This window comes from Hevea brasiliensis, chromosome 14 (assembly GCF_030052815.1).
Source record: "Hevea brasiliensis isolate MT/VB/25A 57/8 chromosome 14, ASM3005281v1, whole genome shotgun sequence".
Lineage (NCBI taxonomy): Eukaryota > Viridiplantae > Streptophyta > Magnoliopsida > Malpighiales > Euphorbiaceae > Hevea > Hevea brasiliensis.
Genome location: NC_079506.1, coordinates 35049429 through 35121517, shown reverse-complemented (window position 1 = coordinate 35121517; position 72089 = coordinate 35049429). Strand labels below are relative to the sequence as shown.

General features: G+C 35.1%; 1 non-coding gene across 1 annotated transcript; it reads right to left on the bottom strand.

Annotated features, from left to right (window-relative positions):
* Nucleotides 1–35433: 35433 nt before the first annotated feature.
* On the bottom strand, nucleotides 35434–35540 carry LOC131173666 (small nucleolar RNA R71). Its single transcript, XR_009143979.1, has one exon. It is a non-coding gene; the product is annotated as a small nucleolar RNA R71 (small nucleolar RNA).
* Nucleotides 35541–72089: the final 36549 nt, after the last annotated feature.

The window sequence follows — 72089 nt, the reverse complement described above, 5'->3', positions numbered from 1 at the left end:
TTAGCTCAAGCCCAAGTACAAAACCCAACCCCACAAGGGCAATGTGAAATAGAGAAGAGGGAGAAACCTATGAGTCAGAGCTCGAATAGTCATCTGGAAAATAAAAGCAAGACATAAAAGAACAATTTCCTTTTAGGAAATGGGGCCAAACAGTGGCCACAAACTGTCCAAAGTGATATGCAAAGTTAAAATCTCGAAATTGAACCTAAAGAAAGGTTCTTGAAAAACATTATTGGCTTATCCCTACTAAGTCACTATATACTAAATTACTTGAAACAGGTATGTGGGACCCACTTTCCCACTGTACATTGACATGGAAATTTTGTTATCACTACATGCTAAATCACATGAAATAGTGATGTGGGACCCACATTTTCCATAATACATGGACATGAAAATTTTGTTAGACAATTGATAATGCTTAATTGCTCAAAGTAAACCTAGGCTTATGTATATTGTATAGATCGATTGGTATACCAATTAGGAATTACGGATAGCAGTACTGCCTACATGGAAAGTCATGGATTGACAACATATGGTGGATATGATTTTAAAAGATAATGAATATCGGTATTAGGGGGCTTGTAGGGATGGCGATACGTAACGCCTGCAAAGTGCTCTAATAGGTACCACCCATGGGCTTGCAGGGACGGCGATACGTCCTGCAGGTGCTTTGATAGGTACCCTTAATTGCCACCAAAGACAGAGAAGAGGCTTGCGGGGACGGCGATGCGTAACGCCTGCAAGTGCTTTGATAGGTTACTTGGGCATAAATATAAGTAATGAGTTTTAAATTTAAATAATTACATAAAGAGACCACTTATATGACTTTAAAAGACAGATAAGGAAATAAGTGTATAGATAAGATGTTAGAAAACCTAGTCCATGAGGTTATAACGTAGTGACTATGTAATGTTCTCAATGTTTGTATTGTAAGCTGTAGATTACAGTACTGACACAGGATTATTGTGTAGAGTAACATGCTTCTTCATGGTACAATAAAATAAGAATATTTGTAAGTAATCTATAAATTGATACAGTTACGCCCGAATAGAGTGCTATTACGAGAAATAAATGTGAAAATTTTAGTAAAAAATTTAAAACTTTAGAACTAGCTCCGAAAGACTACACTTGTAAGGTAGCCGAGTCAGAACTCGATTACAATAATGTGAACTACCCGTACTACAAGAATTGCTATAAGTTTAGAGATATCGATTTACGACTTATCATCCTCGCATGCATGGACAAATAAACAAGTAATTCAGGTAAATTCTGAAACTCATTGAGTTTCTGTAAATAATGAAATGAAATGATAATAATAACCGGTAAAATGTAATAAGCCCTCGAGAATATACTGAGAACTTGTGTCCTTGAATCCGAGGGGAGATGGGATAGATACCTCCCACTAACAAAATTTGTATACAATAACAAGTGTCAAGCTAGCATACAAATGGCACCCTATGGAACATTGTAAGGGAACGGATAACTATGGATTTTGTGATGAGACTTCCGAGGACACAGAATAGTCATGATGCAGTATGGGTCATAGTTGATAGACTAACCAAGTCTGCTCACTTTTTGCCAGTCCGGATGGACTATAGTTGGAGAGATTGGCTAGATTGTACATAAATGAGATTGTAAAACTGCATGGAGTGCCAGTATTGATTGTATCAGACAGAGACCCTAGGTTCACTTCTAGATTCTAGGGTAGTCTTCAGAGAGCCCTAGGAACTAGATTGAACTTTAACACGACATTCCACCCACAGACAGATAGCCATTTTGAGAGGGTAATTCAGATATTAGAGGATATGCTACGGGCTTGTACGATTGAGTTTGAAGGTAGTTGGGATATACACTTGCCTTTGATTGAGTTTGCTTATAACAACTACCAATCAAGCATTGGGATGCCTCCATATGAAGCTTTATATGGCAGAAAGTGCAGAATTCCCCTATGTTGGGATGAAGTAGGTGAAAGGAAGATGATTGGGCTAGAAATTGTTCAGCAGACAGAGAAAAAGATCAGATTGATCAGAGATCGACTCAATGCTGCATCAGACCGTCAGAAGTCCTATGATAATCTAAAGAGGAGATATCGAATATGCAGTGGGTGATAAGGTATTCCTCAAAGTTTCTCCTTAGAAGAGGACATGAGGAGACAGCACCCATAGCTATTCAGAGACTGATGCTAGGTAAAATTTTGAGACTAAATTAATTTTAACGGGGGGAGAATTGTAACACCCCTATGTTCAGTAGTGCGTTCTACTGTTCCGGTGAATAGTGTCTATCCGGATAGCTAGAATGCCTAGAACTACAATTAAATGTTAGTGAGGAGACATAAAATAATGAAATAAAAGAAAAGAAAATATAAGAAAAACAAAGGAAAAATAATAGCAATGAAATGTAACCAAGTTAAACGAGCCGAGAACCATAGTGATAGGTGACCGCATCGGGAAGTTGCGACGTGGACCGTTGACTAGCCCTGGACTGTAGGGAACCCTGGAAAATATTTTTAAGACTTAAATAAACATTTATTGAAGTATAAGTGTCATTAGAAATATCAAATAAAAATTAATTAATTAGTACAAAGAAAAACGAGAAATCGAGAAAATGATAAAACTCGGTGTTACTGAAAAATCAGGAATGCAACCCGAACAGGGGCATTGTGGTCATTTGACACCCTGAGTTGTCTTTTGACCTAAATGTCCATTAAAAATAAATGATATTACACTTGGAAAATGTCATGAAAAATTAAAATAGTGGTACATAATCTAAATAGCAAAAGATAAGAGAAAAATGTGGAAAATTGGAAAGTTTAACATTAAAATACCCTTTTATTCAATTAGTGCTCCACTAACACCACTTAAGTGGACCACTAATCAACCCTTGGATAGAAAAATTCTGTCATCTTCAACCTTGGGAAGAACCAGCTGAAACCTTGGTGAGAGAAACCTCCATGGCCAAATTGCATGCAAGCTCTCATTTCACCAATTTCAAGCCATAAATTCATGTAAGTCCCTTCCTTAAAAGTGATCCTCACACCATGGGTAGTAGATAGGGAGTAAGAAAGTTAAGTTTTGGTGAGGTTTTGAAGAACTTCAAAAGTGGTAAGTGAGTGTTTTCAATTCTTGTTTCATTAAAAGTGTAACCAAGGTTGTGGGTAGTTGATTTATGGAAGAATTTTTTAAGTTTGATGTTTTAGTCGAAATGTACATTTTGGCAGCCATGGAACTTCACTATGAACAGTTTGTTCTTGCTTGTAAATAGTGGTTTGAATGATGATTTAAATGTTTGATTGTATTGCAGTTGAATTCCATGAGTAAGGTTTGATTTGTAAGCTTGAAAATTGCAAATGGAGGTTGATGGGTATGTGTAAACTTGTGGCAGCCTCATGAAGAAGATTGAAGTGTTTGAGTTCATGAAATATTATTGAATTATGTTATCATTGATGGCAGCATGTGTATATAAATAATTGTTTGAATTTGGACATGGAAATGAGGTATGTTCATGTGGTTGAATTGTTGTAAACGGGACTTTAATTGTTGTAAATGGGACTTTGGAAAATTCTGTATTATAGTGTGTTTGTTGAGAGTAGTTACAAGCTACCAAAATGACCAAAAATGTGAAGTAAAGTGTGTTAGTGTTATGTTACAAACTAGAATTGGCATGGAAGAGTTAATTCAGTAAGTGTTATTGGTAAGGATGAACAATGTGTAATAGGGCAGTGTATGTTTTGGCTTAGAACCTTAAGTGTGTGACTCCAATTGGTATGAGACCATTTGGAGATGAAACTAGGCACAAAATGTGCCAACTTTCATGAAAGAAGCTTACCAAAATTCTGCCTAGAAGGTGATTTGAAAAATGACCAAATCCGGATTAGTGACTTGAAAGCCTGAAAATTGACTATTTGGGCAGCAATTAGTTTTTTTGCCATAACTTACTCAAAACTGGTCCAATTGACCTGAAATTTTTACCATGAATAGTTTAGACATAGATCTACAATTCTAATGAGGACACCAAAGCCCAGAAATGTCCAGAACCAAGCCAAATAGCTTGCACAAGTTCAGGTACCAAAACTGGCCGAACCAAAAGTGACCTAAAAATGACCTAAGCCTACCATTTTAGTGCATTCTATCCATCATTGGTAAATTGACCATATCTTGGTCTACACAACTCAGAATGACCTAAAATTTTGCCCCGCTTGCAATAAGACATAGACCTACAAGTTTGTAGTTTAGACCGAAACCCAAAAACTGAGGGAACTAGGTCATCCGGCTAGGTCAAAATAGTGTACCGAAATCCGGTAAATTGCAATAAAATAGAATACACTTGAAAATGAAATTGGTAATATATACCAACACTAAAGGGCTCTAAAATGTGACGTATTGGTAACATTAGAATTGGCTCACTTAGAGTGCATCAAGGGTGAACATTATAAGTTGACTAATGAAATGAATTGAAGGGAATAGTACCAAGAAAATTTAGATATTGGATTTTATGGTTGGAAACAAATTCATTGAGTACTGAAACACTTTAAATTGTGTGTTTCAGTTGATAAGGATATTGAGAAGCATAATGAACATTGAGTCAAGGCCTAGGAGCAACTCGAATCAGGTTTGTGCACAACTAGTTTTTAACTGATTTTTTTCTGAATATTTCATATGATTAAATGACATATTTTTCTTATGTATTATGTTTAACAAGCATTGGATTTAATTCAATGATTATTGAAATGGTTATAGTATGTATGAATTTAGCTTTATGAAATGGTATTTCAACAAGTGTTAAGCATTGCTACGAATTGAATAAATTATGTTTTGCAATATTGTGATAGAACTTATTTTGAATTGTGATGGGCAATTTGCAAGGAAAAATGCAAATTTATGATTTGAATTGTGATGAGCATAAAAATTATTAGATATTGGAATTGACTTTAAATCGAATTGTATTGTGATTTATGCTCAATAAAAGGATTGTGATATTATTTTATATCTCACTATAGATGCTTGACTAGGTTATTACCCATCTCTCTCATTTGTTGAGAAGACAATGGAGTTAATTGTATTTTAATTACCATGGTACGTGCACAGGCTTAGATTCTCCTCTTATTAGAGGTTAGATCTAAGTTTTTTTATGTTATGGCCCTTTCGAAAGATTCATTATTGTGATATGTACTGTGCACGATGATTCGACCTCCCCGACCATAGGGAGTTAGAATCCGATTCGGCCTCCCCGACCATAAGGAGTTAGAATCACCCCGAAGATGGCCCTTGTAGATTAGTCTTGCATAGTTAGTGAGATAAAGAATGGTTTTTGAGATAAAGAATGGTTTTTGAGATAAAGAATAGTTTTTGAGATACATAATGGTTTTTTAGATACATAATGTTTTTAAATAGTAAAGAATTGTGATTTCAATTATGATTTATGTATAATTGATTTTGTTGGAATTACCTTAAATGGGTAGTTATGATTTGTTAAATTAAATTTCATGATCAAAGTCATTTTATACAAATGATTTACATTATTGGCAATGAATATTTTGAGTTTTGGAATTTGATGAGTATTCAGATTTCCAAATTATTTGCTGTAAATTTTGTGAATGTATATTGTACTATGTTTTAAATTATAGTTGTGCACTACTGAGTTCACCACTCAGCGATAGCTTTGTATGCTGTCGCAAGTGAAAATAGCACAGAGCAATTGAGTAAGCTTCTTTGAAGAGACATTTAGATCAGCTCCAGGTTTACCCATGTACACAGGTTTTAATGTATGCATGTAATAATATGTATGTAAATTATTTGAGCAGTTGTATAAAAACTCTTGTAAAATATTTTGGTATGTAATTAAATGTAAATTTGAGATTTCATTTACCTGAATAGTTTTGTAATATTAATTTTGACTCTTGTAATCAATAAAATGTTTCTTTTATGATGAGATTGATTTGAAAATGAATTGATTTGATTATTGAGATTTGAATTATGAGTTGAAATGAAGTTATTAGAGTTGTATTTGAGAAAACATATTGGGAGTGTGTTTCTTTGCAGGTTTTGAAGAACTGTTTTCTCAAAATACAGCCGGCACTCTGCCAAAATTTTGAAAAAATTTTATAACACCAGATTTTAATCGATGATTTAAATTTCACGAAAATTGATTTAAAATCCCTTGTAGTATATTTAATGGGTTATTGGTAGGCGAAGTATGGTAATTCATCAGGTGTACTACGGGATCATGTTACAACTTACGGAGGAGTAGGGTGTTACACTAAAAACCTAGAGATTTAGGATATTAAGCTAGACCAATCTAGCACACTAAAACTGAAAATTTGACATTTACATACAATGATGCTTGAAGTAATTTGGCAATGAATGCCAAGTTGTAAAAATGGTAAATTGCACTATGTTGGCAGCATATTGAATTACAATTTGTGACATATTGATGCTAGAATCAACTTATCCATATTACCTAGAAAAGGTCAACATTTACATTAACTTGTGAATTACATGATAACTAGTAAACTCAAAAAAATGAAGAATTAAACAATTGATTTGTAATGTGCCATAGTTTGCCTAGTTGACTAGTTTGGATAGGTTGGCATGCCAATAGGATTCTGACAGCTGTTCTGTAAATGGCTTTATGCCATACTATGTTTTTACAGCTTATTATGCCGCACTGTGATTTTAATAGCCCACGTTTATGCGTATTGTGTTATTATACTTGGCTTATCGCCGAATTGACTATATGGCTTTTTAGCCACACTATTTGCACACTGGGAGATACTTTGTGACCGATGGTGTGACGGCCCAAGGTACTAGGTACCCAGTGCCAGTATATCCGTTTATCCAGTCTGGTCAGTGTATAGGCTACACGGGCAGTTAATTTAAGCAATATTAAATTCAAATAGTTAAATTCAGTTTATTGACCTACAGCACTACCAAAATTAGCAAAAATGAAAAGTTAGCAAATAAAAGTAGAAATAGTAACTGCAAAGCATATCGATGTCATAAATTCATCTATTTTCTTTTAGTGTATATTTTTTTATATTTGGTACCACTAAGCAGAATTGCTTAGCACATTGCTTTTGCTATGCGTAGGTGTCAGAGACACAGCTGGGGAGCCCAGCAGACCTACGATCGGGTGAGACATCAGATTTACACAGGAGTCCAGAGTCATCTGCACTGCACTGCATACATGGTAGGACTTAGGATCTTGTGTAATGACTATCAGTTGTATTTTGACATTTTGTTATGTAATTTTGTATATTCTAAAACTTTAAGGTTTGTAATAATTTGTACATATTAAACTCTTATGGAGAGTATTTGGATGAATGTAAATTATGATGGATTATATTTTGAAACTATGAAATAGTTGAGATTTTGAGATTATCATATTGAACTGTTTTTTACAGGTTTAGATGGACAGTTTGTCCGAAATACAAACGGCACCTTGCCGGATTTTTATTACCATTTTTAAAACACTAACTTTATTAAAGTATGAAAATAGAACCAGTATGATATGAATTTTACACAAAAGACTCTTAAAATCAAATTGAGTTCAGGAAATGAGATAATCACAGAATAGGTGCTCAGGCATACCGTGTAGCACGCATTGCTCGACTATACTGTAGACGAGTGAGGGGTGTTACACATGATATCTAAAAAGGTCAACATTTGCATTGACTTATGAATTACATAATAGCTAGTAAACTCTGAAGAATTAAACAATTAATTTGTAATGTGCTTTAATTTGCCTAGTTGACTAGTTTGGATAAGTTGGCATGGCAATAAGATTCTGACAGCTGTTCTGTAAATGGCTTCATGCCGTACTGTGTTTTCTGGCTTATTATGCCATATTATAATTTTAATAGTCTATGGCTATACGGATTTTGTTATTATAATCAGCTTAATGCCCAATTGATTATATGGCTTTTTAGCCACACTGTTTGCACACCGGGAGATATTGTGACCGATGGTGTGACGGCCCAATGTACTAGGTACCCAGTGCTAGTATATCCATTTATCCAGTCTGGTCAATGTATAGGCTACACGGGCAATTAATTTAAGTATTATTAAATTCAGACAGTTAAACTAAGTGTATTGACATGCAGTACAACTAAATTAAGTTTAAAAGAAATATGCTCAATAAAAATATGAAAAGCTTTAGAAGAACAATCTTATTAAAGATTACTGAAGAATTAGTCTGCAAAGACTATAGGCATCGAAAATCATAAACAATTAATTTATTTTATTTTAGTTTATTTCTCTTTATAATTGGCACCACTAAGCAAAATTGCTTAGCGCGTTGTTTTTGTAATGCGTAGGTATTGGAGACACAGCTGGGGAGCTCAACAGACCTACGGCCAGGTGAGACATCAGATCTGCACAGGAGTCCAGAGTCATTTGCACTGAATTGCATACATGGTAGGACTTAGGATATCTTATATTTTATACTTCTGTTGTATTTTGAAATTCGATCCTGTATTTTGTAATATTATGAAAGCTCTAAAGTTTGTAATATTTTGTACATATTAAATAACATGGAGATTTTCTGGATATATTTGAATTATTATGGATTGTATTATGGAACTGTTTAATGACTGTGAAAGTCTATTGACTTTACTGAGAAATTGAAATAGTTAATGAAATTGTGATTTTGAGAATACTATATTGAGACTGTTTTTAATAGGTGCAGAAGGACTATTTGTCCAATTTACAGACGGCACTTTGCTAGATTTTTGTTAAAAAATTTTGCAACACAACTTTATCAAAACATAAAATAATAAACAATCATGATATAAATTTCGCACAACGGTTTCCTAAATCAAATTGAGTATTCAGAAAATAAGATAATCACAGACTAGGTGCTCCGACATGCCATGTGGCACGCCTTACTCAGCTACACTATAGACAGGTGAGGGCTATTACATTTAGTGGTATCAGAGCACGGTTTAGGCGTTTCTGGACCTAGATAGTTTGCATATCATGCATTGCATTATAAGTGTTAAGATGACTCTAATGCAGATCTTTTGATTTGTTATTTTGATCAGAATATGGAATCCACATCGTAGAGAGCGGTCGATAAGGAGGTGGAGAGTCATGCTCCATCTATGACTAAACCAGGAGACAGGAGGGAACCTGCTCCACCAGTACCAGATGTAACAGCCACATTTCAGCAAATGGCTGAGTTCTTTAGACAGATGGTAGGAGTTATGCCACCACCACCACCTCCACATCAAAAATCTCATATGGAGAGACTCATAAAGTTTGGAGTAGTGGATTTTTTGGGCAAAAGCGAAGATGATTCTGTCACAGCTGAAAACTGGTTGGACAGAACTGGAAGAGTCTTAAAACAACTTTATTGTACTCCAGAGCAGAATTTTGGAGCTGCTGTATCACTACTGTAAGATGATGCATACCAATGGTGGGATAGAGTAACTAGTGAGGTGCCACCAGAACAAATAACTTGGGATTTCTTTCTCACTGAGTTCAGAAAGAAGTATGTTGGCAGTGTATACCTGGAAGAGAAGAGAAGGGAGTTTATTACCCTACGCCAGAGATAGCTGACAGTGGCTGAATATGAAAGAGAATTTGTCAAACTGAGCCGCTATGGGCGGGAAATAGTCCCTAATGAGGCCGAGAGACGCAAGAGATTTGAGGAAGGACTCAATGATAACATTAAAGTAATGATTACAGCCTTGGGGATTACAGAGTTTGCCAAGTTAGTGGAAGCCGCACTGAAGGTTGAAAAAGTTAGAATAAATGAGCAGAATAGAAGGGATAGATAGCAGAAAAGAGGCCAGGGTCAGACCAGTACATCTTCTGCCCCTAGTAAGAAATTCAGAGGTTCGCTTACTCAGGGTTTCAGTAGAGCACCAAGTCAGGGTCAGCCACAGAGGCCCAAATCTCAGTTTGCACCGAGGAGAGGCCAGCCCACACCTTCAGTGGCTAGCTCTCCAGGGACAGGGTTCAGGGGACCAGCCCCAACAGTATCTGTTGCTTGCCCACTTTGCCAAAAATGGCATAAGGGGGAATGTTGGAGGATGATAGGTGCTTGTTTACAGTGTGGGTCTACAGACCACCTAATCTGAGATTGTCCACGCAGAACTGCTACATCTACTCTGGTATCAACTGATAGGCCTGCCCCTCCAGCTCTAAGGGGTAGAAAGCCGGGTAAGATTGAGGCAGCCGGTACTTCATAAAAACCTGTATTAGAGTCTGTGGAGAGAGCAGAAGGTAGAAAACCAGCTAGAGCCTATGCTATAAGGGCACAGGAGGAACAGGATGCTTCTGATGTCATCAAGGGTACGTTCCTCTTCTATAATACTTTTGTGCATGCATTAGTGGATCCTGGATCTACTCATTCATATATTTGTATCAAGCTGCCCGTAGAAAAGGGAATACCAGTAGAGGAAAGTGACCAAGACATCCTAGTCACAAATCCGTTAGGCCACAGTGTGGTAATAAACAAGGTATATAAGGGCTGCCCATTGAATATTCAAGGGAAAGAGTTCTTGGCAGACTTAATCAAACTGCCTTTCCATGAGTTTGATATGATTTTGGGAATGGACTGGTTATCCCATCATCAGGCAATGGTAGATTGTAAATTGAAGAGAATCTCTCTGAAAACTGATGAGAATGAAGAAATAACAGTTGTGGGTGAAAGGACAGATTTCTTATCCAATGTCATCTCAGCTACAGTTGTAAGGAGATGGATGGGAAAAGGGTGTGAAGCCTATCTGGTACACGTGGTTGACACTAGGCAAGGTAAACTTGACTTGTCTGACATACCCATAGTAAGGAATTTCTCTGAAGTATTTCCTGAGGAATTGCCTAGTTTACCACCAGAAAGGGAAGTTGAATTTTCTATTGAGATTATGGTGGGTACAGCTCCAATTTCAATTGCTCCATATAGGATGACACCTGCTGAATTGAAAGAGTTAAAAATCCAGCTGCAAGAATTACTAGACAAGGGGTTCATACACCCAGTGTGTCACCGTGGGGAGCTTCTGTACTGTTTGTAAAGAAAAAAGATGGGACAATAAGGTCATGTGTTGACTACCGATAGTTAAACAAAGTAACAGTGAAGAACAAGTATCTGTTGCCTAGAATTGATGATTTGTTTGATCAGTTGAAGGGAGCCGGTGTGTTTTCTAAGATTGATCTCAAATCAGGGTATCATCAGCTAAGGGTTAGGTATGCAGATGTGCCTAAGACTGCATTCAGAACCCGGTATGGGCATTATGAATTCTTGGTGATGCCATTTGGGTTAACAAACGCTCCAGCAGCATTCATAGACCTTATGAACCGTATCTTCCATCCATACTTAGATCGGTTCATAGTGGTCTTCATTGATGACATCCTGGTGTTTTCCAAGGATAAAGCAGAACATGATGAGCATTTGAGAATTATTCTGCAGGTTCTAGAAGAGAAGAAACTGTATGCTAAATTGTCCAAGTGTGAGTTCTGTTTGAATGAGATTGTATTCCTTGGACATGTAGTATCAGCTGAAGGGATTAGAGTGGATCCTAAGAAGATTGAAGCAGTGATGGAATGGAAGCCTTCCAGAAATACAACTGAGATCAGAAGTTTCTTAGGGTTAGCTGGATATTATAGAAGATTTATAAAGGGATTTTCCCTGATAGCTGCTTCAATGACCAAATTACTACACAAGAATATGAAATTTGACTGGAATGACAAGTGTAAAGCCAATTTTGAGAGGCTGAAGGCTATATTGACAGAGGCACCAGTGTTAACACAGCTAGTGTCAGGAAAAGACTTCGTAGTCTATAGTGATGCCTCACATAATGGGTTAGGGTGTGTACTCATGCAAGAAGGGAAAGTGGTCGCATATGCTTCCAGGCAGTTAAGGCCATATGAAAAGAATTACCCTACTCATGATTTGGAGTTAGCAGCAATTATCTTCGCATTGAAGATATGGAGGCATTACTTGTATGGAGAAAAATGCTACATATACACAGGCTAAAAGAGTCTGAAGTATTTGCCAACCCAGAAGGAACTTAATTTGAGACAGAGGTGATGGATTGAATTCTTGAAAGATTATGATTGTGTGATTGACTACCACCCTGGAAAGGCAAACGTAGTCGCTGATGCCTTAAGTAGAAAATCTATTGTAGCATTAAGATCTCTGAATGCCCAACTGTCGTTAACTCACGACAGAGTTATTTTGGTTGAGTTGCAAGTGAAGCCGAATCTGTTATAACAGATATAGGATGGGCAGAAGACAGATGAGAAACTAATGGCTGTTATGGGCAAAAACTGAATATGAAGTAAAATAAAATGGGTGCCTGTACTATAAAGAAAGAGTGTGTGTACCAGATGATAAAGAGTTGAAAACTAATATTCTGAGAGAAGCACATAACAGTGTATATGCTATGCACCCAGGAAGTACAAAAATGTGCCATGACCTGAAACTTCGATACTGGTGGCCAGGTATGAAGAAGGATATAGCTGACTATGTAACTAGATGCTTGACATGTCAGCAAGTCAAAACAGAACATCAAGTTCCATCAGGGTTGTTACAACCCATAAACATCCTGAATGGAAATGGGATCGAGTCACTATGGATTTTTTCAGTGGTCTACCTCTCACTCAGAAAAAGCATGATGCAGTACGGGTGATTGTGGATAGGTTGACCAAATCAGCACATTTTCTGCCAGTCAGAACTGACTACTCACTGGAAAAGCTAGCAGAATTGTACATCAGTGAGATAGTTAGACTACATGGAATTCCACTTTCCATCATATCTGATAGAGACCCGAGGTATACATCTATATTTTGGAAGAAATTATAAGAATCCTTGGGCACACAACTCCATTTTAGTATGGCTTTTTATCCTCAAACGGATGAACAGTCAGAAAGAATAATCCAGGTAAATTTTGAAACTCATTGAGTTATTGCAAACCAAAAATTGAACTGATAATGATAATAATAACCGAACATATGTGATAGGTTCTCGAGGACATGCTGAGGAGTTGTGTTATTAAGTTTGAGGGAAGCTGGGACAGATACCTTCCACTGGCAGAATTTGCATACAACAATAGCTATCGAGCTAGCATACAAATGGCACCCTATGAAGCACTGTATGGGAGAAAATGCAGAACACCTATATTTTGGACTGAATTGGGTGAAGATAAGCTAGTGGGGCTAGACCTGGTAAAACAGACAGAGGAAAAGGTGAAACTGATAAAGGCCAATTTGAAAGTTGCCTCAGACCGACAGAAATCTTGTGCTGACTTGAAAAGAAAGGACATTGAATATGAAGTTGGCGAGAAGGTATTTCTCAAAGTATCACCGTGGAAGAAAGTGCTGAGATTCGGGTAAAAAGGAAAATTAAACCCTAGGTTCTTTGGCCCATATGAAGTTATTGAACGTGTGGGACCAATAGCCTACAGATTAGTCTTACCACCTGACCTGGACAAGATACATAATGTGTTCCATGTCTCAATGCTCAGAAGATGTAGTTCAGATCCTTCACATGTCATCTCAGTAGAAGAAATTGTGGTACAACCTGACCTGACATATGAAGAAGAACCAATTAAAATCTTGGCACGAGAGGTAAAAGAGCTCAGAAACAAGACAATTCCACTAGTGAAAATCCTATGGAGACATCACAACACGGAAGAGGCAACATGGGAGAGCGAGGAGACAATGAGGCAATAGTTCCTTCAGCTCTTCACATCAGGTAAATTTCAAGGATGAAATTTTTATTTAGAGGGGAAGAGTTGTAACATCCTCCCTGTACGTGTTCTATATGTTCTGTTGCTCCAGTGACCTAATGTCAGTCCGGGCAAGTTAGGATGTCTGGAACTACACTTCGGTGATAGTGAACAGACATATAATGATGAAATAAATAAAAAGAAAATACAAGAAAAATTAAAGAAAAATAAAAGAGAGAAAATGAAATTAAGTTAAACGAGCCGGCACCGTAGCGATGGGTAACTGCATCGGGAAGTTACAGCGAAGGCAATTGCCGATTCCAGAACCGCGAGGAACCTTTGGAATTAAATTTCGAGACATAATTAAAGATTTATTGAAATGTAATTGATACTAGGAATATCAAAGAAAATTTTATAAATTAGTATAAAGAAAAATGAAAAATTGAGAAACCGACAAAAAACGGTGTTATCAAAAAATCAGGAATACAACCCGAAGAAGGGCATTTTGGTCATTTGACACCTAGAGTTGCCTTTTGACTTAAATGCCCATTAAAAATAAGTGGTATTACACTTTGAAAATGTCTTAAAAATTAAAATTGTAGTACATTATATTAATTGTGCAAGAAATGGAGTATAAATTGAATAATTAAAATCTTAACATATAAAATTACTTAATTAAAAGTAAGTGGAGCACTAAGGGGTATTTAAACACCTAAAGGACATGTGTATGTCCACTAAACAATTCGGTTTTCTGCATCATCTTCTCCAGCAAAAATGGACCACCATGAAAACACCATGGCCAAAGCTTCCTAATCTCTCATGCAACCACCTTCACGCCATGTTTTCTGCCTAGTTCTTTCATTAAAGTTGTTCACAACATCACAAGGAAGAGATTGATGGTAAATTGAAGGGGATTAGTTAAGTTTTTAACAAGCTCCAAAAGTGGTAATTGTCTAAATCCCCTCCCTTGCTTTAGTAAACTTCATGTTTAGGTTGAGGTGAGTTGAATGGTGAAGAGAATGGAAGAATTTATTGAGTTATGGAATTGTTCAATTTCGGCAACCATGAAAACCTATGTTGCTTGAGTTTTTCTTACCTCTAATGGATGAAAAATAATGTTGATTTAGTCATTTTAAAGTTGTAGTAATTTAGTTCCCATGTATATGTACATTGAGTACTTGAATTTAACAGTTTGGAAAGCAATTTGTATACCTTAGCAAACTGCCACATTTGGCAGCCTCTAAATTCATGAATTAGTATTTGGTTTCATGAATTTTCTTGATGAATTATGGTGAAGATGAATTGAGGGCAGTGTATGTAAAGTAATGGTTGGGAAGTATATGTAATAGTTAAGTAATTTCATGTATATGTTATGTTGAATTTAACTTTGTAAATTAGGGTTGTATAATGTACATAGAGCACTTGTATATTCTGCCCAAATGGACATGATTGAGATATAATGAATGGTATAGAGGTGTTATGAATATATATTTGTAGTTTTGGGAGGAGGAGAAGTGTTATTTGGAAGTGATCTTTATGTGCAGATTGTATATTGTGAAGGCAGTAGGTAAATTGAATCATAAGTGACAATTGGTGACCCCAATTGGTATAAGGCCAATGGGAGGTGAAACTAGACACAAAATAGGCCAACTTTCATGTGAAAATATTGCCAAAATTCTACCTAGAAACTGACCTTAAAAATGACTTAATCCGAAATTGGTAATGTGCAAGCCCAGATTTTTGATCATATGAACAGTAGTCACTAAGATGATCATAACTCACTCAAAACAGGTCCAAATGACCTGAAATTTTTACCATTGAAAGCTTAGACATAGGGCTAAAATTCTTATGAAGACACTAAAGCCCAGAAATGGCTAGAACTAAGTCAAATTGCTTGCCTAAGTTAGGATACCAAAATTGCCAAAACTGAATTTGACCTAAAATTGATCAAATTTTGTACTAAAGATGCAATTTGTCCAACTTTAGTAAATTGACCATATCTTGGTCTATACAATTCAGAATGACCTAAAATTTGTGCCAAAAGTTCAATAAGACATAGAGCTACAATTTTGCTTCTTTGACCAGAAGCTAAAAACCAAGAGAAATAGGACATTAAGCTAGACCAATCTAGCACACTAAAACTGAAAATTTGACATTAACATACAATGAAGCTTTGAAGTAATTTTGCAATAAATGCCAACTTGTGAGAATTGTAAATTGCACTATATTGGTAGCATATTGAAATGCAAATTGTGACATGTAGATATTAGAATCAACTTATCCATTATATCTAAAAAAGCCAACATTTGCATTGACTTGTGAATTACATAATAGCTAGTAAACTCTAAAAATGAAGAATTAAACAATTAATTTGTAATGTGCCCTAATTTGCCTAGTTGACTAGTTTGGATAGGTTGGCATGTCAATAGGATTCTGACAGCTGTTCTGTAAATGGCTTCATGTCGTACTGTGTTTTCTGGCTTATTATGCCATACTATGATTTTAATAGCCTATGGCTATACGGATTGTGTTATTATACTCGGCTTAATGCCCGATTGATTATATGGCTTTTCAGCCACACTATTTGCACACCGGGAGATACTTTGTGACCGATGGTGTGATGGCCCGAGGTACTAGATACCCAGTGCTAGTATATCCGTTTATCCAATCTGTTCATTGTATAAGCTACACAGGCAGTTAATTTAAGTATTATTAAATTCAGACAGTTAAACTAAGTGTATTGACATGCAGTATAACTAAATTAAGTATAAATGAAATATGCTCGATAAAAACAAGAAAAGCTTTAGAAAAACAATCTTATTAAAGATTACTGAAGAATTAGTCTGCAAAGACTATAGGCATCGAAAATCATAAACAATTGATTTATTTTATTTTAGTTTATTTCTCTTTATAATTGGCACTACCAAGCAAAATTGCTTAGCGCGTTGCTTTTGTAACGTGTAAGTATTGGAGACACAGCTGGGGAGCCCAGCAAACCCACGACCAGGTGAGACATCAGATCTGCACATGAGTCCAGAGTCATCTGCACTACATTGCATACATGGTAGGACTTAGGATATCTTGTATTTTGTACTTTTGTTGTATTTTGAAATTCGGCCTTGTATTTTGTAATATTATGGAAGCTCTAAAGTTTGTAATATTTTGTACATATTAAATAACTTGGAGATTTTCTGGATATATTTGAATTATTATGGATTGTATTATCGAACTATTTAATGACTGTGAAAGTCTATTGACTTTACTGAGAAATTGAGACAGTTAATGAAATTGTGATTTTGAAAATACTATATTGAGACTATTTTTAACAGATGCAGAAGGACTGTTTGTCCAATTTACAGACGGCACTTTGCCAAATATTTGTTAAAAAATTTTGCAACACAATTTTATCAAAACATAAAATAATAAACAATCATGATATAAATTTCACACAACGGTTTCCTAAATCAAATTGAGTATTCAGAAAATAAGATAATCACAGACTAGGTGCTCCAGCACGCCGTGTGGCACACCTTACTCGGCTACACTGTAGATGGGTGAGGGGTGTTACATTCACCAACAGAAGATCCACACTATGTTACACCCTACTCCTCGTAAGATGTAACATGATCTCGTAGTACACTTAATAAATTACCGTACTTCACCTATCGGTAACCCATTAAATATACTACAAGGGATTTTAAAACAACTTCCCACCATTTTTAAGTTAGTGGGAAATTTTTCTCAAGTATTAAAAACCTTTAATTGAGACTAAGTCATAAATCAAATTTTAGATTAAAATATGGTGACACAAAAAATTTTTTAAATTTCGACAGAGTGCTGGCTGTATTTTGAGAAAACAGTTCTTCAAACCTGAAAGGAAAAATACTTCCAATACGTTTTTACTCAACCATAACTCCAATATAAATCCATTTCATCTTACAATCTCATACAAGAAGCTCAACTCAAAATCAGCCGCAATTCAAAGCATCTCATTCCAAAAAGAAATAATTTATCATCCACAAATTACAAAAATTTAATTATTTACATTAATTACAAAACTCATAAATAAATTTGAATATTACAATAATTTCCATTTTAATTACATACCCAAAATAATGTTACAAAAGTTATTGTACAACAACTCAAACAATTTACATACATATAATTACATGCATACATCAAAATCTAATATACAAGGGTATACCTCTAATATAGCCGAAGCTAATCCTAATGAGTCTTCAAGGCGCAGCTACCGAAAATCTCATTCGGCTGCTCTATCTTTACTTTCACCTGCGACAGTATACAAAGCTATTGCTAAGTGGTGAACTTAGTGGTGCACAACTATAATTTAAAATATAGTATAATATACTTTAACAAAATCACAGCAAGAATTTGGAAATCTGGGTATTCATCAAATTCCAAAAATCAAAATATTTGTTGCCAATAATGTAAATCATTTATTAAAATGAACTTGGTCAAGAAATTCAATTTATCAAATCACAACTGAACATTTAAAGTAATTCCAATAATTTATGGAAATAAATATTAATTTCAGTAAAATCACTTATGCACAAATCTCATTTAAAATCACAATTTCTTACTATTCAAAACCCATTCTTTATCTCACTAACTATGCAAGACTAACCCGTAAAGGCTATCTTTGGGGCGATTCTCACTCCCTATGGTCAGGGAGATCGAATCAGGATTCTAACTCCTTATGGTCGGGGAGGTCGAATCATCGTACACAGTACACACCATAATAATGCAACATCCAAAAGGGCCAATGAAAAGCTTAGACCTAACCTCAATAAGAGGAGAATCTAAGCCTGTGCACGTACCATGGTAGTCGAAACAAATCTAACTGCATTGTCTCCTCAACAAATGAGAGAGATGGGTAATAACCTAGTTAAGCATCTATAGTGAGATATAAAATAATATAATGAATTTCTTTGTCCTTTTTGTGAGCATAAATCACAACACAATTCAATTCAAAGTCAATTCTAATATCCAATAATTTTTATGCTCATCACAATTCAAAACATAAATTTGTATTTTTCCATGCAAATCCCATTTCAATCACAACTTCCAAAACTGAATTCATTCAATCCATATCAAGAATAAAATCATAATTTAATCATTTTCCCACAATTAAACTCATTTATACCATAACACATTTCAATAATCATTGAAATAAATTCAATAATTGGTAAACATAATACATAAAAACTAAAATCATTTAATCAATCAAAATATGTAAAACTTTAAGAATTTAAAACTAGTTTTCCACAAACCTCTTTGTTGACTAATTTACTCCACCTTTTGGTTTTTCTTTGAAGATCCCTTTCCAGTCTCTTTTTCAAATGAAACACATAGTTTACATTGTTTCAGTACCATATCTCATAATAAATCCGTTAATTTATTTCATGCCTACTTAGATTTAGCCTTAAATTTACTTAAATTGGTATCCTTTGAATTTTACATTTTGGGGTTCCTATTCATTGCACTATTCAAGTCAAAGTGTTGACTTTTTCCTACTAAAAATGTTTATTAATTCTAATTGCACCCATATACTATATTTTGGCTGTCAATTTTGTTGGCATTGGTTGCCAATTCAATTTATAATCTCCCTAGGTGCAAATCCAAAATTTCAGTTTTGGTTCACTGTTTTTTACTGTTCCATTAATCTAGTTACTGTGGGAATTTGGCTAGGTATCCTTCATCAAAGTTGTTCCTTATTGTCTTATCTTTAATTTCCTATTTGAATCACTCCATTTTGGAGTTTTGTAGCCCAAGATATGGTCATTTTTCTAAGGCTGACCGGATTAATTCAACCCAGAATTCTATGCACTTTCTTGGTTCTGGCATTTTGGTGTGCTGACTACAGCTCACTTTTTGGATAGATTATGATCAGAATTTGGGTTTGTGTTCTTCATAAAAGTTGTAGTGCTATGTCTCAACTTTCCATTGGTATAAAATTCAGGTCATGTGGACCATCCTACACTAAGTTATGGCCAAATGAACAAATACTGTTCTTTTGGTCATTTTGGTACAGTGGCAGTGCACATTACCCAGACTTGACCTAATTGTTCACTACCTTAATGTCATTTTCTAGGCATGGTTTCTACATGAAAATTGTGGCATTATGTGTCTACTTTCATATCCAATTGGCCTCACACCAATTAGAGAGGCAAAATTATAGTTTTGGTCCCTGAAAGTGACCTACATCAAACTGCCCAATGTGGGACAGCATCACATTCCATTTCCAATCCAATTCCAAACATTCAAATACATGCCAATTGACTCCCATTAACCATTTTAAACCTCACTTAAGTCAAAGTATATGAATTTACTAAATTCTCAAATTTTCTCCCCAAAACCCTAAGGGTCAAGAACCCTAATTTTTCTAACTGTTGCAATTTATGCAATTCACACATACAAATCACTTATCCATCATCAATTCACTAAGAATTTATGTTTAATTGAACTAAGCACCATCACTTCCCCTTATCCCTAGCATGACCGAAATTCCCTAATGGTCCATCACACTTGATTTTATTAAATTTTTCCACAATTTCAAGCTTAACTTATACACATAAACATAATTCTAAAGAGAAATTAAGTGTTTAATTACTAACCTTTGTATAACTTTTCAATCTTCAATTTCTTCAACTTTCTCTTTTTTCTTTCTCCTTCAATCTTCTTTTGAAGGCTCAATTACTAGTTTTCTTTAAGGAAAGTAGGGGATTTAGGGTTGAAATTAGTGTTTTGGAAGATTAACCATAAGCTTCCATGATGGAAATTGAGAGAAATTTGTGAGAGAGAGAGATGAGTGAAGTGTGGCGGCAAAGAGAGGTGGAAGAAGACCAAAATTATGCTTTTAATTTTCATTTTATTTTCTTTATACATATCCATAATTAGTTAAATAAAATTATAATTGCTTTTTTGATGTCATGCTTACCTCACTAGGATGATGTCATAAAGATTTATTTTCTTTTCTTTTCTTTTCCTTTATTTTTCCATAGTTCTTTAATTTAATTCTATATTTTGAAATTTTCATTTCTTAGATTTTATTGGACAGTTAGGTCATGAGTCACCTCTAGGGGTGAATTGACCAATTTGCCCCTCGTCGGTCTGATTCGGTTTGCCAATATTTCAGTGTTTCTTCCGGAACTCTAACCTAACTATTTGATTTGGTTTTGCACCTTTTTCTATGATTTTCACATTTCCCCTAGCTTTGCAATTTTTCCTAGGACTGCGGTGTCACAATGCCCCGTACAAATTAGGGTTTTGACTGATCTCGCAGTTACTTCCTGGTGCGGTCACCCATCGCTGTGACCCCCGGCTCATTTAACCTTTTATGTTCCATTTTTCTAATATTTATTTACCCTTCTGGTAAACACTATTAATTTTTATTCAGGGATTTTTTAGGTAACTTGAATATGATTCTAATCCTTTTAATTGTCCGGACTGACACCGGTCACCGTAATAGTGATTTGCATAGGACCATACATGTAGGGGTGTTATAATTCTCCCTCCCTTAAAAGAAATTTTGACCTCGAAATTTTTCTCACTATCTGTCCTTAATCATCCGTATGTGTTGTTTTCTCATGTCTCTCTCATATTTCCATGTAGCCTCATAGTCTGAATGATGGTCCGTAGCACTTTAGCTAATAATATTTACATATCAATTGCTCACCTCGTGTGCCAAGTTCCTTATGAGCTTCTGTCATAAGTTAAATTTGAATTCATTTCAGTTCTAGAGGTAAGCAAATCTGTGTGCTGACGGATCCACTCTTTCTAAGACCTCATATAATCCTATGAAGTGAGAACTTAGTTTTAGTTTTTTTTTTCCCTCTTATAATATTCTTTTCTTTGAGTCTATGTAAGACTTCTAACTATCTACTATAACATTTAATTTGTGTGTATAACACTAATCTTCTCTTACTATTGTTCTATTTAATATTTCGATTCATGTTTCCTTATTAAATGACCATTGTGGTCGTATTCGAATTACTTATCTAGTCATTGGCCATAGATTCATAACTGTTATCTTGTCAACTTTATTTCGAATCTAGGTCTATGTGCCATTTTACACCATCTTGTTTGCTTTTGTTTAACTCATTTCTTACTGTTCTATTTATTTCTTTTTCTATTCCATAACTTAACTTTAATTATTTTATTCCTCAATCTTATCTTCTTCCTTAACTTGACTGTCGAGTTATGATTTAACTCCTCTTATCATCCCTAATAAATCCTCTATACTTCAATATTACTTTGATTTGGTCCTCTGACCATTCTAGTCAATACTTTTACTAATATTCATAACATTTGTTACATTTGAACCAACTATTCAAATTTTTTCACTTCCACAACTCTTTTATCTATCGATTTTCTAAAACTTATTTTTCACTGATTTATAATCATTACTTCCTCTTGTACTGAACGAAACCTATCCTTTAATACCTTAAGAAGGGAGTATACAGAACTGTCATTTTTCTCTTGTCCTGTACCAATCATAATCTATTCATTATTGTCTACACAATAGAATTGTGCTCTTTCTAAGAAATACCTGGCCAATTATTTTTATCTTATCCTTGTCTTAATTAGAACATCATTTTACAAGCTATGATGATCATCCATAGCATCTTGCCCTATTCAGGGGAACAAAATTTTTCTTTGTGCACTGCTGTTATATTATTATAATACTGTTTTTCGCTAGACTTTAGGTGAAAAATCCATAACAATACCAAAATAATTGTAAATCCCATATCCGAGACCGGATGACCTTGCACTATCAATGTTATCTTTAATTTATGACTATACCGAAATCTTTAGTCTTATAGCAATTCCTGATGTATCATAGTTCGAGTTAGATAACTGAGTCAATGACTCTAGCTATCTTATAACTATAACCTTTAGATATTCTAACTTTAGAGTTTTAAATCCCAGATTGGGATTTTCAAACTTATTTCCAATAATAAAATTCTATATTGGCATAATTATACCAAAACAAATGCCATTTGCAACTATTCTTATCTTTGTGTACTATCAAGTAGTACATAGCTCTACACAGTAATCTCAAGTCAGTACTGTAATCTGCAGCTTACAGTACAAACAATAAGAACATTACATAGTTACTATGATACATTTCAATAGATCATACTTTCCTATATTTTATCCTTTTCGAATTCACTAATATCCGAAACTTATTATGATTACAATATCCATTGACAATTACTAATAGTAACATCCTTGCCCTCATCTAGAGAAATTCTATTACTGTAAATTACTTTTAGATTCTCTTGCCTTACATTAAATAGGCTCACCAATGAGCTTTATAAATTTTGTGTGCTAGCAAATACTTTTCGTTGACAAACTCTTCCAAAACTAATTTCAATTACACTTGTTATCGTAATCTTTATCTTAAAGGACTAATCACTGATGCATCAAAATTTATTCCCATGTGAAGGAATAGCAACAAAACATATAATTCTAACACTAACATACAAATAAGTAGTGCTGGGATCAAATAATAACTAATTGTTTCCTCTAAAAATTAAAAACTTACCAGCAACTACATCCGAAGTTTCTGTTCTTTCTCCTTAGCGCATAGTGACCTCTCTGACTGGTGCGCTACTATATTCGGGTTGATTCATTGTGTTATGGTTTTGAGGAGTACCAACTCTATTTCTATCTCGGCCCTGACCAACTGTCTGTGAACTTCAGAGAGCAGGTCGATGTGCTCTAGTACTGTCACACCCTACCCCTCTGTAAGGCATAACATGATCCCGTAGTATACCTAATGAATTACCAACTCTGTCTACTGATAACCCATTAAATACACTACAAGGGATTTTCAAAACTTTTCTTACTTCTTTTACAGTGGTGAGCACTATTTACAGGTGTTAAAAACTTTTTGAACTGAAATGGTAGAATTGACACATTTGAATTATTTGGAATTTCTGTAAAAATTTTAGCAGAGTGCCCTCTATATTTTGGATAAAACAGTTCTTCAGAAAACCTGTAAAAAGCACTTCAATATGTATTTGCAAATCTCAACTCAAATTCGCAGTGATTTTCAAAGACTGAGATACAAGAAATATAATACAAAACTATTCAAGTAAATGAAATCTCAAATTTACATTTACAATAATTTACATTTAATTACATACCAAAATATTTTACAAGAGTTTCTATACAACTGCTCAAATAATTTACATACATATTATTACATGCATACATCAAAACCTATGTACATGGGTATGCCTATGATATACCTGGAGCTGATCTGAATATATCTTCAAGGAAATTTACTTACTGCTCTATGCTCTTCTTACCTGCGATAGCATACAAAGCTATCGCTGAGTGGTGAACTCAGTGGTGCACAACTATAATTTAAAACATAGTACAATATACATTGACAAAATTTACAGTAAATAAATTGGGAATCTGAATACTCATCAAATTTCAAAACTCAAAATATTCGTTGCCAATAATGTAAATCATTTGTATGAATGACTTTGATCACAAAATTCAATTTATCAAATCATGACTAACCATTTAAGTAATTCCAACAAAATCAATTATACATAAACCATAATTGAAATCACAATTTCTTACCATTCAAAAGCCATTCTGTATCTCAAAAATCAATCTTTATCTCAAAACCATGTTGTATCTCAAAAATCATTCTTTATCTCAAAACCATGTTGTATCTCAAAAATCATTCTTTATCTCACTAACTATGCAAGACTAATCCGAAAGGGCCATATTCGATGTGATTCTAACTCCCTATGGTCGGGGAGGTCGAATCAGATTCTAACTCCCTATGGTCGGGGAGGTCGAATCATCGTGCACAGTACCATCACAATAATGAATCTTCCGCAAGGGCCATAACGATAAAATAAACTTAGATCTAACCTCAAATCAGAGGAAAATCTAAGCCTGTGCACGTACCATGGTAATCAAAACACAACGAACTCCATTGTCTTCTCAACAAATGAGAGAGACGGGTAATAACCTAGTCAAGCATCTATAGTGAGATATAAAACAATATCACAATCCTTTTAGTGAGCATAATTCACAATATAATTCGATTCAAAGTCAATTCCAATATCCAATAGTTTTTATGCTCAACACAATTCAAATCATAAATTTTGATTTTTCCATGAAAATTACCATCACAATTCAAAACATGTTCTATCACAATTTTCCAAAACATAATTTATTCCATCCATAACAATGCTTAATACTTATGGAAATACCATTTCACAAAGCTAAAATCATACATACTATAGCAATTTCAATAATAATTGAATTAAATCCAATGCCTGTTAAACATAGTTCATAAGAAAATATGTCATTTAATCATATAAAATATTCAGAACAAAATCAGTTAAAAACTAGTTGTGCACAAATCTCTGATGACTGTCTCCTGGTCTGGACTCAGTGTTTCCTTCCCTTTTTCTGAGTCTTTACTAACTGAGAAACACAATTCGAAGTGTTTCAGTACTAAATTAAACTGTCTCTATCGATAATGTTTGACAAATAATTCACTGAAAGCTATTATTTGCTTAATCACCTAATATACCGACCCTCGATGTGTTCTAGGTAATTTAGGTTTTAGTGTCATTAATATGTCACATTCGATAGGGTTTTAGGGTTGGTACGTGTTACCAAACTCAATTCTATGTATATTGCGTTTTCTTGTATTTCATTGCAAATTGCTGGATTTCGGGATACTAGTTTGACCTAGCCGGACGGCCTAGTTTCCTCGGTTTTCGAGTTTCAGTCAAAACTACAAACTTGTAGATCTATGTCTTATTGCACGCGGGGCAAAATTTCAGGTCAATCCGAGTTAAGTAGACCAAGTTATGGTCATTATACTATTGCTGGTCAAATGGCATCAAATTAAGTCAATTTTAGGTCAATTTGGTCAACTTTGGTTCGGCCAGTTTTTGGACCCGAACTTGTGCAAGCTTTTTGACTTGCTTCTGGTCATTTCTGGGTTTTGGTGTCTTCATAAGACTTGTAGGTATGGGTCTTAACTATTCATGGTTAAAATTTCAGGTCAATTGGACCTGTTTTGAGTGAGTTATGGCCTAAACACTCACTGCTGCCCAATTGGTCATTTTTCAGGTCCTAATTGCACCTAATCCGAATTGGTCATTTTCTTAGGTCACCTTGCAAGCAGAATTTTGGTATGTTTTCTCAATGAAAGTTGGCACATTTTGTGCCTAGTTTCACCTCCAATTGGTCTCATACCAATTGAGGTTACACATTTAAACTTATTGGCTAAAATATACACTGCCCTTAGTTACTTTGCTTAACACACATCAATTACACACATTTACCTTGCAATATGTTTACTTCCCTACCAAATCTATTTTGGTACATTACCACAACTATATATTACTTTACATTAACATCACTTTGGGCAGATTACAATTATCTTCAATACACCAAATATAACTCTAATTCCCAAAGTCCAAACACAATTACACATACACATAACATTACTAGTTTTTACATACTCTTTACACAACAAGTTCATATACATATCCATCAATCCTTCTATGTCAATATTCTGCCAACACTTCCATGAATACATACATTTATTCAAGTGTCCCCAAGCTGCCGAAAATCTTCTTCAACACCAAATTGTCCTACAATTCATCAATTCCCATCCAAGTGCCAAAAATCACCATATAAATATGAAGTAATTCACTAGGTTATTAAATCATCACAACCAACATAATTCTCATCAATTATATGTACAAATACTTCATCAATACATGATTACATGGCTGCCCAAAAATGGATATCTCAATACTCTTCAAACTTAAAAATTTCCTTCACAAAACCAACACCCATAACATGTATACAAAGTTTATCAAAGAAATCTTCAAAAATGCTAACTTACCTTATGGTTGGAGCTTGTTAAACCTTGCTTAAACTTCTCAAATTTGGTATCAAACTCTTCCTTGTGATGAGTAGACAAACTTTCATGAAGCCACTTAAGGGATTGGAGTTGAAAATGGAGAGATTAAGTGAGCTTGCATGAAACGCCCATGGAGTTTTCTCTCACCTTCATTCACGGCAACTTTGGTACAATGGAGAAGATGAAATTTTCTGATGGTGTAATGGAAGTACACCTGCCCCACTATGTGTTTAATTAATCCCTTAATGGTCCACTAACTCCAAATAATCATATAATAATCTAATTGTTCACTTAATCCCACATTAACCCATGATTTTAGCTATTTACTTTAGGTACCACCAAATTAATTTTTCATTTCATTTTCTAAGTGTAATATTATTTATTTTTAATGGAAATTTAGGTCAAAAGACAATTCGGGATGTCAAATGACCATAATGCCCCTGTTCGGGTGGCATTCCCGATTTTTCGGTAACACCGGATTTTGTCTGTTTTTCGATTTCTCACTTTTCTTTATACTAATTATTTAATTTTTCTTTGATCTTTCTAATGATATTTATTCTTCAATAAGGGTCTATTTAAGTCCTAAAAATGTTTTCCAGGGTTCCCCGCATCCGTATTAGTCAACGGTCCACGCCGTGACTTCCCGGTGCGGTCACCCATTGCTATGGTTCTCGGCTCGTTTAACTTGGTTACATTTCTTTGCTATTATTTTTCCTTTGTTTTTCTTGTATTTTCTTTTATTGTATTTCATTATTTTATGTCTCCTCACTCATATTGAAGTGTGGTTCTAGGCATCCTAGCTGTCCGGACAACACTGGTCACCGGAGCAGCAGAACGCACTACCGAACTTTGGGGTGTTACAAGTACAATCTCTAGTAAAATGTCTAAGCTTTCCATAATTGTAGCAGGCTTTAGGGGCCTTACGATAAATACCCCTGTGTAACTTGCCACATACCTTACAAACATGGATAGGGTAGGAACTTTTGATTCTTTGTCGACTGGTTCTCGATTGCTTCTGCCCTGAAGATCCACCTCTGTCATATCCATGAGTTTGGGGTTCCTCAAATTCTTTTCTCTTTCCCAAATTTCTACTCGAACTTTGACCCATAGGTCTTTCACTCTTCTTCATTTCATGCTGCCCTTGTGGGGGTTGGGTTTGTACTTGGGCTTGAGCTGATAGACTATTAGCCATTTGTTGAAAGAAAGTTGCCATTTGCTAGGCCATTTGTGCAGTAATTTGTACCGGTGGAACTAGTACAGTCGGGCCTTCAACACTCTGAGGAGCTAAGGCCTCCCCTTGTGCCTCAACTGTAACTAGTTGTCTTACTGATTTATCTCTTTCTTTCATTCTATTCACAAAATATTCTTTTCTCGGGACAACCTACATAAGGAGATTTCTCTCCATTAGTTGATATTTATGATGTAAATGTACTATATGTATCAAACATTTGAGCATTTGTAATTATCGACAAAATCTTTCAAATTCACAGTTCAAAATTTACTTTAAAACCATTGTTATGATACCACTAAACATGTTACATCCTACTCCTCATAAGATGTAACATGATCCCATAGTACACCTAATGAATTACCGTACTTCACCTACCGGTAACCCATTAAATATACTACAAGGGATTTTAAAACAACTTCCGATCATTTTTAAGTTGGTGGGAAATTTTTATCAAGTATTAAAAACCTTTAATTGACACTAAGTCATAAATCAAATTCTCGATTAAAATCTAGTGTTACTAAAATTTTTCCAAATTTCGGTAGAGTGCCGGCTGCATTTTGAGAAAACAGTTCTTCAAACCTGAAGGGAAAAACACTTCCAATATGTTTTTACTCAACCATAACTCCAATACAAATCCTTTTCATCTTAAAATCTCATACAAGAAGCTTAACTCAAAATCAACCGCAATTCGAAGCATCTCATTTCAAAAAGAAATAATTTATCATTCACAAATTACAAAAATTTAATTATTTACATTAATTACAAAACTCATAAATAAATTTGAATATTACAATAATTTGCATTTTAATTACATACCCAAAATAATGTTACAAAAGTTCTTGTACAACTGCTCAAACAATTTACATACATATAATTACATGCATACATCAAAATCTAATGTATAAGGGTATACCTCTAATATACACGAAGCTAATCCCAATGAGTCTTCAAGGCGCAGCTACCGAAAATCTCACTTGGCTGCTCTATCTTTACTTTCACCTGCGACAGCATACAAAGCTATCGCTGAGTGGTGAACTCAGTGGTGCACAACTATAATTTAAAAAATAGTATAATATACTTTAACAAAATCACAGAAAGAATTTGGAAATTTGGGTATTCATCGAATTCTAAAAGTCAAAATATTTGTTGCCAATAATGTAAATCTTTTGTTCAAATGACCTTGGTCAAGAAATTCAATTTATCAAATCACAACTGAACATTTAAAGTAATTCCAACAATTTATGGAAATAAATATTAATTTCAGTAAAATCACTTATGCACAAATCTCATTTAAAATCACAATTCCTTACTATTCAAAAACCATTCTTTATCTCACTAACTATGCAAGACTAATCCGTAAGGTCCATCTTTGGGGTGATTCTCACTCCCTATGGTCGGGGAGATCGAATCGAGATTCTAACTCCCTATGGTCGGGGAGGTCGAATCATCGTGCACAGTATACACCATAATAATGCAACTTCCGAAAGGGCCAATGAAAAACTTAGACCTAACCTCAATAAGAGGAGAATCTAAGCCTGTGCACGTACCATGGTAGTCAAAATAAAGCTAATTCCATTGTCTCCTCAATAAATGAGGGAGACGGGTAATAACCTAGTTAAGCATCTATAGTGAGATATAAAACAATAGTATAAATTTCTTTGTCGTTTTTGTGAGCATAAATCACAACACAATTCAATTCAAAATCAATTCCAATATCCAAAAATTTTTATGATCATCATAATTCAAAACATAAATTTGTATTTTTCCATGCAAATCCCATTTCAATCACAACTTCCAAAACTGAATTCATTCAATCCATATCAAGAATAAAATCATAATTTAATCATTTTCCCATAATTAAACTCATTTATAGCATAACACATTTCAATAATCATTGAAATAAATTCAATAATTGGTAAACATAATACATAAAAACTAAAATCATTTAATCAATCAAAATATGTAAAACTTTAAGAATTTAAAACTAGTTTTGCACAAACCTCTTTGTTGACTAATTTACTCCACCTTTCGATTTTTCCTTGAAGATCCCTTTCCAGTCTCTTTTTCAAATGAAACACATAGTTTACAGTGTTTCAGTACCATATCTCATAATAAATTGGTTAATTTATTTCATGCCTACTTAGTTGTAGCCTTAAATTTGCTTAAATTGTTATCCTTTGAATTTTGCATTTTGGGGTTCCTATTCATTACACTATTTAAGTCAGAATATTGACTTTTCCTACTAAATAGGTTTATTAATTCTAATTGCACCCATATACCATATTTTGGCTGTCAATTTTGTTGGCATTGGCTGCCAATTCGATTTCTAATTTCCCTAGGTGCAAATCCAAAATTTTACTTTTGGTTTACTGTTTTTTACTATTCCATTAGTCTGGTTACTGTGGGAATTTGGCTAAGTATCCTTCATCAAAGTTGTTCCTTATTGTCTTATCTTTAATTCCCTTTTTGAATCACTCCATTTGGAGTTTTGTAACCCAAGATATGGTCATTTTTCTAAGGCTGGCCGGATTAGTTCAACCCAGAATTCTAGGCACTTTCTTGGTTCTGGCAATTTTGGTGTGCTGATTGCAGCTTACTTTTTGGATAGGTTATGGTCAGAATTTGGGTTTGTGTCCTTCATAAAAGTTGTAGTGCTATGTCTCAGCTTTCCATCAGTATAAAATTTAGGTCATGTGGACCATCCTACACCAAGTTATGGGCAAATGAATAAACACTGTTCATTTGGTCATTTTGGTACAGTGGCAGTGCACATTACCTGGATTTAACCTAATTGTTCACTACCTTAATGTCATTTTCTAGGCATGGTTTCTGCATGAAAATTGTGGCATTATGTGTCTACTTTCATATCCAATTGGCCTCACACCAATTAGAGTGGCAGAATTACAGTTTTGGTCCCTGAAAGTGACCTAGGTCAAACTACCCAATGCGAGATAGCATCACATTCCATTTCCAATCCAATTCCAAACATTCACATACATGCCAATTGACTCCAATTAACCATTTTAAACCTCACTTAGGTCAAAGTACATCAATTTACTAAATTCTCAAATTTTCTCCCCAAAACCCTAAGAGTCAAGAACCCTAATTTTTGTAAATGTTGCAATTTATGCAATTCACACATACAAATCACTTATCCATCATCAATTCACTAAGAATTTATGTTTAATTGAACTAAGCACCATCACTTACCCTTATCCCTAGCATGAACAAAATTCCCTAATGGTCCACCACACTTGATTTTATTAAATTTTTCCACAATTTCAAGCTTAACTCATACACATAAACATAATTCTGAAGAGAAATTAAGTGTTTAATTACTAACCTTTGTATAACTTTTCAATCTTCAATTTCTTCAACATTCTCTTCTTTCTTTCTCCTTCAATCTTCTTTTCAAGGCTCAATTACTAGTTTTCTTTAAGGAAAGTAGGGGATTTAGGGTTGAAATTAGGGTTTAGGAAGCTTAACCATAAGCTTCCATGGTGGAAATTGAGAGAAATTTGTGAGAGAGAGATATGAGTGAAGTGTGGCGGCAAAGAGAGGAGGAAGAAGACCAAAATTATGCTTTTAATTTTCATTTTATTTTCTTTATACTTATCCATAATTAGTTAAATAAAATTATAATTACTTTTTTGATGTCATGCTTACCTCACTAGGATGATATCATAAAGATTTATTTTCTTTTCTTTTCTTTTCCTTTATTTTTCCATAGTTCTTTAATTTAATTCTATATTCCAAAATTTTCATTTCTCAGATTTTATTGGATAGTTAGTTCATGAGTCACCTCTAGGGGTGAATTGACCAAATTGCCCCCCGCCGGTCTGATCTGGTTTGCCAATAATTCAGTGTTTCTTCTGAAACCTTGACCTAATTATTTGATCTGGTTCTACACCTTTTTCTATGATTTTCACATTTGCCCTAGCTTCACAATTTTTCCTAAGATTGCGGTGTCACAATGCCCCGTATGAAATTAGGGTTTTGATTGATCTCGCAGTCACTTCCTGTGACACCCCTTATCCGTCTATAGTATATCCGAGTAAGATATGTCACACGGTGTACCGAAATGCTCTATTTTATCTTAATCATTTTTATTCTTCCTTAATTTATTCTTATCATAGTTTTGAATATAACTTGTGAAATATAATTCATTTAAGTCATTTATTGAAATTATAATTTATTTGAGGTTCCGAAAATTTTATAGAAAATCCGGCAGAGTACCGGCTAAAAATGGAGAAAACAGTTCTTCGGAACCTGTGAAAAACACTTCCAATAATCATATCCAATCATTCTCAAACTCCAATATCAAAATCTCAATATTTTTCAACAACATTTCCATTTCTCAATCATTCATTTCTCATGGTACTCATATATAAGCAATAAATAAATACTCAAATTTTTCCATTCATAACCACAATTTTCACTATTTACATTAACATCAAAATACATTACATAAGTCTCAATTATACAAGAGAAAATAAAACTTAGTTATAAAATACCAAAATGAAACCTAGTGTCCTACCAATGCACTGAAGATGGTGAGGTGACACGGGCACTATGCAGAGCTGCAGGAGGTCTCACCCAGTCTGTGGTCTACTGGGCTCTCGGTCAGTATCTCCAGAACCTACGCGTGGCAAAAGCAATGCGCTAAGCAATAATGCTTAGTGGTGCCAATAATAAAATAAAAATAAATAACAAAAAATAAATATGCAGTGAATGTATTGATATCTCATTACAAATAAATTTTCGTTGAGTATTTGTAGATTTACTTATTTTGTACTTGTTATATTCATTATTTCATTAAATTTATCCACTTTCATTTTTGGTTGCCCAAGTAACCTATACTAGACGACTGGACTGGATAAACGGGTAAACTGGCACTGGGTATCAAGTACCTCGGGCCATCACACCATCGGTCACATATGTATCTCCGGCAATGTAACAGCGGCTAATAAGTGTAATAACATCAGCACAAGGCCAAATCTCGACACAATGTCGAATGGCTAAAAGCCATGAAATCCTGAATGGCATAATGCCATGTGCGATCGCTAACTGAACCCTATTGGCATGCCAAGCTATCCAAACCAATCTTGTTAGGTATACTAGGGCATTTGACACTTTTGAGTTTTACAATTTTTGAATTTCAAGTTTTGGTGTTACTATTCCCTTCATTAGTCAACAAAAATGTTGACTTTTGCATAGACAATAGGTACATTGGTTTTAATACTCCCAACATACCACATTTTGCATTCAAAATTTGTTGGTATTTGTTGCTAATGCCATTTCTAAGTTTAAAGTTAATGGGGCAGAATTTTCAGTTTTGATACCTTATTTTTACTGTTCCATTAGTTACTGTTGCAGTGAGAATTTGGAAAAATGATAAACATGAAAGTTGTTCCTTATTTTGTCTAGTTGAATTTATTTTTTTGAATCACTCCATTTGGAGTTTTGTAGCTCAAGTTATGGTCCAAAAACCACAACTGGCCGAATTGGAATTTTTCTGGACTGACCACATCTACAGTGCAGTGAACAGTAACTGAAACTCCCTTGTTGGATAGGTTCTGGTCATAATTTGGGGTGGGTTTCTCCATGAAAGTTGTTGGTCTATATCTTAGCTTGTTGCTGGTAAAATTTTAGGTCAATTGGGCCATTCTACACTGAGTTATGGCCAAATGAACAATCACTGTTCATTTGGTCATTCTGCAGAAACAGATTGCAGGACACCTGGATTGGGGTAGGCTTTTGGTCCACTTGGTTTAGTCTTATGGGCATGGTTTCTTCACCAAAGTTGTGCCATTTTGTGCCTAGTTTCATGTCCAATTGGCCAAATACCAATTGAACCTACACAGCCCAAGTTATGGCTATCCAAACAGGCTAGACTCACATCCCAACCTGCAGGTCTCACTAGGCAGCATACCAAATCAATTTTTAATGCTACAATTCACTCCAAGTTATGGTCAATTTACCTCAAATGGTCACTAATTAACCATTAGAATGTTCATTCACCATTACATAATCAAAGCCCAAATTTCTCTCTAAAACCCTAGTTCCCCATTCCAATTCACACAACATACATTAATTAAACCTACTAATTCATTATCAATATATATACACTTCAAACACCATCTCTAATCCACTCTAAACCCATCAAAACAATCAAAATCACCACCCCCAATAGGCTGCCGAAATTTACCATATACCCTAGCATGCATAATTTTCTTCAATTCCCACAAATTCCTAGCCTAACTTAGTGTCTTAACATGGATATCCAAAGAAATAAAGAGAAAGATGGCACTAACCTTAGTAGGGCAGAATTTTCTCTTGTTAATTCTTCACTTTCTTTTGTTTTCTTGGCTGCCAAACACTCTAGCAAGGTTGGGTGACAAATTTTAGTGAATGATTTTATAGATTTTGGGGTGAGAAATCAAAGGATTGAAGGTATAAGTGAATAAAAGTTATGGAGGAAGGGGGAGAGAATTTTTGGCTGGTTGAAGAAGAAGGAAAATTCTGGAGTTTTTTTCTTAATTTTTATCTCTTTTATTTGTTTTAAGAAGACTTGCTAAATGGTGATTGGTGGGAGGTTTTAAATGACATCATTATAATGTCATAATTAGGCATTTTATTCCTTTTTTTTTCTTTCATTTCTACTAACTTCAAATTAATTTTTCATCAACATTAATTCATATTTTATGTCATATAATTTATGTACTTAATTGGACAAGTTGGTTCAAAATCATCTCTGAAGAGAAAATGACCAAAATGCCCTCCGTTTGGCTTAACGGGTCAAAATTGTCTGTACCGATTGAAAAAAATTTTCTAAATATTTTCTTGGCATTCTAATGCCATAGGAACCTCAATGACCCTTCTCTGGAGTCCCAAAAATTATTTTATGAATTTTCCCCAGGTCTAGGGCTCCTAGTTGCGAGAACCGCAGCTTCCTACTAGGTTACCCATCGCTTGGGCACCGGCTCATTTAACTTAGTTGTATTTTATTTCTAAAATTTTTCCTAAATTTTTCTTATTAATGTTTCAGTTAATTATGGTTCCTCACTTTAGTTTAAATATTTTTCCGAACGTTCTAGCTGTCCGGACCGACACTGGTCACCGAAACAGTAGAATGTACGGAGTTGCTACAGGGAGGGTGTTACACTTCCCGGTGCGGTCACCCATTGCTGTGACCCCAGGCTTATTTAACCTTTTATGTTCCATTTTTCTGATCTGTATTTATCCTTTTGGTAAACACTATTAATTTTTGTTTAGGGCTTTTCTAGGTGACTTAAATATGATTCTAATCCTCTTAATTGTCTGGACCGACATCGATCACCGTAACAATGATTTGCATAGGACCATGCATGTAGGGGTGTTACACACTATCACCTCTAGTACTTTCTTACCCTTTGTGACACATTCAAGATGAATGGAGTTTCTGATCAAGCCATAAGACTCAGAGCATTCCCATTCTCTCTTTGAGATAGAGCAAGGAAGTGGTTACTTTCTCAACCAGCTGGAACGTTCACCCCTTGGGAATACCTCTCACAAGCTTTTCTAGCAAGGTACTTCCCACCTGTAAAGGCTGCAAGGCTGAGGCTTAAGCTCAACACCTTCAGACAAAAGGAAGGTGAATCACTCTATGACGCATGGGAAAGATATAAAGACCGGTAGAGGGAATGTCTACACCATGGCATAGAGGATTGGCTACTGGTGCAAAATTTCTATAATGGGTTACTACCCTCTACAAGGAGCACAGTTGATTCAGCTGCAGAAGGTGACCTAATGGAGAAAACAATGACATAAGCACTTGAACTTCCAGAGAGGGTTGCATACCATAATTATGAGTGGTCAAATGAAAGAGGAAATGCAAGAAGCATAGCAGGGGTCCTGGAAGTGGACGCCCTAAGCATGATAAATGCTCAATTTGATCAGCTCACAAGGAGGCTTGATAAAATGCAAGCCAATACAGTAGGGATGAATAGTCAACATGGGGACAGCTATGGAGGAAGATACATGAGTTTAGAATATAACAGCTTAATGAACCCTCCACAGAACAAATGAACTATGTGAATAATGGAGGAAACTTCAATCAGAGGCAGCCTAACAATCCATATTCAAACACTTATTATTAGTAGTATGCCTTAGAGCATATCATTTAGTATGTATCTTATACATATTTTTATTAATAAAAGGCATTTCCACTTTTCTATTTACATAATATATTTATGTGTAATAGAAAAGGTCCATTGATATTTTGTTAGAAATTCTATTCTTAAGTTGTTAAGAATATGAGTGACAGTATTTATAGTACAAAGTATCATAAATAGGTTCACAAACGAGGATACGTCACAATAAAGACATGACTTATCCAGAAAGATTATATTCATGTTTGTTCCCAAGTTATTTATATGAGATATAAATAAGATGGAATTGTGAGTCTCATGCCATATGACAAACATGATAGGCACTTATACATGATAAATAGGTCAAATCAGTAACACTTATGACAAGCACATGGAGTTTACTCTTGTCAATGTATTGTCATAAATTATATCAGTGCATATAATCTTTAGAGCTGAGATAGCACAATTATCTTGTATATAGGTGGTTTGAGTTTGATACTGCTTTCATACTTGTACTGTGTATGGGTATATGGGCATGTGTTGGCTCCTACTAGTTATATATGGAGGTAGGTGTTGATCAAGATAGAATCTGTTCCTCTAAGTAAATAGGGATAAAATCTTATGTTCATTTAATTATTCTTGATGTTTCAAGCTCCTGGCCAGGACAGATAGATTTAATGAGAAAAGAGTTTCTGATGAGAAAATCTTTTAATTAAGAACTAGAATTAAAAGAGAACATAATATTCATAGCAAATGGATTTTGACATAAACCATGACTCCAGCTTGAGTTGGGATTTTGTAACAGAGAGATTCTAGTGCGTGGTAACATATGATTATAGGTTCATTTAAGGTAAACCTTATTACTGATTGGGTGGCCATGGCATGCTATGCTAGGTGTTAACCATGGTCTATGAGGTGCATAAAATGATTTAGAGAAATCATTTATGGTAAGAAAGAGTTCTGATGATATTAAGAGTTGATATCATGTCTCATTGCCAATTAGTGATAAGCCTAGTAAGTCACACACATACACAAGTAATCACCAAATTAAATATGATTTAATTAATTAATTAAAGAGTTTAATTGATTAATTAAATAGGTTTGGTTTGCAATTAGATATCAAAGTCTCTAGCATGACTTGAAACCAAATTTAGATTATTGGATGTATAGTATAAGTTAAATTTATATTTAAAGTGTTTAAATATGAATTTAATTAATGAGAAATTAATTAATAAAGATTAATTAATTGATTTATATTTGATATAAATTGATTAGAAGAAGAGAAATAATTATTTTGGGTTGAGAACTCAAAATTAAGACACAAGGGCATTTTGGTCATTTCACAGGGTGACATGTAGCACCATGAGATGGTGACACATGGCACTACACATAAGCTTGCCAAATGTCTTTTAATCATGTAAGATGATTAAAATTAAGATTAAATATAGGTTTGACACTCAGCACAATGTGATCGGGTCAATTAAACCTAGAGCCAATCAGAAGGTGACATGTGGCAAGGGTTTTAAGTGGTGACCTAGCTATATAAGTGTTGTTATGAAAAAGAAAATAATAACCAGCTACTGCCTCCCTTTGTGCCACCACCCTTGAGGCTCCCATTCTCTCTTCTTCTTCATCTCTCATCAATTCCAAGAGATTAGCAAACAATCTCTTGAATTAAAAATACTAGAAATTATTTCTAGTGTCCTATTTACATCTTTAATCTCTTAAAAGGAAAAACTTGATTTTCTAATTAATAGAAAAAGCTTTAGAAGCTATCCAAGGGCTATCATAGGTGATCTTGGTGTGGACAAGCTAGAGGGACAACATCTGGTGTCCTAAAGAAGCATTCTGAAGGTGCCAAACACACTGCAGTGCATCAAGAGGTTAGTGCACTTGTTCTTGATCTAATCTAGAGTTCTAAAATTAATCTGATTAATTCTAAAATCTTAAATGGCAAATACAGATCCAAAGACATATTAAAAGAGTTTTAATATGTTGTTTATCATTAAAATTAAATAGATAAAAATAAATCTTGCATGATGCATGTGGCCCTAGGTGAAAAATTTTTGAATTCAATGATATAAACTTGTGTTTTTCATGCTTTCGCTCCTTCAATTGGTATCAGAGCCACTATATTTGCCATTTAGATTATTAATTATATGATTTAATTGTGTGGAATAATCATGAGATGATAGATCCATTGCTGGTGGGATAAAGAAGTGTGGCGGCATGCTTGATCTCACCATCAATGGTGCTCCATCTTTGGGCTTCATGGGTGGCGCAAGGTTTGGTTTTAAATTCTGCAATTGTTGTATGATCTAAGGCCTATCCTATGTCTAATTAAATTGTTTAATTAGAGTTTTAATCACACAATTAAATTTTGATTCAAATCAGAATTTTAAAATTGTTTAAATGTGATTCAAATCTGAATTTTAAAAGTTATTTGAATGTGATTCAAATCTGAATTTTTAAAGTTGTTTGAATCATATTCAAATCTGATTTTTTAAAGTTGTTTGAATAATATTCAAATCTGAATTTTTAAAAATTATTTGAATGTGATTCAAATCTAATTTTTAAAAATTGTTTGAATGTGATTCAAATCTGATTTTTAAAAATTGTTTGAATGTGATTCAAATCTGAATTTTTTAAATTTGTTTGAATGTGATTCAAATTTGAATTTTTAAATTTGTTTGAATCATATTCAAATCTGGATTTTTAAGTTGAATATGAGATATTCAATTTAATTTAAGTATGTATATTTTATTTAATTATTAAATAGTGATATGCATGATGGATGATCATGGACTGTAAAAGACTAATGTGATTAGATTTATTTCTTTTATGTTTCTTTGGGATTGTAAATTAATTAATTTATTTTAATTTATTTTGAGCATGTATTATTAAGGTTGTAATAATTTTTTGGGTTGTAATTTCATTTATTTAGTTCTTGTAAATTCGCCTTGGTATGCCAAGGATTACTATATAATATTGGATTGCAAGAAAATCAAGGAGGTCAAGAGCATTGGTGGGACCAGTGGGAGGAATTCAAGACCAAGTGTTGATTATATACTCCTTCAGCAACTCTTGTAAAATGAATGAATGAAATGCACCTAAGAATGCCCTGATTCAATTCTTGGTGGCTCAGAATTGAATCCTTTAGAAAGTCCATGATCATACCATATTTACTGTTTATCCATGAATGCATGAGATGTATGTGAATGTATGCAAATATATGATATATGCATGCTAAATGGACAATGTACAAAGTGAGACCTTAATAGTAATTAGGACGACCATAAAATCTTCCAAAAAAATGATTAAGTTGAAAATGATATAATTAAAGTAATTATAACATAGGCCCTCCATTGAGGCAATTATTTTAAGAAATTTAAAATACTTGCATAAGATACAATTAATTTAAGAGATTTTCTTAAGAATAATTATTAAGCATGAGATGTTATAAATATGTAAATGGTTTGGCGGCCAATATTGGATGTACCTGAGGACATTAAAATTATTTGCATAATTACTTGCTCAATGGGATCAACTTAACTAATGCAAGATAAGTCAATAATGGATGTACCTGAGATTTTGAGCATTAGGGGCTGGGTAAAGGATTGAACCTCACATGAGATGTGATGGGCAAGGAGTTGCTCACTTATAGTTTATTGTAATTCCAATAAGGGATGTACCTGAGGATGATCAATAGAATTATAAGAATTCAATCACCCACTAGAAATCCATCCAACTAGGATTTCGGTTTTCTACTTTGGAAGTGTAGGATTCGCTACGTTAGTTGGAGGACCAATTTGATTAAAAGACCATAATCATTTTGGTTAATTACATGATACATTTACTAATTAATCTGATTATTTTCTGCAGTTAATTTTCTGATAATAATGAGCATAGAACAACCACCACCATCCAATATCCTTGCAAGCATACTTGATCGCAATAGGTTGACAGGACCTAATCTGTCTGATTGGCTAAGAAATTTGAAACTTGTCCTGAACCTTGAACATATAGGATATGTTCTAGACTCAAATGTTCCTGGTCCCTTACCTCCAGAGGCCACCCAAGAGGAACATGAAACTTTAGATAAGTGGAAGGAGCATGATATGAGAGCTAAGTGTTACATGCTTGCTTCCATGAGTAATGAGTTACAGAAGCAGCATGAAAACATGCAGAGTGCGAGTGAGATCCTCCTTCACCTACAAGAGTTGTATGGTGAGCACAGCAGGAATGCTAGGTATGAGATATCTAGGCAGTTGTTCCGCATGAGGATGTCTGAGGGACAGAATGTTGGGGATCATGTCCACAAGATGATTCGGCTAATTGAGCAGCTGGAACATCTTGACTTTAACATGGATTTCCAACTGCAGACGGATTTGATCCTTCAGTCCCTTCCTGAGTCTTTTGGGAATTTTCTAACAAATTTTCATATGACTAAATAGGAATGCACCTTGGCTGGTTTATTCAACATGCTGGTTATTGCCCAAAAGAATATGCTAGGCAATAAAGGAAAAGAGGCAGCTTTGATTGCATCTTCTTCTGCTGGAAAGTGCAACAAGAAGAAGGGCAATAAGAAAAAGAAACCTCAGATTCCTGGTCCTTCCAAAAAAATAGCTAAACATAAAGGGAAGACTAAAGCTAATGGAGGCAAAGGAAAGTGTTTCCACTGCCAGAAGGATGGGCACTAGAAGAGGAACTGCCCAGAGTATCTTGCTTTTCTGAAGGACAAGAAGGATAGACCTTCGGAAGGTATGTCCATATCTTGTTATTTAGATTCTGATGATACTCATAGTTCATCTACAGCTTGGGTTTTAGATATCAGTGCGCTTCACATTTCTTATAATATGCAGAACTAGCAAATAGTAGCGACTATGCTTCGAGATGTTAGAGTCCGGATTGGCAATGGCTCAACTGTTGAAGCTTTAGCCATAGGATCTAAATCTTTTCACATGTCTGGACATGTTTTGTGTTTGGATAATATTTTATATGTACCTGATGCTTTTAAGAACATCATTTCTATATCTAGTTTGACTAGAAATGGCTATGAATTTCAATTCACAGATGATGTTTACAATATTTATTTTGGAAATAAATATGTTGGTTCTGTTTATATGAATGATGGTCTTTATTATTTGGATAATAATGATAAACACAAAATGAATGCAAGTGATCTAAATGAATGCAATGCCATGGTGAAAACCAACTCAAGTTCAAAATATATTTGGCACTTAAGGTTATGTCATGTTGCAGAAGATAGGATTGCAAAACTGGAGAAAATGGGGATTCTATCCTCATTGGGCTCTGAGCTTACTCTAACTTATGAATCTTGCCTTCCGGGCAAAATGACTAGATCACCCTTTGTTGGACAAGGGCTAAGGGTTGAAAATATTTTGGAGCTAATACATAGTGATGTATGTGGTCTATTTAAGGAAATGGCTAGAGGCGGTTTTCATTACTTTATTACCTTTACTCATGATAAATCAAGGTTTGGGTATTTGTATTTGATGAAATACAAACATGAATCCTTTGAAAAGTTCAAAGAATTTAAATCTGAAGTAGAAAATCAAACAAGAAAGAGTATTAAAGCTCTTCGATCAGATAATGGAGGTGAATATTTGAGTACTGATTTGATGAATACTTGAAAGAGCACGACATTGTTTCCCAGCTGACTCCTCAAGGAACACCACAGCTGAATGGTGTATCTGAAAGGAGAAATCGTACCCTATTGGATATGGTACGTAGTATGATGAGCTATACTGATATGCTAATCTCCTTTTAGGGATTTGCATTAGAATTAGCTTGTATATTATGAATAGGATTCCATCAAAATCAGTTTCTTCCACACCTTATGAGATATGGCATGGAAGAAAACCAAGTCTTAAGCATGTTAAGATTTGGGGTTGTCCAGCTTATATCAAAAAGCTGAACACTGATAAATTGGAAACCAGATCAGAAAAGGGTCGATTTGTTAGATATCCAAAAGATAGTTTTGGATATTATTTTTATTTGCCTACTTTACAAAGGGTTATGGTAAGTAGAGATGCCATATTTCTTGAACAACAGTTTGTTCAAGAAGGAGGCAAAGGAAGGCAAATAGAGTTAGAATTAGATAATTCAGACCAACTAACAGATCAAATGGATATAGATCCATCTAGTCATCTTACACCCATTGATGAAACATCTACAGCTATTCCTTGTAGAATAACCAGGTATCTCACCCACCAGTGAGATATGGCTTCCTTCATGAAGAAGAACAAGAGTTGTCTACTCATGAAGAAGTAGATCATGGAGATGATCCACTTACCTATGAAGAAGCTATATCAGATATAGACTCTTCAAAATGGATTGATGCTATAAAATCCTAGATTGATTCCATTTATAAGAATCAAGTTTGGGATCTTGTTGAACCACCTAAAGGCATTGTACCTATAGGGAACAAATGGGTTTTCAAGAAGAAAATTGGTTTTGATGGAAAGGTAGAGACCTATAAGGCAAGGCTAGTAGCAAAAGGGTTTCGCCAAAGGCAAGGAATCGACTATGAGGAGACTTTCTCACCTGTTGCCATGCTAAAATCAATTAGGATTCTATTAGCAATAGCTGCATACTATGATTATGAGATTTGGTAGATGGATTTCAAAACAGCTTTTCTCAATGGATCCATTGAAGAAAACATTTTCATGGAACAACCTAGGGGTTTTGAATCCCAAGATGGTTCCAACGTATGCAAGCTAAAGCGATCCATTTATGGGTTGAAACAACATCCGTTTTGATGAAGCCATTAAGTCATTTAGTTTTATCAAAAATGAGGATAAACCATGTGTATATAAGAAGGTTAGTGACAGTGCTATCACTTTCCTTGTCTTATATGTGGATGACATACTGTTGATGGGTAATGACACAGGTATGTTGACAACTGTAAAGGTATGGTTGTCAAATACATTCTCCTTGAAAAACTTAGGGGAGGCAACCTATATTCTCGGGATTCACATATATAGAGATAGAGTGAAAAGAATAATTGGTTTATCCCAAAGTCTATACTTGGAAAAGGTGTTAAAGAGGTTTAACATGCTTGATTCCAAGAGAGAATTACTGCCAGTGAGGCATGGTATCCACCTCTCTAAAGAGATGTCTCTAAAGACACCTGAAGAAAGAGATAAAATGGCCAGGATTCCATATACTTGGGCTATTGGAAGTTTAATATATGCAATGTTGTGTACTAGGCCGGATATCGCATATGCTGTTAGTTTGACTAGCCGGTATCAATCCAATCTAGGTTTGGAACACTGGATAGCTGTCAAGAATATCCTTAAGTACTTGAGAAGAACTAAGGATTTATTCTTGATATATGGAGGTGGAGACTTGCAATTGGATGATTATACTGATTCTGATTTTCAATCAGATATCGATGATAGAAAGTCTACCTCTGGATATGTGTTCATTTATAATGGAGGTGCAATCAGTTGGAAGAGTTCCAAACAGAGTACGACTGTAGATTCCACTACCGAGGCTGAGTATATTGCTGCATCAGATGCTGCAAAGGTAGCTGTTTGGATAAAGAAGTTGTTGACAGAACTTGCAATAGTTCCTTCCATTGAGTCAGCAGTTCCACTTCACTGTGACAACAATGGAGCAGTCATACAAGCTAAGGAACCCCGGTCTCACCAGAAATCCAAACACATAGAAAGGCGCTACCACATTATTAGAGAAATAATTGGACGAGGCGATGCAGCCATGCAAAAAATATCATCAGCTAAAAATCCAGCTGATCCATTCACTAAGCCTATGTCACAGACTCAACTAGATCGACATCTTGAGAAGATGGGTCTAAGATATTGTAATGAATGGCTCTAGTGTTAGTGGGAGATTGTTAGTAGTATGCCTTAGAGCATATCATTTAGTATGTATCTTGTACATGTTTTTATTAATAAAAGGCATTTCCACATTTTCGTTTACATAATATATTTATGTGTAATAGAAAAGGTCCATTGATATTTTGTTAGAAATTCTATTCTTAAGTTATTAAGAATATGAGTGACAGTATTTATAGTACAAAGTATCATAAATAGGTTCACAATCGAGGATACTTCACAATAAGGACATGACTTATCCAGAAAGATTATATTCATGTTTGTTCCCAAGTTATTTATATGAGATATAAATAAGATAGAATGGTGAGTCTCATGCCATATGACAAACATGATAAGCACTTATACATGATAAGTAGGTCGAACCAGTGACACTTATGACAATCACATGGAGTTTACTCTTGTCAATGTATTGTCATAAATCATATCAGTGCATATAATTTTTAGACCTGAGATAGCACAGTTATCTTATATATAGGTGGTTTGAGTTTGATACTGCTTTCATACTTGTACTATGTATGGGTATATGGGCATGTGTTGGCTCCTACTAGTTATACATGGAGGTAGGTGTTGATCAAGATGGAATCTGCTCCTTTAAGTAAATAGGGATAAAATCCTATGTTCATTTAATTATTCTTGATGTTTCAAGTTCCTGGCCAGGCGTCACACCCTACCCCTCCGTAAGGCATGACATGATCCCGTAGTATACCTAATGAATTACCAAATTTCGTCTACTAATAACCCATTAAATACACTGCAAGGGATTTTAAACATTTTCTTACTTCTTTTTTACAGTGGTGAGCACTATTGACAGGTGTTAAAAATTTTCTTTTATGAAAGTGAAACCAAATAACAATTTAAAGTATTAATAATTCCTATAAAAATTTTAGCAGGGCGCCATCAGTATTTTGAATAAAACAGTTTTTCAAAAACCTGTAAAAAAGCACTTCAAATATATAATTCCTCAATCCCAAACTCCAATAATTTGTTCAACACAATAAATTTCTCAACATTATCAACTCAGTTCAACAATCAATTTTTCAGTGTTTCCAAAAGCTGGGATAAGATAAATACATCACACTATTTTTCCAAGCTAAAATAGTTTAAAATTTTAGTTTACAACTGCTCAAGACCAAGTACAATATATACATACAGTGCAAATACATTACAATAAAAACTATAAAATAAGGTATACTCAATATACTCGGTGAAATCTCAAAATGTAGCACAAGCAGCCTACTCTGCTGCTCTGTTCGTCTGTCTACCTGCGACAGTAATGAAAAAGCTATCGCTAAGTAAAATTTACTCAGTGGTGCACAATAACAATTTAAAATGCGGTATATAAAACTTTTATTAACAATTTACAATTCAAAAAATTCACAACTTCATGTCACGATTTTCAAAGCTCATATAACACAAATTTGATCAAACAATTGAATAACACAGTGTTACCAATCAATAACACAACTTAGGTCATGACACAAACTTTTCCGAACATGCCGTGTTGTACACCACGACAAGGCATACTCACCCCACTAATCGAAATCAATGAGGGAGGTGGCTAGCTAGCTAATGAGTACTCATCCACACTCACCTCAGACTGACAAGTCAAAGAGGGAGGAATATAGTCATACTCACCCCATAAATGGAGAAGGAAAATAGTCACACTCACCCCATAAATGGAGAAGGAAAATAGTCATATTTTCGTGCCAAGTGTGAATCAAAACAATTCCAAATCACAATATTTAAATATTTCATACAAATCACAAATCATATTTTAACTCAAAATTTCCATTTGCAAAGTAGGCAACGCAATAATTCTCAAATAAAATTCCCAAAGCTAAAATAATAAAAAATTATTCATAACTCATTTCTCTAAATAAATTTTCTGGTAAAAGCAGTGAATATAAAAAGTATTGTGTACAGACCTCTGATAAATGCCTCTTGGCCCTGACTCAGTGTTCCTTATGCTCCTCAATATCCTTTTCAACTGAAACACACAATTTAAAGTGTTTCAGTACTCAATGAATTTGTTTCTAACAATAAAATCCAATATTTAAATTTTCTTGGTACTATTCCTTTCAATTCATTTTCTTAGTCAACCTATAATGTTGACTCTTGATGCACTCTAAGTGAGTCAATTATAATGTTACTAATATGTAACATTTTATAGCCCTTTAGTGTTGGTATATGTTACCAATTTCATTTCCAAGTGTATTGCATTTTATTGCAATTTATCAGATTTCGGTATACTATTTTGACCTAGCCGGATGACCTAGTTCCTTCGATTTTTGGGTTCCGGTCCAAACTACAAACTTGTAGGTCTATGTCTTATTGCACGCGGGCCAAAATTTCAGGTCATTCTGAGTTGTGTAGACTAAGATATGGTCAATTTACCAATGCTGGACAGAATGCACTAAAATGGTAGGCTTAGGTCATTTTTAGGTCATTTTCATTTCGGCCAGTTTTGGTACCCGAACTTTTGCAAGCTATTTGGCTTGGTTCTGGCCATTTTTAGGCTTTGGTTTCTTCATAGGAATTGTAGATATATGTCTAAACTATTCATGGTAAAAATTTCAGGTCATTTGGACCTGTTTTGAGTAAGTTATGGTCAAAATACTAACTGCTACCCAAATAGTCAATTTTCAGGCTTTCAAGTCACTAATCCGGATTTGGTCATTTTTCAAGTCACCTTCTAGGCAGAATATAGGTAAGCTTCCTTCATGAAAGTTGGCACATTTTATGCCTAATTTCACCTCCAATTGGTCTCATACCAATTGGAGTCACACACTTAAGGTTCTAAGCTAAAACATACGCTGCCCTACTACACATTCTTCATCACTTACCAATTACACATTCTATACTTACCAAGCTAACTCTTTCATGCCAATTCTGTTTTGTACCATACCATTAACACACTTAGCAACACATTTTGGTCATTTTGGACAGCTTGTAACCATTCTCAACATACACATTATAACTCAGAATTTTCTAAAGTCCATTTACACAATTTAACCACATGAACATACCCCATTTACATATCCAATTCCAATCTATTATACACATATACATGCTGCCACCATAAACAACATAATTCAATAAACCAAACCATGAAACAACACATTTCTAACCACACTTTAAAGTTGCCGATTCACCTCGTGGAAAATATCTCCTTCAAATTGCTTTCAAGCTTCCAAAACTAAGTGCACCATTATACATACTCTTAATATACATTGTCTAAATCATTTCTATACACATAAACACTTACATCAACATCTTAAACTACCATTAACAAGTAAAAACAAACTAAATATGCTGAGTTCCCATGGCTGCCGAAATGGTGTACCACCATTAAATCATTAAACTTCAAAACTTCTTCCACAAAACAACTCACCACAACATCCACTCAAAGTTTAATGAAACAAGAATGGAAAATACACACTTACTGTAGGAACGGAAGCGTGAAAAACACAAGATTATACCATTGAATTCAAAAATTTTCACCTAGGGTCACATGCACCATGCAAGATTTATTTTTATCTATTTGATTTCAATGATAAACAACATATTAAAACTCTTTTAATATGTTTTTGGATCTGTATTTGCCATTTAAGATTTTAAAATTAATCAGATTAATTTTAGAACCCTAGATTAAATCAAGAACGATTACACTAACCTCTTGATGTGCTGCAGCGTGTCTGCGCCTTTGAGATTCGTCTTCAGGACACCAGATGTTGTCCCTCTAGCTTGTCCACACCAAGAACACCTATGGCAGCCCTTGAACAGCTTCTAAAGCCTTTTCTATTAATTAGAAATTCAAGTTCTACCTTTTAAGAGATTAGAGATGTAAACAGGACACTAGAAACAATTTCTAGTGTTCTTAATTCAAGAGATTGATGGCTAATCTCTTTGAATTGATGAGAGATGAAGAGAAATAGCTGGAGAGGCTCAAAGTGGCGTGACAATTGAGAGGAGAGGCTGCTGGTTATGTTTTCTTTTCATAACCACACTTAAATAGCTAGTTTAACACATTAAACCCTAGCCACATGTCACCTTTTGATTAGCTCTAGGTTTAAGTGACCCAATCACATTGTGCCAAGTGTCAAACCTATATTTAATCTTGATTTTAATCATCTTACATGATTAAAAAAACATTTGGCAAGCTTATGTGTTATGCCATGTGTCACCATCTCATGGTACCACGTGTCACAATCGTGAAATGAACAAAATGCCCTGTGTCTTAATTTTGAGTTCTTAACCCAAAATAATTATTTTCTTCTTCTAATTAATTTATATCAAATATAAATTAATTAATTAATCTCTATTAATTAATTTCTCATCAATTAAATTCATATTTAAACACTTTAAATATAAATTTAATTTATACTACACATCCAATAATCTAGATTTGGTTTCAAGTCATGCTAGGGACTTTGCAATTTAATTGCAAACCAAATCTATTTAATTAATCAATTAAACTCTTTAATTAATTAATTAAATCATATTTAAATAGGTGATAACTTGTGTATGTGTGTGACTTACTAGGCTCATCACTAATTGGCAATGAGACATGATATCAACTCTTAATATCATCATAACTCTTTCTTACCATAAATGATTTCTCTAAATTATTTTATGAACCTCATAGACCATGGTTAACACCTAGCATAGCATGCCATGGCCACCCAATTAGTAATAAGATTTACCTTAAATGAACCTATAATCATATGTTACCATGCACTAGAATCTCTCTGTTACAAAATCCCAACTCAAGCTGGAGTCATGGTTTATGTCAAACTCCATATGCTATGAATATTATGTTCTCTTTTAATTCCAGTTCTTGATTAAAAGATTTTCTCATCGTAAACTCTTTCGAATAAATCTATCTGTCTGCCAGAACTTGAAACATCAAGAACAATTAAATGAACATAGGATTTTATCTTTATTTACTTAGAGGAACAGATTCCATCTTGATCAACACCTACCTCCATATATAACTAGTAGGAGCCAACAGATGCCCATATACCCATACATAGTACAAGTATGAAAGCAGTATCAAACTCAAACTACCTATATACAAGATAACTGTGCTATCTCGGGTCTAAAGATTATATGCATCGATATGATTTATGACAAAACATTGACAAGAGTAAACTCCATGTGCTTGTCATAAGTGTCACCGTTCGCCTACTTATCATTTATAAGTGCCTATCATGTTTGTTATATGGCATGAGACTCACCATTCCATCTTATTTATATCTCATATAAATAACTTGGGAACAAACATGAATACAATCTTTCTGGATAAGTCATGTCCTTATTATGAAGTATCCTCGATTGTGAACCTATTTATGATACTTTGTGCTAGAAATATTGTCACTCATATTCTTAACAACTTAAGAATAATATTTCTAACAAAATATCAATGGACCTTTTCTATTACACATAAATATATTATGTAAACGGAAAAGTGGAAATGCCTTTTATTATTAAAAATATGTACAAGATACATACTAAATGATATGCTCTAGGGCATACTACTAATAATCTCCCACTAGCACTAGAGCCATTCATTACAATATCTTAGACCTATCTTCTCAAGATGTCGGTCTAACTGAGTCTGTGACATAGGCTTAGTGAATGGATCACCGGATTTTCACCGATGCTATTTTCTGCATGGCTACATCGCCGCCCAACTATTTCTCCGATAATGTGGTAGCGCCTTTCTATGTGTTTGGATTTCGTGAGACCTTGGTTCCTTAGCTCAGTATGATCGCTCCATTATTGTCACAGTGTAATGGAACCGCGACTCAATGGAAGGAACTACTGTAAGTTCGCTACGAACTTCTTTATCCAAATAGCTTCTTTTAAAGATTCGATGCAAGAATATACTCACCTCGAGTGGAATCTGCAATGTGCTCGCTTGGAACTCTTCCAACCGATCGCACCTCCATTACAAATGAACACATATCCAGAGGTAGACTTTCTATCATCGATATCTAATTGGAAATCGTAATCAATATAACCATCCAATTGCAAGTCTCCACTTATAAATCAAGAATAAATCCTTAGTTCTTCTCAAGTACTTAAGGATATTCTTGATACTATCCATGTTCCAAACTGGATTGGATTGATACCGCTAGTCAAACTAATAAAGATATGCGATATCCGCCTAGTACACAACATTGCATACATTAAACTTCCAATAAGCGAAGCATATGGAATCACTGCCATCTTATCTCTTTCTTCAGTGTCTTTGGAGACATCTCTTTAGAAAGATGGATACCATGTCTCATGGTAACAATCCTCTTTTGGAATCAAGCATGTTAAACCTCTTTAACACCATTTCCAAGTATAGACTTTGGGATAAACCAACTATTCTTTCGCTTTATCTCTATAGATGCAAATCCCAAGAATATAGGTTGCCTCCCCTAAATCTTTCATGGAGAATGTATTTGATAACCATACCTTTATAGTCAACATACCTGTATCATTACCCATCAACAGTCTGTCATCCACATATAAGACAAGGAAAGTGATAGCACTGTCACTAACCTTCTTATATACACAGGGCTCATCCTCATTTTTGATAAAACCGTAAGATTTAATGGCTTCATCAAAACGGATGTTCCAACTCCTCAAGCTTGTTTCAACCCATAAATGGATCGCTTTAGCTTGCATACCTTGGAACCATCTTGGGATTCAAATCCCTAGGTTGTTCCATGAAAATGTTTTCTTCAATGTATCCATTGAGAAAGGCATTTTGACATCCATCCGCCAAATCTCATAATCATAGTATGCGCTATTGCTAATAAAATCCTAATTGATTTAAGCATGGCAACAAAGCAGAAAGTCTCCTCATAGTCTATTCCTTGCCTTTGGCGAAACCCTTTCGCTACTAGCCTTGCCTTATAGGTCTCTACCTTTCCATCGTAACCAATTTTCTTCTTGAAAACCCATTTGTTCCCTATAGGTACAATACCTTGGTGGGTCAACAAGATCCCAAACTTGATTCTTATGCATGGAATCAATCTCGGATTTCATAGCATCAATCCATTTTGAAGATTCTATATCCGATATAGCTTCTTCATAGGTAAGTGGATCATCTCCATGATCTACTTCTTCATGAGTAGACAACTCTTGTTCTTCTTCATGAAGAAAACCATATCTCACCGGTGGGTGAGATACCCAGTTGTTCTACGAGGAACAGTGTAGATGTTTCATCAATGGGTATAGGTTGACTAGATGGATCTATATCCATCTGATGCTGGTTGGTCAGAATTCTCCAATTCTAACTCTATTTGCCTTCCTTTGCCTCCTTCTTGAACAAACTGTTGTTCAAGAAATGTGGCATCTCTACTTATCACAACCTTTTGTGAAGTAGGCAAATAAAAATAATATCCAAAACTATCTTTTGGATATCCAACAAATCGACCTTTTACGATCTGGTCTCCAATTTATCGTTGTTCACTTTTGATATAAGCTGGACAGCCCCAAATCTTAACATGCTTAAGACTTGGTTTTCTTCCATGCCATATCTCATAAGGTGTGGAAGAAACTGATTTTGATGGAATCCTATTCAGAATATACAAAGCTGATTCTAATGCAAATCCCCAAAAGAAGATTGGCATATCAATATAGCTCATCATACTACGTACCATATCCAATAGGATATGATTTCTCCTTCGGATACACCATTCGGTTGTGGCGTTCTGCAGAGTCGGTGAGAAACAATGCCATGCTCTCTCAAGTATTCATCAAATTCAGTACTCAAATATTCACCTCCACGATCTGATCGAAGAGCTTTAATATTCTTTCCTGTTTGATTTTCTACTTCAGATTTAAATTCTTTGAACTTTTCAAAAGATTCATGTTTGTATTTCATCAAATACAAATACCCAAACCTTGATTTATCATCAGTAAAGGTAATAAAATAATGAAAGCCCCCTCTAGCCATTTCTTTAAACGGACCACATACATCACTATGTATTAGTTCCAAAATATTTTCAGCTCTTAGCCCTTGTCCAACAAAGGGTGATCTAGTCATTTTGCCTTGAAGGCAAGATTCACAAGTTGGAGTAGGCTCAGAGCCCAATGAGGATAGAATCCCCATTTTCTCCAATTTTGCAATCCTATCTTCTGCAACATGACATAATCTTAAGTGCCAAATATATTTTGAACTTGAGTTGGTTTTCACCATGGCATTGCATTCATTTAGATTGCTATACTCTGGCCAGTGGAAACACTTTCTTACTGGCAATGGAAACACTTTCCTATTGGCAGTGGAAACACTTTCCTTTGCCTTTGTCAGCTTTGGTCTTCCTTTTCTGTTTAGCTATTTTATTGGAAGGACCAGGAATCTGAGGTTTCTTTTTCTTATTGCCCTTCTTCTTGTTGGACTTTCCAGCAGAAGAAGATGCAACCAAAGCTACCTCTTTCCCTTTATTGCCTGGCATATTCTTTTGGACCATAACCAGCATGTTGAGTAAACTAGCTAAGGTGCATTCCTATTTAGTCATATGGAAATTTGTCACAAAATTCCCAAAAGACTTAGGAAGGGACTGAAGGATCAAATCCGTTTGTAGTTGGAAATCCATGTTGAAGTCAAGATGTTCCAACTGCTCAATCAGCCGAATCATCTTGTGGATATGATCCCCAACATTCTGTCCCTCAGACATCCTCATACGGAATAGCTGTCTAGATATCTCATACCTAGCATTCCTGCTGTGCTCACTATACAACTCTTGTAGGTGAAGGAGGATCTCACTCGCACTCTGCATGTTCTCATGTTGCTTCTGTAACTCATTACTCATAGAAGCAAACATGTAACACTTAGCTCTCATATCATGCTCCTTCCACTTGTCCAAAGTTTCATGTTCCTCTTAAGTGGCCTCTGGAGGTAAGTGACCAGGAACATTTGAATCTAGAACATATCCTATATGTTCAAGGTTCAGGACAAGTTTCAAATTTCTTAGCCAATCAGACAGATTAGGTCCTGTCAACCTGTTGTGATCAAGTATGCTTGCAAGGATATTGGATGGTGGTGGTTGTTCTGTGCTCATTATTATCAGAAAATTAATTGCAGAAATAACCAGATTAATTAGTAAATGTATCATGTAATTAACCAAATATGATTATGGTCTTTTAATCAAATTGGTCCTCCCACTAACTTAGCGAATCCTACACTTCCAAAGTAGAAAACGGAAATCCTAGTTGGATGGATTTCTAGTGGGTGATTGAATTCTTATAATTCTATTGATCATCCTCAGGTACATCCATTATTGGAATTACAATAAACTATAAGTGAGCAACTCCTTGCCCATCACATCTCATGTGAGGTTCAATCCTTTACCTAGCCCCTAATGCTTAAAATCTCAGGTACATCCATTATTGACTTATCTTGCATTAGTTAAGTTGATCGCATTGAGCCGAGAATTATGCAAATAATTTTAATGTCCTCAGGTACATCCAATATTGGCCACTAAACCATTTACATATTTACAACATCTCATGCTTAACAATTATTCTTAAGAAAATCTCTTAAATAAATTGCATCTTATGCAACTATTTAAAATTTCTTAAAATAATTGCCCCAATGGAGGGCCTATGTTATAATTACTTTAATTATAGCATTTCCAACTTAATCATTTGTTTGGAAGATTTTATAGCCATCCTAATTACTATTAAGGTCTCACTTTGCACATTATCCATTTAGCATGCATATATCATATAATTGCATACATTCCCATACATCTCATGCATTCATGGATAAGCAGTAAATATGGTATGATCATGGACTTTCTAAGGGATTCAATTCTGAGCCACCAAGAATTGAATCTGGGCATTCCTAGGTGTATTTCATTCATTCATTTTACAAGAGTTGCTGAAGGAGTATATAATCAACACTTGATATTGAATTCCTCCCACTGGTCCCACCAATGCTCTTGACCTCCTTGAACTTCTTGCAATCCAATATTACATAGTAATCCTTGGCATACCAAGGCGAATTTACAAGAACTTAAATAAATGAAATTACAACCCAAAATATTACAAACTTAATAATACATGCCCAAAATAAATTAAAATAAATTAATTAATTTACAATCCCAAAGAAACATAAAAGAAATAAATCCAATCACATTGGTCTTTTATAGTCCATGATCATCCATCATGCATATCACTATTTAACAATTAAATAAAACATACATACTTAAATTAAATTGAATATCTCATATTCAACATAAAAATCCAGATTTGAATATGATTCAAATAAATTTAAAAATTCAGATTTGAATCTCATTCAAACAAAATTTAAAAATTCAGATTTGAATCACATTCAAACATCTTCAAAAATTCAGATTTGAATCACATTCAAACATTTTTTAAAAAATCAGATTTGAATCACATTCAAATATTTTTTAAAAAATCAGATCTGAATTTTATTGAATCAATTTTAAAAAATCAGATTTAAATATGATTCAAACAACTTTAAAAATTCAGATTTGAATCACATTCAAACAACTTTTAAAATTCAGATTTTAATCACATTCAAACAATTTTTAAAATTCTGATTTGAATCATAATTTAATTGTGTGATTAAAACAACTAATTAAACACTTTAATTAGTCAAAGAATAGGCCTTAGATCATACAACAATTGCAGAATTAAAAGCCAAACCTTGAACCACCCAAGGAACCATTGTTGCCGCCACCTATGGTGGCTTCACCATGTGTGCCGCCACACCTCATGATCCAACCAGCAATGAATCTCTTGATCTCATGATCAAACACATAATTAAATTATATAATCAACAATCTAAATGGCAAATATAGTGGCTCTGATACCAATTGTAGGAACGGAAGCGTGAAAAACACAAGATTATACCATTGAATTCAAAAATTTTCACCTAGGGTCACATGCACCATGCAAGATTTATTTTTATCTATTTGATTTCAATGATAAACAACATATTAAAACTCTTTTAATATGTTTTTAGATCTGTATTTTCCATTTAAGATTTTAAAATTAATCAGATTAATTTTAGAACCCTAGATTAAATCAAGAACGATTACACTAACCTCTTGATGTGCTGCAGCGTGTCTGCGTCTTTGAGATTCATCTTCAGGACACCAGATGTTATCCCTCTAGCTTGTCCACACCAAGAACACCTATGGCAGCCCTTGAACAGCTTCTAAAGCCTTTTCTATTAATTAGAAATTTAAGTTCTACCTTTTAAGAGATTAGAGATGTAAACAGGACACTAGAAACAATTTCTAGTGTTCTTAATTCAAGAGATTGATGGCTAATCTCTTTGAATTGATGAGAGATGAACAGAAATAGCTGGAGAGGCTCAAAGTGGCGTGACAATTGAGAGGAGAGGCTGCTGGTTATGTTTTCTTTTCATAACCACACTTAAATAGCTAGGTTAACACATTAAACCCTAGCCACATGTCACCTTTTGATTGGCTCTAGGTTTAAGTGACCCAATCACATTGTGCCAAGTGTCAAACCTATATTTAATCTTGATTTTAATCATCTTACATGATTAAAAAAAACATTTGGCAAGCTTATGTGTTATGCCATGTGTCACCATCTCATGGTACCACGTGTCACACTGTGAAATGACCAAAATGCCCCTGTGTCTTAATTTTGAGTTCTTAACCCAAAATAATTATTTTCTTCTTCTAATTAATTTATATCAAATATAAATTAATTAATTAATCTCTATTAATTAATTTCTCATCAATTAAATTCATATTTAAACACTTTAAATATAAATTTAATTTATACTACACATCCAATAATCTAGATTTGGTTTCAAGTCATGCTAGGGACTTTGCAATTTAATTGCAAACCAAATCTATTTAATTAATCAATTAAACTCTTTAATTAATTAATTAAATCATATTTAAATAGGTGATAACTTGTGTATGTGTGTGACTTACTAGGCTCATCACTAATTGGCAATGAGACATGATATCAACTCTTAATATCATCAGAACTCTTTCTTACCATAAATGATTTCTCTACATCATTTTATGAACCTCATAGACCATGGTTAACACCTAGCATAGCATGCCATGGCCACCCAATTAGTAATAAGATTTACCTTAAATGAACCTATAATCATATGTTACCATGCACTAGAATCTCTCTGTTACAAAATCCCAACTCAAGCCGAGTCATGGTTTATGTCAAACTCCATTTGCTATGAATATTATGTTCTCTTTTAATTCCAGTTCTTGATTAAAAGATTTTCTCATCGAAACTCTTTTCGAATAAATCTATATGTCTGGCCAGAACTTGAAACATCAAGAACAATTAAATGAACATAGGATTTTATCTCTATTTACTTAGAGGAACAGATTCCATCTTGATCAACACCTACCTCCATATATAACTAGTAGGAGCCAACAGATGCCCATATACCCATACATAGTACAAGTATGAAAGCGAGATCAAACTCAAACTACCTATATACAAGATAATCGTGCTATCTCAGTCTAATGATTATATGCACTGATATGATTTATGACAAAACATTGACAAGAGTAAACTCCATGTGCTTGTCATAAGTGTCACTGGTTCGGCCTACTTATCATTTATAAGTGCCTATCATGTTTGTTATATGGCATGAGACTCACCATTCCATCTTATTTATATCTCATATAAATAACTTGGGAACAAACATGAATACAATCTTTCTGGATAAGTCATGTCCTTATTATGAAGTATCCTCGATTGTGAACCTATTTATGATACTTTGTGCTAGAAATATTGTCACTCATATTCTTAACAACTTAAGAATAATATTTCTAACAAAATATCAATGGACCTTTTCTATTACACATAAATATATTATGTAAATGGAAAAGTGGAAATGCCTTTTATTATTAAAAATATGTACAAGATACATACTAAATGATATGCTCTAGGGTATACTACTAACACTTACCACCATTAAAGCTTGATCAAAACTTCACTAAACCTCCTTAAAATTGCTACCTAAATCTTCCTTGCAAGGTGAGGATTAACTTTAAAGAAGGGACTTAGTGGAAAGGATGGCTCCAAGGGGTTTGCATGGAGCTGAACCAAACGATAATGGAGTTTCTCTCCCAAGTGGTTTTCGGCTGGTTTGCTAAATGTAGAAGATGAAGGAATATTCTGCCACATATCTGCTTAATGGTCCACTTTGAAGATGTTAGTGGAGCACAAAAATCAATTATAATGTTTGTTTAATCAAATTTTCCATAATTCCCACATTTAACCTTTTTTCTTTCACTATTTAAATTATGGACCACCATTTTAATTTTCATGGTATTTTCAAAGTTTAATATCATTTATTTTTAATGTACATTTAGGTCAAAATGCCCCTATTCGGGTTGCTTTTCGGCTTTTTCGTTAACACTGATTTTCATCGGTTTCTCGATTTTTCATTTTTCTTTGTACTAATTATTAAATTTTTCTTTGATATTTCTAATAACATTTATACTTCAATAAAAACAAAATTTCGAGGATTCCTTGCAGTGCTGGGGTCAGCTATTGCCTGCGCCATAACTTCCCTGTGCGGTCACCCATCGCTGTGGTGCTAGCTCGTTTAACTTGGTTACATTTCATTGTTATTATTTTTCATTTGTTTTTCTTGTATTTTCCTTTCTTGTATTTCATTATTTTATGTCTCCTTACTAATATTTATATTTAGTTCTAGGCATCCTAACTGTCCGGACAGACACTGGTCGTCAGAACAGTAGAACGCACTGCCGAACATAGGGGTGTTACAATTCTCCCCCCCCTTAAAATAAATTTTGTCCACGAAATTTTACCCAATAGCCTTCTTATAATATTCACATGTTTATTTTCTCCTTTCTATACGATCGTATAATCTTCGTTCCCTTGAATTTGTATAAGACTTTTAATAATCTAATATAACATTTACTTTGTTTATATAGCACTGATCTTTTCTTGCTATTGTTCCATCTAATATTTCGATTCATGTTCCCTTTTTAAAAGACCATTGAGGTCGTGTTAGAATTACTTATCTAATCATAGGTCCTTTGACCATTCTAGTCAACAATCTTACTCATATTCGTAACATTTCTTTGTTATATCTGAACCAACTGTTCAAATTTTTACTTCTACAACTCTTTTTGTCTATTAATATTCTAAAATCTACTTCCTTTTGTACTAAAATATAACCTTTTGATATTCTAACTTTTGAGTTTTAAATCCCTAAGTAGGATTTCCAAACTCATTTCCAACCATAAAATTCTGTCCTGGCATAACTATACCAAAATAGATGCTGTTGACAACTATTCTCATCTTGGTGTACTATGGAGTAGTACGTAGCTCTACATAATAATCTCAAGTTAGTACTGTAATCTGCAGCTTACAGTATAAACATCAAGAACATTGCACAGTTACTACGATACATCCCAATAAATCAAACGTTCCTATCTTTTATCCTTTTCGAATTTACTGATATTCGAATCTTATTCTAATTACAATATCCATTGACAATTACCAACAGTAACATCTTTGCCCTCATCTAGAGCAATTCCATTACTGTAACTTACTTTTAGATAACTAAAATTTTTTTTATATGAGGGACAGCAGGAAGGTAAACAATACTGGCACTAACATAAAAGTATGCAGACCCCAAGTCAAACAATACATTTATATATATCTTAGTTACTAATTGAGAAAGTGCCAGCAACAATGTCAATAGTCTCAGCCTATTCCCTCTGCCGTATAGTGTATACTCTAGCTGAAGCATCACCCTGTTCTGGCTGATTCACAGTACTCTGACTTTTAGGTGAACTACCCCTACCTCTACCTCTGCCTCTACTAACTGATGGTGAACTCTTTGGGGTAGAAACTTGGGTTGATCCCTCTGGTATAGTAAATGATCCAGAACGGCATGGATTTATACAATCCCTAGCAAAATGACCAGTCTCTCCACAATTAAAACATGCTCCTGTGGCTCTATAACATACCCCACTATGTGGTTTACCATAAGTTTCACAAAGTTGATCCGATAGCGCATTTCTGGGTCTTTGCTGAGTTTGCTGATCCGATCAAGGTGGTTTCTGTCCAAAAGATCTATCTCTACCTGATTCGCGTGAGCTAGATCCTCCAAAGTGCTTCCTTTTTCTTGACCCACTATCAGGAACTTGATCAGTAGTCTTTCTAGTTTTCTCTTTTTCTGCTGTACCCTTTTTAACTGTATCTTCATTCTCAATTCTTTCTAGTTCCAGTGCTTGTGATATTAGCTCTGAGAAGTTCTGGTGTTGAAACCCCACAACTTGCATTCTTAGACTAGGCCTTAACCCAGTCTCAAAACGTTTACATCTATCTCTAGGAGTAGTAAGCAGGCTTCCTGCATAATGACTCAATTGAAAGAAGTTTCTCTCATATTCTACCACTGTTCTGCCTCCTTGCTTCAGACTTAAGAACTCCTGTAGCTTCTGGTCCACATAGGCATCTGGGACATATTTTTGTCTGAATTCTCTGAGAATGTCATCCCATGTCAGCACTGGGGGTTCCACCAAACTGTGGGGAATGGTTTTCCACTAGTCATATGCATCTCCCTGTAGAAGTGAGACTGAGTATTCAAACTTCAGCTCATAGGTGCAGTTCAGCTTCCTAAAAACTCTTTCCACCCTTTCCAACCATTGTTCTGCCTTTAGTGGATCCACTGTCCCCTTGAACTCAGTAGCCCCATACTTAATCAGTTTGCCATACTGCCTAGCTGAAGGCTGTGGTTGAACCACTGGTGTCTGCAGTGGGGCTTGAGTAGGCATGTTACCAGCCATCTGTTGGAACATCGCACCCATTTGCTGAGCAAATTGAGCAGGGAACTGTGGTACTGAGGGGACTGGTGCGGCTGATCCACTCACATTATGAAGGGCTGAGGCATCCCCTTGTAGTTCAGCCTCTATTGATTGATCGACTGAATGGTCATCTTCTTCCATAGTCAATTAGAGGATATTACACCTCCTGAACAATTAACATAAGGAGATTTCCTCCTGTTAGTGCATATTTATAATGTAATGTACTGTATGTATCAAACCATGACATTGAGCAGTTGTACTATGAAGGAAAAATATTCCAATTAAAGGTCAAAATAGAATTTAAAAACTAGCTCTGATACCACTAAAACATGTTACACCCTACCCCTCCGTAAGGCATGATATGATCCCGTAGTATACCTAATGAATTACCAAACTTCATCTACTAATAACCCATTAAATACAGCACAAGGGATTTTAAACCTTTTCTTACTTCTTTTTACAGTGGTGAGCACTATTGATAGGTGTTAAAATTTTTCTTTTACTAAAGTGAAACCAAATAACAATTTAAAGTATTAATAATTTCTGTAAAAATTTTGGCAGGGTGCCATCTGTATTTTGAATAAAATAGTTCTTCAAAAACCTATAAAAAAGCACTTCAAATATATAATTCCTCAATCCCAAACTCCAATAATTTGTTCAACATAATAAATTTCTCAACATTATCAACTCAGTTCAACAATTAATTTTCCAGTGTTTCCAAAAGCTGGGATAAGATAAATACATCACACTATTTTTACAAGCCAAAATAGTTTACAATTTTAGTTTACAACTGCTCAAGACCAAGTACAATATATACATACAGTGCAAATACATTACAACAAAAACTAAAAAATATGGTATACTCAATATACCTGGTGAAATCTCAAAATGTAGCACAAACAGCCTACTCTGCTGCTCTATCCGTCTATCTACCTGCGACAGCAATGAAAAAGCTATCGCTGAGTAAAATTTACTCAGTGGTGCACAATAACAATTTAAAATACGATATATAAAACTTTTATTAACAATGTACAATTCAAATAATTCACAATTTCATGTCACGATTTTCAAAGCTCATATAATACAAATTTGATCAAACAATTTGAATAACACAGTGTTGCCAATCAATAACACAACTTAGGTCATGACACCAACTTTTTCGAACATGCCATGTTGTGCACCACGACAAGGCATACTCACCCCACTAATCGAAATCAATGAGGGAGGTGGCTAGCTAGTTAATGAGTACTCATTGATACTCACCTCAGACTGACAAGTCAAAGAGGGAGGAATAGAGTCATACTCACCCCATAAATGGAGGAGGAAAATAGTCATATTGTCACGCCAAGTGTGAATCAAAACAATTCCAAATCACAATATTTAAATATTTCATATAAATCACAAATCATATTTTAACTCCAAATTTCCATTTGCAAAGTAGGCAACACAATAATTCTCAAATAAAATTCCCAAAGCCAAAATAATAAAAAATTATTCATAACTCATTTCTCCAAATAAATTTTCTGATAAAAGCAGTGACTATAAAAGTATTGTGCACAGACCTCTGGTAAATGCCTCTTGGCCCTGACTCAATGTTCCTTATGCTTCTCAATATCCTTTTCAACTGAAACACACAATTTAAAGTGTTTCAGTACTCAATGAATTTGTTTGTAACAATAAAATCCAATATTTAAATTTTCTTGGTACTATTCCCTTCAATTCATTTTATTAGTCAACCTATAATGTTGACCCTTGATGCACTCTAAGTGAGTCAATTCTAATGTTACCAATATGTCATATTTTATAGCCCTTTAGTATTGGTATATGTTACCAATTTCATTTCCAAGTGTATTGCATTTTATTGCAATTTACCGGATTTCGGTATACTATTTTAACCTAGCCGGATGACCTAGTTCCTTCTGTTTTCGGGTTCTAGTCCAAACTACAAACTTGTAGGTCTATGTCTTATTGAACGTGGGGCAAAATTTCAGGTCATTCTGAGTTGTGTAGACCAAGATATGGTCAATTTACCAATGCTGGACAGAATGCACTAAAATGGTAGGCTTAGGTCATTTTTAGGTCATTTTCATTTCGGCCAGTTTTGGTACTCAAACTTGTGCAAGCTATTTGGCTTGATTCTGGCCATTTCTGGGCTTTGGTTTCTTTATAAGAATTGTAGATATATGTCTAAAATATTCATGGCAAACATTGCAGCTCATTTAGACCTGTTTTGAGAAAGTTATGGTCAAAATACTAACTGCAGCCCAAATGGTCAATTTTCAAGCTTTCAAGTCACTAATCCAGATTTGGTCATTTTTCAAGTCACCTTCTAGGAAGAATTTAGGAAAGCTTCCTTCATGAAAGTTGGCACATTTTGTGCCTAGTTTCACCTCGAATTGGTCTCATTCCAATTGGAGTCACACACTTAAGGTTCTCAGCTAAAACATACACTGCCCTACTATACATTCTTCATCACTTACCAATTACACATTCTATACTTACCAAGCTAACACACTTAACCACACATTTTGGTCATTTTGGACAGCTTGTAACCATTCTCAACATACACATTATAACTCAAAATTTTCCAAAGTCCATTTACACAATTTAACCACATGAACATACCCCATTTACATATCCAATTCCAATCTATTATACACATATACATGCTACCACCATAAACAACATAATTTAATAAACCAAATCATGAAACAACACATTTCTAACCAAACTTTAAAGTTGCCGATTCACTTCATGGAAAATTTCTCCTTCAAATTACTTTCAAGCTTCCAAAACCAAGTGCACCATTACACATACTCTTAATATACATTGTCTAAATCATTTCTATACACATAAACACTTACATCAACATCTTAAACTACCATTCACAAGTAAAAACAAACTAAATATGCTGAGTTCCCATGGCTGCCGAAATGGTGTACTACCATTAAATCATTAAACTTCAAAACTTCTTCCACAAAACAACGTACCACAACATCCACTCAAAGTTTAATGAAACAAGAATGGAAAATACACACCTACCACCTTTGAAGCTTGATCAAAACTTCACTAAACCTCCTTAAAATTGCTACCAAAATCTTCCTTACAAGGTAAGGATTAACTTTAAAGAAGGGACTTAGTGGAAAGGATGGCTCTAAGGGGTTTGCATGGAGCTCAACCAAACGGCAATGGAGTTTTCTCTCCCAAGTGGTTTTCAGCTGGTTTGCTAAATGAAGAAGATGAAGGAATATTCTTCCACAAATCTGCTTAATGGTCCACTTTGAAGATGTTAGTGGAGCACAAAAATCAATTATAATGTTTCTTTAATCAAATTTTCCATAATTCCCATATTTAACCTCTTTTCTTTGACTATTTAAATTATGGACCACCATTTTAATTTTCATGGTATTTTCATAGTTTAATATCATTGATTTTTAATGTACATTTAGGTCAAAAGGAAACTCGGGGTGTCAATTGACCACAATGCCCCTATTCGGGTTGCTTTTTAGCTTTTTCGGTAACACCAATTTTCATCGGTTTCTCGATTTTTCATTTTTCTTTGTACTAATTATTAAATTTTTCTTTGATATTTCTAATGACATTTATACTTCAATAATGTCACACCTTATCCCTGGTAAGACATGACATGCTCCCGTAGCATACATAATGAATTACCGGACTACACCTACCGATAACCCATTAGTTATGCTACAAGGGATTTTAAAACAAATCATAGCTTTTTGTCTTATCAATTCTGTTGCGTAAAACTACATGATAATAGTTAAAATTCCATGTTAACATTCATTGGAAATAGTAATAGAATAAATATTGCAAAAGTTACATTTTCATAAGTCTCAAAGTGAAATACAAAATAGTTACAAACTCAAATGTGATAGCAATGCAGTGCTTTTAAATACAAAATGCTCAATGTCCGTACATCCATACATATAGGTACAAAATACATCAAAAGGAAATTACAGAGGTATACCTACTATAGATACCCACAATCAAAACCAAAATGCTGCTTCCAAATCTCTCACTCAGCAGGCTTCTCCTTTCCCTTTCCTGCGACAGCATAAAGAAGCTATCACTGAGTATATCACTCAGTGGTGCACAACTAAAATTTCAAAACTTAAGGTAAAAACACAATTTGTCAAAGCATAACAAATCACATCCTTCTTAAGCATGAAAACATCACAATAGTTCTAAGTTCATAAGAACCATTTATTGGAATAACATTTCAAATGAGAAATCACATTTCATAAATCACAGTTCACAAAGCATTAGTGTTGCCAACATCAACACACAGTTTAGGCCATGACACAAAATTTCACGATCAGTGCCGTGTTGTACATCACAACAAAGCAATCTCAACCTCACTAACCATTATTAATAAGGGAAGGGCTAGCTAGCTATTGAGTACTCATATAGTCTTACCCCACTAACTGTTGTTAATGGGAGGCATAATCAATATCAATTACCAACCCCAAGTAGCCATTACTACTGGGGAGTTCTGAAAGGGACTGTCATGCTAACTGTGGTTTCAAAACAGTTTCCAAAAATTTTCCATTCAACAATCACATTTATAAACCATAAACACATTTAAATTCATCATAATATCCAAATAAAGGTAGCAACACCTAAACTTCTTAAATGCAAGAGAAAAACCATATTTCAGTCAAAGTAAACTTGTTCAAAGCAAACTTATTCAATTTAACACATTCCAAGCAATTTACAAATTTAAAAACGAAGAAAATATTAGTTGTGCACAAACCTTCAATGCTCTCCTTTATTGTTATCTACTTCTCCTTGTCTGTTCCAACTTCTTTTTCTACTGAAAATACACAAATAGAATACCTCAATACCAATCTCAATTTCTGCCAAGAACTCATTATATGCATGTCTAATGCATCCCAAGTTAGCTTTGAAAATTTTAGAATATTTTGGTTTTGGGACAGCTTGGTGCCCCAATCTTTGAACCCAATTTTTACCTAGTTTCGATCATAATTTGGTGAGATGTTCTTCATGAAAATTGTTCATTTAGGTCTTAAATTTATTTTCCTTTTTGAATCGCCTAATTCGGAGCTGTGTAACTCAAGTTATGCCCAAAACCATTCATCGCTCACGTCACTGTTCATGCTGCAGATTTTGTTCTGGCAGATTTATCGATCCAATTTTGTTTAGCAATTTGACCAAGTTAAGTCCATAATTTGGTCTAATGTTCTTCATATGAAATGTTCTACTATGTCTTAGGTTTCCATCGGTTTAAGAATCGCCTAAATCGGAGCTTTCTAGAGAGAGTTATAGCCTTGCAAAATTTACTGTTCATTTGGTCAATTTTAGGTGCCCAGATTCTGGCAGATTCGGCGACCCAAATTCGTTTCGCAATTTGATTGAGTTAAGTTCATAATTTGGCCTAACATTCTTCATATGAAATATTCTACTATATCCTAGGTTTCCGTCGGTTCAAGAATCGCCTAAATCGGAGCTTTCTAGAGAGAGTTATAGCCTTGCAAAGTTTACTGTTCATTTGGTCAATTTTAGGTGCCCAGATTCTGGCAGATTCGGTGACCTGAATTCGTTTTGCAATTTGATTGAGTTAAGTTCATAATTTGGCCTAACATTCTTCATATGAAATATTCTACTATGTCTTAGGTTTCCATCGGTTCAAGAATCGCCTAAATTGGAGTCTTTTAGGGAAAGTTATAGCCATTGAAACTTTACTGCTCATATGGCAATTCTACAGTTTTGCAGATTCAGTAACTCAAATTTGCTCAATAATTTGATTGGGTTAATGGCATAATTTGGGTTTGTGCTCTTCATGAAAGTTTTAGGCCTGTATCTCGTCTAACTACTGGTAAAAGTTCAAGTCATTTTGACTTGCCTAGCCCGAGTTATGACCCAAACACAATTACTATTTATGTGTACTATTCATACTACAGTTTTTCAAGTTTGGTCAGTTTGTTCACTAGGTTTTGGTCACTTTTTGGGCATGCTTCCTAAATGAAAATTGTGTCATTTAGTGCCTATTTTCAGTCCCAATTGGTCCCATACCAATTGGACTTGTAAAATTTCATTTTTAGTCCCTCAAAGTTGACTTTTGGTCATGCTTCATACCCAATCCGAATTTGGCTTTGATTTAAACACTTCTAACACACTTAATTAGGTCACAAATGGCCATTTCTTTCCTTAAACTATGTCAAAGAAATCATTTAGCACTTCTTCACATTTTTGGTCTCTAAACCCTAATGTTCAAAACCCTAATTTTTCTCCCATTTGGCCAAAACCCTAGTTTAGGTTCCATATATGTTTTCTTTCATTTTCTTATGAAATTTCATCATAAATTAACTTCATTCCAAGCTTATACAACTAATCTAACATGAAAAGAAAATTACCTCTTGTTGATTTCTTTCCAACTTCACTTTTCTTCCAATTCTTGTTCTCCTTGCTTTTAATCTCTCAATCAAAGATCTCTTTGATGTTTTCTTTTAGTGGGCTATAGAATTTATGAAGGGAATTTAAGGGAATTAAAACTTGGGAGGAGAAATCAATGAGGAAAAAAAGTGGAAGAAGAAGAGAAAAAGAAAGACAGAGAGAGAGAGAGAGAGAGAGAGAGAGAGAGAGAGAGGAGAGGGTGGTGGCCTCTTATGAAAAAAAAAAGAAATGAAGAAGATATTTGTCTTCTTATTTATATATATATATATATATGTATGTATATATTTATCCCCAAAATTAGCTTATTAAAATTATAAATTTTAATTGTGTCATAAGGATAATTAAACTTAAATTTTTATTCCCTTTTTTTTTTCATTTACACTTAATTTTTCCTTTTAATTAAATAATTAAATTTAACTATCAAAAGCCCATAAGTCTTTCATTTTAATTTTGTCATAATGGAAATGAAAGTTTAAGTTTTCATTTCTTAAATTTTCCCTTACATATTTTTACTTGAATTTTTCTTCAATTTTTACCCCATAATTCAATTCATTAATTTCATTTAATTTAATTGACATTTTGGTCAAAAGTCAACTCTTGAGGTGAATTGACCAAAATGCCCCTCATCGGGTCATAATCCTTCTTTTTATAATACCCGATGAGTCCTTAGCTTTTTTATTCACTAGAATTTTTATTGTGTCTATCTTAATTAATTTTCTATTTATTTTTGGTCCTCAAGGTGTCTTTGAATAGTATTAGTCACGAACCAAAAATGGTACTATTCATAACTCGGAGGTTCCGGGTGTTACAATTCTCCCCTCCTTAAAAATAAATTTCGTCCTCGAAATTTGCCTGGTCTCAGTCTCTGAATAGCTGTGGGTGCTGTCTCCTCATGTCCTCCTCACGCTCCCATGTAGCCTCCTGGCCTGAATGATGGTTCCACAACACTTTGACTAGAGGTATCTGTTTGTTCCTCAGCTGCTTCACCTCATGTGCCAAGATCTTTATGGGCTCTTCATCATATGTCAGGTCTGGATTCACCTCAATCTCCTCTATTGGCAAAATGTGAGAGGGGTCTGATCTGTACCTCCTCAACATGGAGACATGGAAGATATTGTGAATCTTTTCCAACTCTGGAGGCAATGCAAGTCCATATGCCAATGGACCCACTCTTTCCAGAACCTCATACGGCCCAATGAAGCGAGGACTTAGTTTCCCCTTTCTACCAAACCTCATGATCCTCTTCCATGGGGAAACTTTCAGGAACACCTTGTCACCCACACTATACCGAATATCTCTTCTCTTTAGGTCACTGTAGGACTTCTGTCTATCCGTTGCAACTTTGAGTCTGTCTCTAATGAGCTTAACCTTTTCTTCTGTCTGCTGCACTAATTCTAGACCAATCAACTTCCTCTCGCCCACTTCATCCCAACACAACGGAGTTCTACACTTCCTGCCATAAAGTGCTTCATATGGAGGCATTCCGATGCTTGACTGATAACTGTTGTTGTAGGCAAATTCAATTAAAGGCAAGTGTGTGTCCCAACTCCCTTCAAACTCAATCACACAAGGCCGAAGCATATCCTCCAAAATCTGAATGATCCTTTCAGACTGGCCGTCTGTCTGTGGATGGAATGCTGTACTGAAGTTCAATCTAGTCCCTAGGGCTTTTTGGAGACTACCCCAGAATCTAGAAGTGAACCTATCTCTATCAGACACAATAGACATTGGCACTCCATGCAACCTCACCACTTCATCAATGTATAGTTTGGCCAATCTTTTCAGGTTGTAATCCATTCTCACTAGTAAAAAGTGTGTAGACTTGGTCAATCTATCAACAATAACCCAAACTGCATCATGATTCTTTTGTGTACGTGGAAGTCCTGTCACGAAATCCATAGTGATTCTTTCCCATTGCCACTCGGGATTTGGCAATGGCTGTAGCAACCCTGCAGGCACTTAGTGTTCTACCTTTACTTGCTGACAAGTTAGGCATTTGGCAACATATTCTGCTATGTCTTTCTTCATTCCTCTCCACCAATAGTGCTCTTTCACACTTCTATACATTTTGGTTCCATCAGGGTGCATTGCAAAAGGTGAATCATGTGCTTCCTTTAAAATGGTCTGCCTCAGTTCAACATTCTCAGGAATGCACATTCTGCCCTTATATAACAACAAGCCCTCATCATTTACTGATAATTCTGTTTTCTTGCCATCCCAAGCCTCTTCCATCAACTTCACATGCTTATCATCCTTCTGTGCAACTACTTTAATTTGTTCTGCCAGCATTGGCTTCACTTGCCAAGTAGCTACCATCTGCCCATCTTCATTAATCTCCAAATTAGCATGCAATGCCCTTAATTCATGCACCATGGACAAAGGAGAAACCCTCAAACTAGCCATAGTCTTGCAACTTAAAGCATCAGCTACAACATTTGCCTTTCCAGGCTGATAGTCTATCAAACAATCATAATCTTTTATCAGCTCTAACCATCTCCTCTGCCTCAAATTTAACTCCTTCTGTGTGCCCAAGTACTTCAAACTTTTATGATCTGTGTATATATAACATCTCTCCCTATACAAATAATGTCTCCAGGTCTTCAAGGCAAAGACAATGGCTGCCAGCTCCAAGTCATGTGTAGGATAATTCCTTTCACGCGGTTTAAGCTGGCGTGAAGCATAGGCAATGACATTTCTATCTTACATCAACACACAGCCTAATCTGTTATGAGAAGCATCACTATATATGGTGTACACTTTACCCAAAGTGGGCAAGGTTAAGACGGGAGCTTCAGTTAAACGCCTCTTTAACTCATCAAAACTTTCCTGGCATCGATTAGTCCACTAAAATTTTACATCCTTCCTAAGTAGCTTGGTCAGTGGAGATGCTAGCATGGAGAATCCCTTCACAAACCTTTGATAATACCCAGCTAAACCAAGGAAACTCCGAACTTCTGTGACATTTCTAGGTGGCTTCCAATTAAGAATGGCTTCTACTTTGCTAGGATCCACCTGGATACCTTCTGCAGATACAATATGCCCCAAAAATGAAATCTCCTTTAGCCAAAACTCACATTTTGATAGTTTGGCATACAACTGCTTCTCCCTTAAAGTCTGCAATACTATCCTCAAGTGCTTGTCGTGTTCCTCTGCATTCTTTGAGTACACCAAAATATCATCATTGAACACCACAACAAACTAGTCCAAATATGGCCTGAAGATAGTGTTCATTAGGCCCATAAAAGCAGCTGGAGCATTAGTCAACCCGAATGGCATTACCAAGAACTCATAGTGGCCATACCGAGTCCTAAAGGCAGTTTTGGAATACTTTGCTCCTGCTCCCTCAACTGGTAGTAGCCCGATCTCAAGTCAATTTTCGAGAATACAGTTGCATCCTTCAACTGATCAAATAAATCATCGATCTGTGGCAGAGGATATCTATTCTTTATGGTCACCTTATTCAACTGTCTATAGTCTATGCATAGGCGGAGAGTACCATCCTTCTTTTTCACAAATAATACTAGTGCTCCCCGAGGTGACATGCTAGGGCGGATGAAACCCTTATCTAACAATTCCTATAATTGTACCTTCAGTTCTTTCAACTCAGCAGGTGCCATCCTATAAGGAGTGATGGAGATTGGCTCCACACCAAGCATAGTCTCAATTTCAAACTGCACCTCTTTTTCTGGAGGCAATCCCGGTAATTCTTCCGGAAAGACATCCGGAAAATCCCATACTGTAGGAATATCTTTAAGATCTGGACTCCCCACCTGGGTGTCTATCACATGAGCTAGATAAGCTTCGCATCCCTTTCTAATCATCTTTCTAGCAAGTGTAGTTGAAATAATGTTGGATGGCAATAACTGTCCCTCCCCGTGTATCACTATGTCTGCATACTCGGGAAGACCAAAAGTGATTGTCTTCGGTCTATAGTCGTTCATGGCGTGATGCCTAGCTAACCAATCCATGCCTAAGATGATATCATAATCTCAGAAGGGCATGTCAATTAAGTCTGACAGGAATGTGTGTCCTTGGATCACCAAAGGACAATCCTTATACAATTTGTTCACCCTAACCTCTTGTCCTAAAGGACTAGTCACTAGCACATCATAATCCAATTTCACACAAGGAATAGCAATAGAGCATGCAATACTGGCACTAGCATAAGAATGTGTAGAACCAGGGTCAAACAACACATATACATCTCTATCAAAAGTGGAGAAAGTACCAGCTACAACATCTGATGTCTTAGCTTCATCCCTCTGGCACATGGCGTACACCTTAACTGGTGTACCACTCTGCTCTGGTTGGCTCATTGTGCCCTGGCTGCCAGAAGTGTTACCTCTACCCCTGCCTCTGCCTCTACTAGTTGTCTGTTGTCCTCTGGAAGTAGAACCTTGAACAGATCCCTGAGTGGTAGTAGGTGGTCCAGATCTGCGGGCACTAGTGCAATCTCTAGCAAAATGCCCACTTCCACCACAGTTGTAACAGGCTCCTATGGCCTTATAACATACTCCTCCATGAGTCCTGCCACAAGTTTCACAAGCACGGGTAGGAAAGGAACCCTTAGATGTTTGTTGTCCAGATCTAGGTAGCCTCTGCCCTGAGAATCTTCCCCTACTAGATCATCTGTTACTTGGTCCCCCAAAGCTCTTCCTCTTACCCGAATTGTTACTTGGACTTTTACCTGTAGGCTTACTACTCTTCTCTTTTTCAGTGATTACCTTCTCAAATGCCCCTTCCAGTTCTATCCTTTCCAATTCAAGGGCCTGTGATATCAACCCAGAGAAGTTGTCATGTCGAAACCCAAGCACTTGCAATCTCAAACTAGGCCTCAAACCGTTTGCATCTGTCTCTACTGGTAGTGAGTAGGCTTCCAGCATAGTGGCTGAGGCGATAAAAGTCTCTCTCATACTCGGCTACAATCTTGTTCCCTTGCTTCAAACTGAGAAACTCCTGTAACTTCATATCCACAAAGGTATCAGGAACATACTTCTGTCTAAACTCCCTTAGAAAGTCATCCCATGTCAGCACTGGCGGCTTAGCCCAACTGTGGGGAATGGTCTTCCACCACTCATATGCATCTCCCTGCAGCAAGGAAATTGAATATTCAAACTTCAACTCATCTGTGCAGTGCAATTTCTTGAAGACCCTCTCCATCCGTTCTAACCATTGCTCAGCTTCCAATGGGTCCACTGTACCCTTGAACTCTATTGCCCCATACTTCATTAACTTATCATATTGTCTGGCTGGGGATGGTGGTTGCATTGGAGGTGCTTGCATAGGAGCTTGGACTGGTATAATGCCAGCCATTTGCTGAAATAGTGCAGCCATCTGTTGAGCGAACTGAGCAGGAAACTGCATGGGTGGGATGGGTGCAATCGATCCACTGGCATTCTGAGGAGCTGGGGCTTCCCCCTGTACCTCAGCTGCTACTAATTGCTCTACTATGTGATCCCCCTCTTCCATATTAAATCACAAGGAATTCTACTCCTTGAACAACCAACACAAGGAGATTTCCCTCCATTAGTCCATATTTATGATGTAATGCACTATATGTATCAATAATGACAATTGAGCAGTTGCACTTATCAAAAATTTTCAAACATGCAATTTCAAAACTTGTATAAAAACCAAAGCTCTGATACCAATTGTAACGATCAGACTCCAACCACTAGAGGAATTGTCCGCTTTGGCCATAAGCCTCACGGTTTTGTCCCATAGGTGGAATGGAGAACTTCCCAGGAGGTCACCCATCCTAGGATTTCTCTCAAGCGAGTACGCTTAACCCTGGAGTTCTTCCAACTATCCAGGCCATTCCACCAAAAGGCGCCTCTAATGATTAGTTTTCCCATCTTATATATCATTACTTTTCAGCCCAAGACCATCTCCGTGATTTGCCGATGTGGGATTTGCCTAAGGGACCTTTCTCCCCCCCTTTCGGGACTCAGCATCCTCGCTGAGGTTTGCCCCACCAT